We start from the raw sequence: 70,470 nt of genomic DNA, 5'->3' as shown, positions 1-70,470 counted from the left end.
TAAAAAATAATAATAATCATGAAATTCTGCTAGTGTGTCTTGCTCTATGAAACATCAGATAGAGGAGGGGTGGAGAAGGAATTGGGCCACCTTCAGCCAAGGCATCAGCAGGTCCCTGAAGCTAGGACGTGAGGGGTGTCAGTAAGGGATTCAGCCCAGTTACTATTATTGTTTATTAAATCTGTATACCACCCTTCATCCCTAGATCTCAGGGCAGTTCACAACATTCAGTTGCTAACACTCAGCACTGGCCAACGAAAGGAACTGCAGGGATCCTTCCTGCATGGGGATCCTTAAATCAAGGCTAATCCAGGGTTGGTCAGCTGAATCTCCCTCAGAGCTGAAAAGTGGGCATGGGGGAACCACTGGCCTTCCAGAAATATTTCTGGACTGCAAGTCCCATCATCTCTGAGTGTTGGCTGTGGTGGGTGGTGCTGACGAGAGTTGGAGTCCCACAATATCTGTAGGGACACAGATATCAAGTATTTCTCGTACCATACAATGCATTCGTCGCATTTTGCACCCAAAACTAAATTGTTGGTTGCTACCCTTTTACACACACACACACCCAAAAAACCCTCGCATGAAACTCTAAAGGTTGACTTTTTGTTCGTTGTTTGTTTGATCTCTGTATTACCTCCTCATGGTTCTTCTTGAGGCAGATCAGCTCCTCTCTCAGAGACTCGAACTGCATCTCCAGGTCAGACTTGGCAAGAGTCAGTTGATCCAAGAGAGGGCGCAGCCCATTGATATCAGCCTCCACGTTCTGATGGAGGCCACTTTCAGTCTGGTACCTAACACACAGGAAAGGAGGCAGGGTGGAGCACAGTGAGTGGCAGGCTTCACAGATGTTACTTTTCTGATCACATGTCTCATAATCACATGCCTGGGTTAATTGCATGCCTATGGATTAACCATGATTTTTTTATTCCCATGCAGAAGGTCATGCAGAAGAAGTCTAATCTCAAGTCCAATGCTTGAGATGCTGGACAGCTGCTGCCAATCGAAACAGGTTACATTGGTATAGATGGCCAAAGGTAAATGGCAGCTTCCGATGTTGCTACCTGGGTCTGAACTCCACCTGTTTGGTTAGATTTATGTTTTGATGATTTTGTAGGATGGATTGAAATCTGCTCTGAGCACATGGAGATCCAGGTTAATATATCCACTGAGGTACTGTCAAGCTTTTTTTCAAAGAGAAAGCCCTCTGGGGTGGGACAGAGAATGCTCATTGGCCATGGAATGCTGTTCAACTATTGGAGAAGGGAATGGTAAACCTGGGGGCTTGGACTGGAAGAACAAGGTGCTCCACATGTAAACATTTTGTCACAGATTCCATTTGCTATTTGCACTACCATTAGACACTTTAAGTTTCTGTAAAACAAAAGCAGGATATAGATTTCAGCTACTTCTGAGGAAAGTAGTGAGAAGTTATACTCACTTCATTTTAAAATCTTCAGCAGTCATCCTGGTGTTATCAATATTCAGAAGGATTTTGTTGTAATCATCTGTTTCACCAATAAGCTGGAAAAGGGGGGAATGTACATGTTTATGTTCAATTCCTTCAGTCTGTCCAAGGTGACAATGTAATAAAACCCCATGGTGATTGTATTGTGTTGTGTTTTGGTGTTGTGTTGTATCATTAGCATACTGCTCTTCATAAGAAAGCACAGACTGGTTTACAAGTCAAGTCGCAACATTCACAACAGCCATAATTAATAAAAGCGATATTAATTATAATCTCAAAGCCCATTTTATAAACTCCATGCAACAGTGAGACACCACAACCAAGCAACATGTTCTATAGATCAGAGGTCTCAAAGGTCTCTCTCTCACACAAGGCCCAGCATCTCATCTACCTAGAACCGACTTAGATTGGCTTGTCTACTAGAACTGGGGCCCGTCTGCACTCTGCATATAAAGTAATATTATACCTCTTCAAACTGTAGTACATTAAGGGATTTGGAAATTGTTAGGAGACTCCTATTCCCCTCACAAGGCTTGATTTCCCAGAGTTCCTTGGGATGAAATATTGGCTGTTAAACCACTCTGGGAACTGTAGCTCTGTGAGGAGAATGGGGGGCCCTTAACAAACCCTCAACGCCCTTACAAAATTCGGTTCTTTGTGGGGAGCCATGGTTGTTGAAGTGGTATGATACTGCTTTGAAGGTCTAGTGCAGGTAAGGACCTGGTTTCTGAGCAGATCTTGATAAGTTTGCTGTGCATTCATTTGTAATGATGAGAGGGGCAGTGGGTATAGACTGGGTAGGCATTGTTGCCGAGAATCATCTTGGGGTGAATACTCAAGCTTGCCTGAATTACCAAAGGTGGGGTGGCCAGCATGGTGTCTTCCAGGTATGGTAGAACTCTAACTCCCATCATCCCCAGCCATCATGGCCAATGGCCAGGGCTGATGGATGCATATTGAGACACCATGTTGGCTGCCCTTGATGAACATGGCTTTTTAGAACAGCAGGTGCCTCACCCCAGGCAGTAAGCATGACCATGTCATTTACAAGGCATTTAAGTTATACCCAGTCAGTAACTCTCATTTTTGGTGACAGGATGAAGTATTTTTTAAAAAAGAAATCCAAGGCCTTGTAGGTAAAAAAGGTAAAGGACCCCTGGACGGTTAAATCCAGGCAAAAGCGACTGTGGGGTTGTGGCGCTCCTCTCGCTTTCCCGCCAAGGGAGCCGACGTTTGTCCGCAGACAGCTTTCAGGGTCATGTGGCCAGCATGACTAAACCGCTTCTGTCACAACGGAACACCATGGTGGAAACCAGAGCAGCGCACGGAAACGATGTTTACCTTCCCGCCACAGCGGTACCTGATTATCTTCTTGCACTGGCGTGCTTTCGAACCGCTAGGTTAGCAGGAGTTTGGACAAAGTAATGGGAGCTCACAACATCGTGGGGATTTGAACAACCAAACTTCCCTAAGGCCTTGTAGTACTTGTTCAAAACAAAATAGCATACCTCATTGTAGAGCTGGTCAATTTGCTGGTAATATTGGCTGTAGTCCTTCGGTCCATCTATGGTTCCATGCTTCTGGTACCACTCTCTGATCAAGACCTCAAGCTGATCGTTTTCATCTTCCAGGCGTTTCACCTGATCTATGTAGTTAGCCAGGCGGTCATTGAGGTTTTGCATGGTGGACTTTTCATTGGTGTTGAAGAGGCCTCCCTCACCACCGCCAATACCGAAGCTGCCACTGCTGAATGGGTAGCTGCCTCCGCCATAGCCTCCACCGCCATAGCTTCCACCGCCATAGCCCATGCCGCCATAACTTCCACCACCATAACTTCCACCACCATAGCTTCCACCACCATAGCTTCCACCGCCATAGCTTCCGCCGCCATAACCACCACCATAGCCACCGCCGTAGCTGCTGCCGGCATAGCTTATTCTCCCTTTGCTTATCCTTCCACAGCTACCACTGCTGAAACCTCCTCCTCCATAGCCACTTCTGGATCCTCCTCCGCCATAACTACCCCCAGAAAACCCTCTGGAGGACCTGGAGGATGAGCTTGTGATTTTAATACTTCTACCACCACTGCCACCACCACCACCGCCACCACCGCTGCTACCTCCACCACTGATGATTTTGCAGCTTCCGCCACCGCCACCACCCTTAACACCGCAACTCATAGTGAAAGATCTGGAGAATCTAAGCCCTACAAAAGCCCCAGTTCAGCTGCACAGCCTGGTAATGAGATAGAGACTGCAAATGATTCTTCCCAGCGGATCCCTACTTATACTTCCCATTTGGGTGTTGCCACAATGGGTGTTCCTTGCCCCTCCCAGGGCATTTGCCAATCTCATTGTTTATGCCAAAAAAATTATCTGCCAAAGGGAGGGGTTTTTTTGAAGGCTATCTACAACAATCAAGTGCCTGCCTGGGGTTTTGTCACTCTCTGGGGATGTGTTGCTAGGATGGAGCTGCATCATCATCAGATTTTCCTTTCATCCTGCGCCTTGAAGCTGCAGTCTGCTCTGTTACCAACCCATCAACCATCATGAACGCATCAGTTGTGAAGAACATGCAGCCACAAAGTCTCTGTGTGTCTGAAAAGTAAAAAAAAAAAAAGTCTTGTTCTTCCTTAGAAGTCAGAAGTAGGGATGCTCAAAGATTTCAGACAGTCCGCTTTTGTTTTTGTTTTGTTTTTTGTGTGTGTGTGTGTGTTTAGCAAACTGAATTCAATCTACACTTCCTGGATCAATGCATGTATCAGAAGACACTTATCCTTTGGTTTGCTTATTTATCCAGATTTTGCCCTCAGGTTCTCAGCTCCAAAGTAATGCAGGTTGTTAAGTTGAAATACATTCGACAAAATTCAGATTTTTAGAGTAAAATGCAAGCAGAAAGTGCACATTGCGGGGGAGGGAAGTGCAAAATAATATAATAATATGAATGTGTTTTGAAGAAAAACAGATTGAGGGAGAAGGATGGCAGAACAGATTTACGAAAGAGCACGAGAGAAACTGTCATGAACTGGAAACGGATTAATTGATCCCTCACTACTCAGCAGGGAACACAATGAAGAAATGTCAAATGGAAAACTAATGGGAATTTAAAATTAGCCTTCTCCATTTTAAACTGTGAAAAGTATATACAGTGTTACCTCGGCTTAAGAACAGCCCTGTTTACGAACTATTCGGTTTATGAACTCTGCAAAAGTAGTGTCCCGGTTTGTGAACTTTACCTCGGTCTAAGAACGGAATCCGAACAGTGGAAGGGCACTGGTGGTGAGAAGCCTCATTAGGGAAAGCACACCTTGGGTTAAGAATGGTTTCAGTTTAAGAACGGACATCCGGAACAGATTAAGTTCATAAACCGAGGTACCACTGTATGCATGTTTTGCCTCACCACCCTGCTCTTCAGGGTAGAATTAAATGTTGTGCCTAGACAATTGTTCCATCATTGCAAGCAGGTCCCTTATGCCCCCACAAAAAATATTGGAGGGGACTGTCCCCCACCACCCAAGTTGATGGGCATTGCTGCCCTCCCCCCCCCATGTTTGGACTTCATTTCCCAACAAGCCCTTTTCTCTATCCACACACACTTTGTCTAAGCCTGCAAAACAGCATCCTTTTTCCTCCAAGGTTTTTCTGTTGGCATTTAATTTTCTTTCAAAGGCGAGAACTCAATCTTGAAAATACGGTTACCATTGCCCAATTAATTACGTGCCCACAATGTTGCATACCCACAAACTGTGGTTGGTTCAGACCAACCTCCCAAAGCCAACATGCCAATATTCAAAAATATACCAGTAAGCTTTCTCCCTCTCTAAAATGTGGACCTACAAGCAGTTGTGATTGAAGCAACTATCAGATGGGCTTACTGGGCGTTAACCTATTTTTTGGGGGGGGGGTAGAAGGGGAACAGTGTCCTGCCTCTTTTGTTCTTTGGGTTGTGCTGCTGTTTGTCAGATTGAAACAACTGATGAAAGGAGAATCATTTTCACCCTATGTGCCAACCACAGGGAGCACACCCAGAGTTTCCTCATCAATTAGCTCTTTACTAAGACGACCCATTTGGTAACTGAGCGGATTTCTAAACAACCCAGTGTATGATCTGCAAATACCATCTTCGTAAATTTAACCAATACAGTTACTCTAAGCTGCATGACCAAGCTTATTCTTAAACATAGTTTCCCTGCCTGTCTTTTTTTCCCCATTTGTTTTGGCCAGCCAGTATGAAGGCAAACACTTCCTGTGCCTAAACCTCCTTTGGTTCCAGCTCAGGAGGTGCCTAATCAAATATAGATCTCCTTGGGTGCTGGTGATGCAAGCACACTTTGAAGATGTTCCCTCTCTGCGATGATTATCTTGTCACTTGCTATGCTTAATCGCTTTGGAAATACTTCCAACTCCTTGATGATCTGGTGAGCACTCATCTCCATTCCACAGTCCGGTGGTTTGGGTGGATACTATCACCAAATGGAAGGTGAATGTAGGGCAGACTAGATCCCAAACTGAAGTTCCACTTTAATAATATACAGATACGCACACATAAATTTGCTCTGCTTCTTAATTTGTCTCTTAAGGGCTGCTTCACGTGTTACGTTGAGTGCATATAGCCTCAGTAGAGGGCTGATCTTTTGGGAACTGTGTTACATCACAGCCCATGGAGAGCAACCTGGCTCTTCCTGTTTAGAACTTCTTCTTTTTTTCTGGAGATACCCTCCAACAAAACAAGAACAATGGTGAGGCTTAAACCATACACTCACCCAGGGCCGTCTTAAGTATATTTGGCGCCCTGGCACCGTGGTGCAATGGATCCCTCTGGCGCCCCTGCCCCACCCCGTTTCCCAGTGTGGCGGGCGGGCAGAGCTGCGCGGCTGGAGCTGCCGGGGTGCAGCTCCGCAGCGGGCAGGTGGGCACAGCTGTGCAATGCCCCCCTGGCGGGCTGGCGCCCTGGCACCCTGCGCCACCCAGCCTGGCCATAGGGCCGGCCCTGCACTCACCCCTTGCCTTTCAGGAAAAGAGGACCCCAGCTGAGTTATGCTGTTCACCCCTTGGGTTGTTATCTCTGATGCAGCTCATTTTGCCAAGCAGCGGGGGTTGGGCAGAAAATATTAACTTTGAGAAATAATGTGTAGTCTGGCCTTGGATATGGAATGTTCAATAGTTTAACTATGCGCTGCACCGTGAAGGGGTACTTTCTCACGGCAGATAATAGAAAGTGCTTCTTCATGCAGTGCATAGTTAAAATATGGAACTCACTTCCCCAAGAGCCACTGATGGCCCCCCAAATTAAATGGCTTTAAAAGAGGATTGGACATTTTCCAAAGCCATGCGCAGATCTTTGTCATGCCCTAATGGCAGCCTCAACGAGAGCACCTCACAGGCATCCAGAAAATTGATGGTGTCCTATCCTATAGGGGTCCTCATTTTCGTTGTCATTCTGCTAATGTTGTGGGTGGTGCTGTGGGTTAGCAGCTGATCAGAAGGTCAGCGGTTTGAATCCCTGCGACGGGGTGAGCTCCTGTTGCTCGGTCCCAGCTCCTGCCAACCTAGCTGTTTGAAAGCACGTCAAAGTGCAAGTAGATAAATAGGTACCGCTCCAAGTGGGAAGATAAATGGCATTTCCGTGCGCTGCTCTGGTTCGCCAGAAGCGGCTTTGTCACGCTGGCCACATGACCTGGAAGGTGTACGCCGGCTCCCTTGGCCAATAATGCAAGATGAGCGTCGCAACCCCAGAGTCGGTCACGGCTGGACCTAATGGTCAGGGGTCCCTTTCTTTTTTATGTTGTGGCAGGCACTATACATGTGCAAGTAATGTCAGAAGTGATGGAGCAGAGAATTATATGGCAGGTTTCAGCAATTCTTAAGGTTGGTGGCATTAATCATTTAACTGTCCAAGTGGAAAAAGAAGCCTATTTTCAGCATATGTATGGCCTCAGTACAGAAATTTCAAGATGTCCTTGCGATGACAAAACAAATGGAATCCATGAAACACTACAAAGATGGCGCTTACATCATGTTACCGGAAGCTGAATCTGTAGTGTTCACTGTCTGTATTTCATCAGGTGAATTTGCGCATAAATGTACAGAAACAAATGCCATATATATTTGGGTTTTTAGTAAATGTTACATGCCTTTAAAATAAGATCAAGAGATTTAAGAAGTGGTGGGACAAGTTGTATATGTGGAAATGCTGGCAATGTAAAAAAAATACTGTTATTTGGTGTCCATTAAAGAAATTTTGCTATATAAAAAAGAGAGAATTGGACAAATCCATGGAGGGAAAAGGCTATCAATGGCTATACCCTGCCTTTGTGGATAGAGGCAGCAATGCTTCTGAATACCAAAAAGTTATGTTTTCCTGTCCATTCCAGATCTTCCTAGGAAATGTTCTGTAGCCTTTGACAAATTACTTAATCTTAAAGAGCACTGCAATTAATTATAAGCTATCTTGGGCAAATTGAAATTTGATTGTAAAAAAAATAATTCATTCTCTCAGCCGGTACTATAAATGAGCCTTCCCCCTTTGAGTTGCAGAATGCGTAGCAGCAGCTGGGCGAGGTTCCCGTTTTGCCCAGGGACATTCCAGCCACCTTGTACCAACCTGCGCATTTGTGAGCAACCCGGAAAATTAATGGAAACCTGCGATAGAATCTGAGGGATTGCAACATGTGATGCTCATTAAAGAATTGAGGAAAAAGCTGATGGAGCACATTAGAGCAGTGCATGGCAACAGGATACGGCGTGCAATGACGAAGAGTGGAGCATTGGCTTTCCCACAGCAGGGTCTGTTGATATTGAGATGGAGCTGGCCTATAGCAGCATTGTGGTCCTGGCCTCCTTGTTGAAATACAGAAATATTGGCTCAGTTTGCTTGCAAATGGCTTCAAGGGGCCTCACTGTGCCAGACCAATGATTTCTTGAGCCCAGTATCCAAGCTTCAGCTAGGACAATAGCACCTACCATGTGGATTCTGACTGGCACTTGACACTCCATTGTATGTCACAACTTTCATGGTATTTGAACTGTTTAAATATGGGGGAGAGGCATTGTCGAAATCAATGAGCTCGGTGGTTTTCTAAGTGTTCTAGACATACTTAGGGCTCCTTGGAAGCTTATTGGGTAGACTTTGTTCCATAGTTTAAGATAGAACCCACTGAAATCAATGGGTTGTATAAGTCATGATGTAGATCTCATTTATTTAGATGAGAGCGAAGTGCAACACAGACTGGATTACAACCCATTGACTTGCCTATTGTGGCTTTCATGGTTAATTCAACTACACAACCTAATTTTCATGGAACTTATTAAAGGTTATTGTTAGGTAATTCTCGGGGTGATGTTGTTCTGAAGAAGTCTGCTGGGCTGTCTTAATTATGGCTGGCTCTTAACTGGTGAGTCAGCTGTCTTTTAAAATTGCAATTTATCCCACATTGCATTTAATATCTCAAGAGGTTTTCAGTAACGAGACGGTATTATGCAAATTACTTCAGATGTATTGCTCAATCGGGTGTGTGTTTGTGTGTGTATAGTTTGACAGCCTTAGCCTCAGCTCCCCAACAATTTAGGAAGTATAGTGAAAACAAATGCAAGTGTGCCTAATGTACATTTTGGCATTGAGCACATATAAATTGCTATAAATAGATGAATGGGTGACCTGAATACTGTATAAATAGATGAATGAATGCATGAACAACCACCTTTTTAATATCTGTGCCCCTTGTGAGAAATCGCTTAAATGTCTGGGAAAATCCAGACATATGGCAGCCCATGTCGGTACTGTAGGTTTTGGCAGTTTTCATTAAAAATGGCTCAAAAAACTGTTGTTGTTGTCGAGATTTTGCCAATAAAATCTCAACAACTTTGGACAAAACTAAAAAAGAAAAGCTCAACAACTTTTGTGTCCAGTTTTTCAATTTTTGAAATATGGCAACCCCATCTAATACATATCACATATTTCATCTGATACATCTTCCTCTGTTTCATATCCTTCCTTTTCTTCTTGATGTTCAAATTTCAAATCCTGCCTGCGATTTCATTTGATGATATTTTTTCAAATAATCAAAAAAGGCTTCCACTCTTCTGTAAACTATCAGATTGATCTCTTATTTTCATTAACTTCGCTCATTCCGAATACAGTCGTATCTCAACTCCCAAACGCCTTGGGAGTCGAACATTTCGGCTCCCGAACGATCGAAAACCGGAAGTGAGATCGAAAACCTGCAGCCAATCAGAAGGTTTGAAAGTCAAACGTTTCAGAAGAAATTGTCGCTCTGTGATTTGAAAAGGGATCTATATAGTTCTCAGGATTTTTTTAAGGGGAAGCAGCGACTCTTAAAGTGGTGTGAGGGTGCTTCAAATGTATGCTGCTGATGTGGTCATAGTTAGAGCTGCAGAGAACAACACTTTGTTTACGTTTTTATCTTTATCTGCTGATTGATTTAGGTGAGTATGGGCGTGGAGCAGTGCACCCTGAGAAAGCTGTGTAACCTTGCCTACGAAGATGCCTACTCAGCTCCCCAAGAGGGATTTTCAGGGTTCCTCCCAGGTGGGGTCATGCTCAGGCTCAAAACAGAGGGTGCTCTTGAGCAATTGAGCCAAGTGAGTCAAAGCAAGCTTATATTCCAAGGTGGAATTTAGGGGTATCTGAGAGACTACAGACAATTATGCCTTCCTTTAAAACAAAGCGGGTGGCTAAGCTCCCTCCCCTCCATTCAACCTTGATCAACTCTCCAGGGACTGAGGAACTCACCTGCTCCCCCAGCCGAACCAATCCAGCTTTTTCTCAGGCTTGCGCTAGACAAAAATATATTTAAGCCCTTCCACCCACTTTGGGTCTGTGTCTTCTTTTGCCACTGCTCCCGAAATCAGTGGGGCAGAAGAATGTGCATAGGGGTCTGGGATCAGGTCCCCCACCTGGACAGGGGGTTAGGCAATTCTAAACCAAAGGCATTCTCTGCCCCCCCCCCGACACACACACAAAGGGCTACCTCTGGCAAAATATTTGGAGCAAAATGAATTTAAGGTGAACCAACCACACTTGCTTCCCTGATCAAGCTGGGCGCCTTCTTCATCCAGGTGTCTTCTGAGACAAACGTTTTATAGTTGCACCCAACACAATAGCTGATGTTACGGTATTAGGCTCCCCATTTTACAGAGGCATAACATCTGTACAATACTAAAATTAAAACAGTTATTATAAATACAGCTCATAATAATAAGCAACACATAGCAATAAACAATTCATGATGGACACAGTTCATAAGAAGCCTAATTGCAGTATCAAATTATGCACAATCTCATCCCAGCAATAAACGCTGCAACCTCAGTAAAATACAGAGTCTCTTAACCTCAGTTAAACCTTACTTTAATTTTCCATCCATCCATTCCTGGCGTGGCCTGGCCTGACCTGGTATAATATTCTGTAGCAGACCAACTCTTGTAAAGTAATAGCAGTAATAATAAGTTATAAAGTTAACCTGTGTTATAAATGATAGCAGTAAAAAAAAAAAAATGTCTAGAAGACAGAAAAATGAAGCCCTACAGGTACAACTGTTTGCGTTCAGAGTATTCATTTGCAAGCATGAAGCTCTGTATCCTCAAATGAAATAAGGCCATTACTCCTTTGTTGAAAAGAAAATCAAGTTTCCAATCCTTCATGTAACAGCTTGAAAAGACGTGAGCAGTCTAAGGTTGCCACATGTCCTCTTTTTCCAGACATGTGCTCTTTTTCAGGGGTAAAATTTCTGTCCAGGTGGGTTTTTTTTAAATTTGCCAATATGTCTCTGGAAGATAGATGGAAGATAAACTTTATTTCGGCCATAGGACCATAATACACAGCAAACAAGGATAGAACAGTATAAAACCGTCATACATACAATCAGACAAAATAAAGACATAAAGGAATCAGAACAATCAGACAAAATCAGCCCCTCATACAAGGAACTTATGTACAACATATTTAAACGTTTCAAGTAATTTTGTGGGGCTTTTAGCTATGGTTAAAACATTAGTACATTGCAGGCCTTCATTTTTCATTAATCAGATCTGAAGGTTACTCGAATGATGTAACTTGATATCAGTAATCGTAAAGTAAATTATGCTGCTTTTTGTAATATGTCTCCGGCTATACTTTCTGAATGAGACATAGACATAACTGGTGGCTGAAGACTTGCTTTCCTCTTCTCTTCTCCTGCCCCCCTCAGCAATATATCACAGCTTCTATAGCCTACATATTGTAAGAGTATTTAAAATGAGAGTCGCCGTAGCGTTCTCTTTTTTGCTCTTCAGAATATGGCAACCCTAGTAGTACCTAAGATCTCAGGTGCTGAGAAATGGCTGGTCAGAGGGTGGGAATTCAACATCCCACCTTCCCTTGGATTATTTTCTCTGCTCTGCACCAAGGTCCAGTTTCCCCTCCTTCTATTCCCTAGTCCAGCCTTCCAAATATTTTGGATTACATCTCCCATCAGCCACAACCAGCATAGTCAACGATGATGGGAGCTTTGGTCCAAAAACATCAGGAGGGCACCAGGTTGGAGAGGTCCTGGCTGAGTTCTTGCCAAGGTTTTTAAAGCCTTAATATCAACAACCTCAGATATGCAGACGACACAACCTTGATGGCAGAAAGTGAGGAGGAATTAAAGAACCTTTTAATGAGGGTGAAAGAGGAGAGCGCAGAATATGGTCTAAAGCTCAACATCCAAAAAATTAAGATCATGGCCACTGGTCCCATCACCTCCTGGCAAATAGAAGGGGAAGAAATGGAGGCAGTGAGAGATTTTACTTTCTTGGGCTCCTTGATAACGGCAGATGGTGACAGCAGTCACAAAATTAAAAGACGCCTGCTTCTTGGGAGAAAAGCAATGACAAACCTAGACAGCATCTTAAAAAGCAGAGACATCACTTTGCCGACAAAGGTCCGTATAGTTAAAGCTATGATTTTCACAGTAGTGATGTATGGAAGTGAGAGCTGGACCATAAAGAAGGCTGATCACCGAAGAATTGATGCCTTTGAATTATGGTGCTGGAGGAGACTCTTGAGAGTCCCATGGACTCCAAGAAGATCAAACCTATCCATTCTGAAGAAAATCAGCCCTGAGTGCTCACTGGAAGGACAGATCCTGAAGCTGAGGCTCCAATACTTTGGCCACCTCATGAAAAGAGAAGACTCCCTGGAAAAGACCCTGATGTTGGGAAAGATGGAGGACACAAGGAGAAGGGGACGACAGAGGACGAGATGGTTGGACAGTGTTCTCGAAGCTGCGAACATGAGTTTGACCAAACTGCAGGAGGCAGTGGAAGACAGGAGAGCCTGGCGTGCTCTGGTCCATGGGGTCACGAAGAGTCAGACACGACTAAACGACAACAATGAGAGAGAGAGAGAGAGAGAGAGAGAGAGAGAGAGAGAGAGAGAGAGAGAGAGAGAGAGAGAGAGAGAGAGAGATGACATTTATGCACATCCCTTAATTTGCATTTGCTTATGGGATCGTTTTGCACAGCTCTGTAAAGTATAGCTTCCTTTGGTTCCTCTGCCATGCCAAAGGACAAGAACCTAAGAACAGCCCCCCCCCCCCGGATCAAACTGTTGGTTCATCAGTCCATGGGTGGGGAACCCCAGGTTGGTGGGGCTCAGTGTGACCCTCAAAGACTCACTGCATGGCCCTTGGGACTCTCTTCAGGCCGTATCTCCTCTCTAGTCACCCCCACTGCCCCAAGTTCATGCCCCTCACCAGCCCTGCTTTGCATCTTTCTCGAATGTGCCTGTGACATCTAAAAATGCCTCCAGCTTGCCCGTATGGAGAGCAGAAAGAGGTGTGGATGTGTAGAATATAAATATACATTCTCGAGGTGCAGAGGAAGGGCAAAAATTTGTGCTCAGGCACTACACCCTACGTGAAAGGATCAAAGGAGTGCTTTGCTAACTGCAATCATAGTACAATAGATGCTTATTACGGATGGCATGTAATCCTTTTAATATTCATGACAAATATGTGCAGTACAGGTATAAAATTGCTGTGTATGTCTGTGTGTATATCGGTGTGTGTGTGTGACAGAGAGGCCACAGATGTTGCAAATTCTTGCTCCAAAATTTCACAGCATGTGGTGGAGGCTGTGTGATCTTCCATCCTTTCAGAATATCGCCAATGGCAAGGGTCTTTTGCAAGCAACTTTGTCATCAGCTGGAAGCTTTATGCAAAGTAGGGGTGGTGTTAGTTCCCGATGTTTTTAACAAGTGTTGAAGAACTGAAGCAGGGAGACTGAAAGGATTAGCAACGTTGCATTTCAAAAGCACCATCCTCCAGGATGGAGCCAGGAAGTGAATGGGGTGGGGCAGGGATATCCCGATGAATCAGGTAGAAGCTAAGATTTGGTGGGTTCTGTGCAAAGCCAGGAAGAACCTCTTGGGTTCAAGGTGGAGATGGAAAGAATCTGAAGTTTGCTGGCTTTTCATATTCCAGCACTGGTTATCTAATTAGATGTGGTTTGATCAGTAATTGGTTGGCAACCTTTCTTTAGACTAGGGGAAGTCAACGTAATGCTCTCCAGATGTTGTTGAACTACAACTTCCATAAACCCCAGCTAGCAAGATCTATGGTTAGGGTTAGTAGGAGTCCAACATCTGGAGAGCATCAGCATACCCTCCAACATTTCTCCAATGAAATATAGGGACGTCCTATTCCATTATTATTATTTCTGCTGTTGCTGTTGTTGTTAATACCCAAGCCATCTGACTGGGCTGCCCCAGCCACTCTAGCTGGCTTCCAATATATATATATATATATATATATATATATATATATATATATATATATATATATAATTTTATTTATACCCCGCCCTCCCCAGTCAAAAACCGGGCTCAGGGCGGCTGACACCAACAGAATTACAATAAAACAGAAAAAACAATTAATATATATACACATATACATTAAAAAACCTTCTCTATACAGGGCTGCCTTCATATGTCTTCTACAAGTTGTATACAGGTGAAACTCGGAAAATTAGAATATCATCGAAAAGTGCATTTATTTCAGTAAATGCATTTTTTTTCTTTTAATTTTTACAAATGCTTTCTTTTGGAAATTCCACAGTAATAAAACAAATAGTTACAAAAATACAAAAAAACACAAAAAAACATTGCTATTACATTTCATTAATTACATTCCATTTATAATTTACCCCCCTAATGACAAATAATTACAATTACAACAAATAAAGGCTTGCCATATCTTGCTTTGCATGTCATGCATCTATCTCATATATTGGTTTCACCTTTTAAGTTGCATTACTGAAATAAATGCACTTTTCGATGATATTCTAATTTTCCGAGTTTCACCTGTAGTTACTTATCTCCTTGACTCAGAGGTTGCATAACTCTATACCCTCCGACATTTATCCAATAAAAAAGGGACATCCTATCATACCATCCAACATTTCTCTGATGAAAATAGGGGTGTCCTAAGGAAAAGCAGGACATTTGGGATCAAATCAGAAACCGGGAGGGCTTCTGTAAATCCAGGTCTGCCTCTGGGAAATAGGGTCACTTGGAGGGTCTGCATCAGGTTGACAACCTTTGCTCTAGATTGAAGGAGCTGGTGTAGATCTTTCCTTGAAGCAGTGGGAGGTGAGATTTGAAGAAACAGAAGCAGATTTTTTCTCATCTTAAGCATTAGCTCAGCAAAGAAACCTGTTCAGCCTCACTGGCACATGGCCCAGCCTAGTTAGCTCAAAATCAGGCCTGTGATGGCCATGAGGCAGGAGCTCTGGAATGCTGGAACCAGCCGGTCAGTTCACATGTGTGTTGTTTGCAACATAGCTTAGCCAGCTACTGTGGACTCCACTCAAGGTAGGGGCAGCTGTGGGCATGATCCATGCCAAGGACAGGAGTGCTGCAGGACTTGTTGCGTTGAAGTTAAATGAAGTTGTTGGCCGTGGTTAACCTTGTAATCGCAGGAGTAGAGAGAAACCACTAGAGAAGGAAATACCTGGGCAAAAAAACACACACCACACCATCAAACCAAACTTGGAGCATTTGGGCCAGGAAGCAAATGGTATCCTGAGTCGGCTGAGCAAAGCAGAGACCGATGGTGATCGTGAAGGCAGATAAAGGTGGAGTCAAAGGGATGGGCAAGGGAAGGATTCAGCAGACAGGGCGTGTGTCATTAGTGTTAATAAGATAAGCTTAATTGCAAAATGATGCGACCTCATTCTCACTCTTTGTTCCTTTATTTCTGGATTCTGGAGCATCCTCCAGGATGCCAGTTTCTGCTGTGGCTGCGTCTCCGCCTGGCCATTCTCCAATCACAGAGGTGTGTTTGGAGGTGTTCTCTGCCACTGCCTTATAAAAGATCCTGGCTGTTGGCATTCGAGGCCATAACTGGAGGGAGAGAAGCAGGAAGCCAGCTGGGAAATGCGATTTGAACACTGGGTTTAAATTAGAATTAATGTGTGGCAAGGAAAGGAGAGTGTGTGAGAGCTCAAGACTCACAGTCACAACACACCTGGAGGTAGGGTTGCAAGGACAGGAGCATCCCAGACCCTGAGGTTTCAGGGCCCAAACCTGAGACCTAGGGGCAGTTCCTGAAGATGTCATGGAGGTGGGCCCTGGAGATGGGGGTTAATTGGGAGAAGGGAGGGAGGAAGGCAGCTGTATCTGTGCTACAATTTGGAGCTAGTTGTTACTAAGCTGAATCTTGCAAGTTGTAGGCACAATCTTCTTAATTATTTTTTATTATTATTAAAGGCACTCTCACCCACCTGGAGATTCAGGCCCTCCACCTGCCACCTGGAGCAGGGCAGGCAAACCTGGAGACTTCAGGTCAGAGCTGGAGGTTTGACAACACCAAACTGTCAACTGGCCCTAAGAGGCATTTTCCTAAGGAGATTCTCGGATTTCCTTCTGATGAAACAGAGATGCTTTAAGTATAAAATGTCTGGGTTAGGCTCTGGGGGAAGGTTGTGGCTCAGTAGCAGAGCACATGCTTTGCATGCAGAAGGCATTGGGTTCAAACCCAGGTATCTCCAGGTAGGGGAAGACTTTTGCCCAAATCCCTTGGGCCAGGCCCGGCTCTAGGTGTAGTCCCGGTGGCGCGGGGCGCCAGGGCGCCGGGCTGGCAGGAGGGGCGCTGCACGGCAAAGCCATGCGGAAGCCATGCTGCACGCTGCAAGGGCGGGGGCGCCGGAGCGATCTCAGCGCCAGGGCGCCCAACCTGCTTGAGACGGCCCTGCCTGGGGCGCTTCTGCCTGTCGGCATCAAGAGTGCCAAGCTATATGGAACAGTGATCTGACTTGGTATAAGACAGTTCCTTATGTTCCTAGGATATAGGTGATTTTAAGGTGATGTGGCATTTTTGCAAGTAACACGACAAAATTATTTGGAGGACTCAAATCTCACTGGGGTAACCTCCCTGAACCCCTTTCCAAAAAAATTGGATCACATTGATACATGGATTAGAGGTCTCTTTCAGCTCTACAGTTCTATGATTCTGTGTTTGGACACCTCCACCACAAGGCCTCTCCAACATCTACCTTAGTATACGAGGGGGGGCACAGCAAGGAAGGTTTGTGGCGACTGCAGTCTTCAAGCATACATGGCCAGAGAGCAAAGGCACTGCTGGGTGGAACGCTCATCAGCTGCGACTTCATATAAGGATAACCCAGCAACGTGCTCGATCTCAGGTTTCTCCAGATATGCATGATGCCATTTTAATTTTGGGTGGGGCTATTGGCGGGGCTGCAAAAGAGATCAGGCTGCCAGTATCCATTGCGCCATCAGAGGATTAAGCTACGTGGCAATCGCCAGTTTCATGACTCGGCAGCGGGAATCGGCGAGTCCAACTCCCACACTGCTTCACTCTAAAAACGGGGGGGGGGGGCAATGTTTCCTTGTTGCTGGTGGACCTTACAACTGGATCCTGGACACAATCCTTGGTCAATTAAAAAAGTATTGGAAGGGTTCGAAGGAATTATGTGCATGCCCCTCCTTTTGCTGCTGTGATTTAGGCAACCCCCTTAGGGCTAGTCTGTGCTCCTCGCACACGCCAGTTATGGGTGGGGCCAGTGCCGGACTTATATATAAGCAAAACAGGCTATAGCTTAGGGTCCCACTCTCTTGGGGGCCCCAAAAAAAATTAAAAGAAAAAAACTTGATGTACATTTCCAAAATATAAGATAAAAAACAAATAAAAACCTACATACAGCAACAGTGTTGTGTGGGCTCCTATGATGTAAGTAATGGGCTCCACCTGCTAGCCTGCTCCCTAAAATATCACTGGTTTGCTCATTTCTATAAATAGGGTGCCTACCTTCTGCATGGACTGGTTGCATGGCAACATGCGCAAATGGCTTTAGATACCTGTTAGGTCCATAAATTACCATATAGCATAGATACAACACAAAAAACAGCGGCAATTTGTTGTTGACAAAGGACAGCTGGACATATAAAGGGCCCCATTACCTTCAGTAGCTTAGGGCAGGCACCCCCAAACTGCGGCCCTCCAGATGTTTTGGCCTACAACTCCCATGATCCTTAGCTAACAGAACCACTGGTCGGGGAAGATGGGAATTGTAGTCCAAAACATCTGGAGGGCCAAAGTTTGGGGATGCCTGGCTTAGGGCCTCATCAAACCTAAATCCGGCCCTGGGTGGGGCTATAGCTAGTGATGGGTGGGGCCAGAGCCCAAAGTGGGAGGAGTCACTCCTTCTCACTCTCTGCCACTCCCCCACCCACTCTCAAGCTCTCTCTTTCTGGCATGCCCTGCCAGTTCTGTAGACATTCCTACGGGTTTATTCACCTGATAGGTTTCTGCACCACTGATAGTGTCAGGGCCTGAGCTATCCCAGCTTCTGGTTGCCCAGGAACCAAAGATCTGAAACCATTATTCTACCCCTGTGTGCCTAGGCTGTTAGTCAAAAGGGTGTGTGTGTGTGGGTGTGTGGGTGATCAGCTTGGTGGCAACGCCTCCATTCCCAAATGCTGCGAGATTTCAAGAAGGAGCACGCTTCTGAAACTTTTTAGAACTAACGTTCTGCTGCCTTCCCAACTCTGTACCTCATGGTTACAAAACAGCCAGGCAGCCGGATGCAACATTTGTGAAACAGAATCACTTTGGAAACCCAGATTCCCAATTGCTTTATGCAGGAGTAAACTTTTATTAGAGGTGCAAGCACAGAGAAGATTGCAGAGAATGGGAAAAGCAGGTATACATCAAAGGCAGGGAGGGAATCCATCTGCACACACCCTTTATCTCCTTGCCACCTACAGGAGAGAGGTTAGACGATGTGGGACTCCAATTTGTTTATGAAAATCCAAATGTTTATCCACCTAAATTTTCTGAACTTTCTTGATCACATATGCTTTGATGGCAGATATAGGTTGGGGCAAGTTAATCTACTTAACAATATTACTTTAAAACGCCTAAGGGTTTAGTTTCTTTTTCCTTTTAAGTGAAATTTCAAAAGTATAATAAATTTTTGAAATGTAAGAAGATTCAAATTCAAAGACTCTGCTGAATTCCGAAGGTGTGTGCCATTTCATTTCAGGTATGTTATAGCACACATTTTGTTATGCATATTGGCTTCCGTTGCAGCGCTATTTTGGACAATATTTGGACATAGCCTTGTACAGTATATGCCAATTTAACACATAGAACGTCCCTTTTCTTGCTTTGCAGCTCAGTCTAAAGATGTTATCCAACAAGGCTGCAGCAACTAAGCACATCTGGAAAATGTTTAGAATCATAGTTTTGGAAGGGACCCCAAGGGCTGCAGGGAGGGGGGCATGCATTTGGGACCGGCCCCACTGACTTCATGCTATCAGCAGTATCGGTCAAATGGAAGAAGAATCGTTTCTTGCTCTTTGCTCTTGCTTCAATCCGTTCTTTTATTGGGAAGAGGGAGATGTCGTCGTGCCTTAGTACTTCGGTGAATAGCCTGTTGAAAGAGAGAGGAACATGTTTCTGCATTTTAAAGGCTCAGTGCTCACCAATGAACCAGTCAGGAACAAGACCCAGATGGAGTTGGAAAACCATGCATAGCCAGAAACCTTAGCAGACTTTCTGGCCTTTCTGGCTTCCCCCACTTCTTCCATTGTTACTCCTCTTTCTAACATTCTGACCCACTCACAGAGGCGTCTTTGCCATAGGGCCTAGTGGCGCGCTGCACCAGGGCGCCAGGCTCTGGGGGGTGCTGGCGGGGTGCAACCATCCACTGAGCCCTATGCTGGTCCTGCCGCCGCGCCGCGCTGCACTGCACCGCGCAGCGCCTCCTTCTCCTTTTCCCTGCGCTGGTGGTGAAGCCTTTCTGGAGGCCGCACTCTCCCCTTCCCGGCTCTGTGTCTCTCCACGCGGCGATGGCTCAGCTGAGGCACAGCAGTGAGGCCTCCCGGCGAGGGGGAGGCAGTGAGTACGGCGGGCCTGTTGCGGGACGTGGTGGCAGCAGAGGACAAGGCACTGTGGTCGGGGCCTAGCGGGAAGGCGCACTGTGCTCCCCAGGAGGCTTTGGTGCTGCTTTTCCCTGGCAAAGGCAGCCGCTGACGAAAGTGTGGGCGAGGTGGCAGGCGTGCGTGTGGGAGGGTGGGGGGGACCCCCAGGGGGTGGGGGCACCCTAGGGATCCCTGCACCAGGGCGCGAGACAAGCTTAAGACGCTACTGCCCACTCAAGCAACTCTAGAAAACAAAGAATGGGAGATCAGGACACATTTTAAGTCCTATTCCTGCCCCCACCCCTTGCTCAAATGGACAGGGTTCCCATATTCCGGATCTGCAAATCTCGGCTGCCTACTATTAACCAAATTGTTTGCAATTGTTTTATTCCAGAGATGTGTTTGTGCATCATCTGCATAAAACTCACAGTGCCAAACATATCAGATAATGAAAATGGAGACAATAAAACACGATCCTAAAATCAATACAGTAATGCTCTAATTTGCTGAGAATTAAGGACCATTCATTTAAACACAACGCTGTAGCCTTAAACACATATATAATCTAGACCCAAACATAAGATCATTGTTTGCTGTCTTCTTTACCGAAGCCAGTGGCAAGAGGAAGAATGTTGGGCTTTACACCCCAATATTCTAACAGACTCATGGCTACATTTACCACATAGTTTGGTCCTGTGTAGCTGGTTTTCTCTTTTAAAAATAATCAGCACTTCTCCAAAGCTGGATCAGAACAGTAGCATCCGGGGGAGATTCAACCCTTTTACCCCTCTCATAGTCACATTCTGAATCTCCCTCTTCTCCTGCAGTTACAGTTGTACATTGGCTCCCGAATGCCTTGCAAGTTGAATGTTTTGGCTCCCAAATGCAGCAAACCTAGAAGTGAATGTTCTGGTTTGCGAATGTTCTTTAGAACCTGAAAGTCCGACAGGGCTTCCGTGGCTTCCAATTGGCTGCAGGAGCTTCCTGCAGCCAATCAGAAGCTGCTCTATGGTTTCAGAATGTTTTGGAAGTCAAACAGACTTCTGGAATGGATTCCATTCGACTTCCAAGGTACAACTGTATAGACAAGGGCTAATTGATGGTAAATTAGCATAAAATGTTGGTGGAAAGATGGAATGAAAATTATATATACACACAGATGTATACATCCTGTTACAGAAATGCATAGATTGAGAAAGGTTAAATCAATGTTTCCAAGGCAAGAAAGGCTGGTTACAGGAAGTTCAGAACCTTTAAACACCTTTAAACAAAAACTTTTCTTTCTGCAAAGATTATGCAGGCATGAGATTTTTAGTTGATGGTGTCTGGTTTTAAGTTTTTTAATTGTTTTTTTATTATGTATTGTTACTATTGAAAACTGCTTTGATCATTTTTTTTAAAAAAATATTTTTTTATAAACAAACAAACAAACAAACAAACAAATAATAAACATGGCATTGTTCTTCTTACCTTGCCCTTCGTAAGAGCCAGACTGGGATTGGGTGGATGAATGGCTGTGACATAATGAAGGCCTGCTTTCAGATGAGGGAGAAGATTGATAATGGCCACCACTTCCTTCTCCTCTTCCTCCAGAACTTCCTCCTTGTGAAATTCCACCTGGTGATTGTACTCCTCCACTGCTTTCTCCTCCTCCACTTCCGCCTCGAGAACTTCCTCCTTGAGAAATTCCACCGGGTGATTGTCCTCCTCCACTTCCTCCTCCTCTAGAACTTCCTCCTTGTGAAATTCCACCACGAGATTGCTGGCCTCCACTTCCTCCTCCTCTAGAACTTCCTCCTTGAGAAATTCCACCAGGTGATTGCTGGCCTCCACTTCCTCCTCCTCTAGAACTTCCTCCTTGTGAAATTCCACCAGGAGATTGCTGGCCTCCACTTCCTCCTCCTCTAGAACTTCCTCCTTGTGAAATTCCACCACGAGATTGCTGGCCTCCACTTCCTCCTCCTCTAGAACTTCCTCCTTGAGAAATCCCACCAGGTGATTGCTGGCCTCCACTTCCTCCTCCTCTAGAACTTCCTCCTTGTGAAATTCCACCAGGTGATTGCTGTCCTCCACTTCCTCCTCCTCCTCTAGAACTTCCTCCTTGTGAAATTCCACCAGGTGATTGCTGTCCTATACTTCCTCCTCCTCTAGAACTTCCTCCATATGACATTCCACCAGATGATCGTCCTCCTCCTGAACTTCCACCAGATGATCCACCTCCTCCTTGCCCTATATCAGCCCTTTAACAAATAAAAAGAGGTGCTATTTTAGATGGGGGAAGAGATATATCAGCTGCATGATTTGACGGAAACTACTCTTTTGTATTTATATCATTTTTTGCTCTATCACTGTGCCCCAGCCTGAATCAAATAATGTGGGTGACATCATAAAGAGTACAGTGATATTTTGAGCAGGTTGCCCAAGTGCATATGTGTTTGCAAAAATTTAAACGCACTGGGATGGCTGCGACTAAGTAGGTCAACTTGCCTCTCCTTGATATCAATGTGAAAAGTTAGCCATGGCTTATTTTATTCATAACATAACTATGCTTCATCAGAAGATCCCAGGGTAGTGCACAAAAGTGGGGAAACAATTCACACAATAAATATACAACTATAAACAAAACAGCAACAAACTTAAGCTTCATTGATTTCGGTGGGATCTAAGTAGGACAGTCTGGATCGAAATCAAATCTTCTAATTTATAAGGTAGTTCCCTCTACTCAACATCCCTCATTACGGATGCTGTTGAATGCAGAAGATTTGTGGTGTGAGGGATGGGAAGTATATAAGTAAAATATTTGACAGGTTAATAATATTTAGCACAGTCGCCTTCTATAACACCAAGAAAACGTACAATTTAATGTCTACCCCACAAAGCAGAATCCCAAGGCTGCCTGTAATTTATCTCACCAGGCACAAAAGTGCAGGAAAGTCTCTTATTTGAGGAAGAAGTGTATATTTAGATGGTCAAAAGGATTTCAGGAAGAAGCAGAGCAAAAATTGTTCAAGCTTACCAGCAACTAAAGATTCACTGGATCAAAATTTGGCATGGACCTGGGGTCAAAACTGGGATTGGATAGACATTATAAAGCAGGAGAAGTGCCCACCCTCCCCCTGGCCCCAGAACCAGTAAAGGGCATGTCTACTGGAGCATGCCATTTTTAGCTGGATTTACCACTGAGTACCAATCAGTCTGGTCCAGTGAATAGAGTTGTAGAGTAGGGACTGACAATTTCAATTGTCAGTTGCAGTTCCTCAGTCTATCATCCGGTTTCAAAGGTTTGTTGTGAAAGTGAATCAATAATATTGATATATTATAAATAATATAAATTTATTATTTATACCCCGCCCATCTGGCTGGGTTTCCCCAGCCACTCTGGGCGGCTTCCAACAGAAGTATTAAAATACAATAATTTATTAAACATTAAAAGCTTCCCTAAACAGGGCTGCCTTCAGATGTTCTCTAAAAGTCTGGTAGTTGTTTTTCTCTTTGACATCTGGTGGGAGGGCATTCCACAGGGTGGGTGTCACTACCGAGAAGGCCCTCTGCCTGGTTCCCTGTAACTTGACTTCTCGCAGCGAGGGAACCGCCAGAAGGCCCTCAGTGTCTGGGCAGAATGATGGGGATGGAGACGCTCCTTCAGATATACTGGATCAAGGCCATTTAGTGCTTTAAAGGTCAGCATCAACACTTTGAACTGTGCTCGGAAACATACTGGGAGCCAATGTAGGTCTTTCAAGACCAGTGTTATGTGGTCTCGGCAGCCACTCCCAGTCACCAGTCTAGCTGCCGCATTCTGGATTCGTTGTAGTTTCCGGGTCACCTTCAAAGGTAGCCCCACATAGAGCGCATTGCAGTAGTCCAAGCGAGAAATAACTCTGGTGGGACAGTCCATGAGCAGATACGGTCTCAGCCTGCGTACCAAATGGATCTGGTAGACAGCTGACCTGGACACAGAATTGACCTGCGCCTCCATGGACAGCTGCGAGTCCAAAATGACTCCCAGGCTGCACACCTGGTCCTTCAGGGGCACAGTTACTCCATTCAGGACCAAGCACACCTGCCTGCCTCCTGTCCCCCAAAAACAGTACTTCTGTATTGTCAGGATTCAGCCTCAGTCTGTTAGCCACCATCCATCCTCCAGCCGCCTCCAGACACTCACACAGGACCTTCACCCCTTCACTGGTTCTGATTTGAAAGAGAGGTAGAGCTGGGTATCATCCGCATACTGATGAACACCCAGCCCAAACTCCCTGATGATCTCTCCCAGCGGCTCCCAGCCTTGCAGGACAAAAAGCGCTCAAGAGGTGTAATACGTAACAGTTGCAAGATTTTGGGAGAGATGTTCTCCAGGAGGAGATTCCCAGGGGCCATTTCTCCCACAATCCTTTATATATAAACTGACGTATTATTTGACTCATTCCTGTGTGAATTCTACGTACGCAAGGTGCTTCCCTTCCTCAAGCAGTTGACGGTACTGGTTGATCTCCCCCTCCAGATGGGTCTTGATGCCAAGGAGTGTCTGGTACTCCTGGCTTTGATTCTGGATCTCATGCTTAATACTGGCCAGCTCATGTTCCAGGGGCTCAACGAGGCTCACGATCTGCTGCAGCTGCATGTTGTACCGCCCTTCTGTGTCGTTCAGGTTGTTTTGCAGAGACTGGAGCTGCAAAGCAAATACAAAGCCTTCAAGAGCAGGGGCAAAACGTAGGCCCAGCTTTGTTCATTCATTCCTGCATATCAGGTGTGGGGACCATTTGGCCCTTCAGATGTTACTGAACAACTTCCGTCAGCCCTAGCAGGCATGGCCAATAGCTGGGGCTGATGGAAGATTTAGAACAGCAACATTGGGGGGGGGCAAAGTGTCCCCACTCCTGTTCCGCATTAGGTGTCAGGTCTAGCATAGCCTTCTTTCTGGTATGGTGTGAAGCTGCATTGCACCAAAAGATCTCAACTGCCTCAAGCAACTGAGACTAGTTCTACAGAATGATGGCGCAGAATTGGAAGCTGTGACTCACTAAACTGATCTGTGACTTCAGCTCAATTTCCAGGGTTTGATATTGCTGACTGAGCTCCATCACTTCTTTGTTACCGGTCCCAAAATCCTGGTCGCTCGACTTTTCTTGCTGACGAGATTCCTCCATCTGGAAAACACAAACAGAGGGCCATGAATTGGGCCTTCCACAAGTATACACATTCTTAAAAAAAATGTAGCATAAACAAAAGAGGTTTAAAGACTGTCTCAAGGCAAATCTTTAAAAATGTAGTATAAACACTGACAACTGGGCAACACTGGCCTACAAGCGCTCCAGTTGGAGAACAGCCTTTACCAAAGGTGTCATGGGCTTTGAAGACACGTGAACTCAGGACGCAAGGGAGAAACGTGCTAAGAGGAAGGCACGCTTGGCAAATCCACACCGTGATCAGCTCCCGCCTAGAAACCAATGTCCTTACTGTGGAAGGACGTGTGGATCCAGAATTGGCCTCCACAGTCACTTACGGACCCATTTTTAAAATCGTGTTTATGGAAGACAATCTTACTTGGCTACGAGTGATCACCAAAGAAGAAGAAGAATACACATTCCAAATCAAAGTGGGGGGAAATGAGCATAATGTTTTTGTGCAAAACAGAGGAATGGCAACTTTGATGGATTTTCATAGTTGTTCCTATGCAGACACTTGAAATAATGGACAATTTGTTTATTTCCCCCTGCCCAAACTTAATAAATATCATTAATTTAAAAGATGGGAATATTTGTGTTTTTCACACTTCAGTGACAACAGTAACGAAGTATTTTTTCAATAATATTTCTACACATGTTACTAAACTTGTCTCAAATCTTAATGCAGTGGTACCTCAGAAGTCGAACGTAATCCATTTCGGAAGTCCGTTTGACTTCCGAAACGTTTGGAAACCAAGGCGTAGGGAAGTTTTTAACATTCGATGAATTATTGTATTTTAATCTTTTGTTGGAAGCCGCCCAGAGTGGCTGGGGGAACCCAGCCGGATGGGCAGGGTATAAACAATAAATTATTGTTGTTGTTGTTGTTATTCCGATTGGCTGCAGGAAGCTCCTGCAGCCAATCAGAAGCCACATCAGACGATCAGGTTCCAAAGAACGTTCGCAAACCAGAACACTCACTTCCAGATTTGCAGTGTTTGGGAGCCAAAATGTTCAACTTGTAAGGCGTTTGGGATCCAAGGTGTATAAGAAGCCTGCCAGGTCAGAACAGAGGCCCATCTAATTCAGGTTCCAGTTTCCTACAGTGGCCAAACAGATCCCTATAGGAAGCCCACAAGTAAGCCATGAGCACAATGGCACTGTCCCCTCCTATGGTTTCAGAGTCAAATAGTATTCAGAGTCACATGACCTCCAACAGAGGAAGTAGAACCTAGCCATCAGGGTTAGTAGCCTTCTCCTCTTGCTGATAGCCTCGTCCTCTGTGACTTTGTCTAATCCTCTTTCAAAGCCACTCAAGCTGTTTTGCCATCCCTGCCTGCTGTGGGAGCCTGTTCCATAGTTTAATTTTGCACTGGGTTTCCAACGGTTGAAGTGAGGGCACTTGGGGAAAGCACTGGGAAGGTATTGTTTTTCATTATAAAGCTACATCGATTTGATTCAATTTCCTAAAGAACTTGGGAACTGTAGCCCGGTGAGGGCGCTGAACATCTTCTGATAACGATCGCTAGCCTCCTGCATACAATTTGATTTCTCAAGACTTTCAGGGCAGCAAGCTGGGGAATGACTGTTAAATCAATTTATGACTGTGCTACAGATTCCAGTGTTTGCTCCCCACACAGCTACCTACAAACAGGCAAGCAATTGAGTACATTTTCCTTGTGTCAGACCCCTAACGAGTTTAAATTCTTTCTTTCTTTTAGAGCTGGGGTAGGCTGCGGAGAAGCATCCTTCAACCCTGTTCACTGCACTCCCGGGGTTACTCACCTTAGCCTCATACCATTGTTCCACCTCTCTGCGGTTTTCCTGAATGATCTGTTCGTATTCATGTCTCAGATCATCCAGCCTCTTTTTCAGATCCTCACCAGGATTGGAATCCACCTCAACAGTGACACCCCCACCGGACTGGTGTTGCAAACTGTTCTTTACCTGCATGTCCAAAACAAATGATATATCGAGACCCTCCTGGCACACACAGTGGGCACACTTCCTTTGGCACACTAATGTGCAAATGGTTTTCTGAGTCAGCGGATGGCGGGTACTCATTATTTAGAGCATTTGTACCCCACTCCACAACCCAAAAAAGGCTTCCAGAGTGACTCACATACAGTCAGTTAAAACAAGACAGTCCCTGTCCACAGGCTTACAATAAATCAGGCATCCCCAAACTGTGGCCCTCCAGATGTTTTGGCCTACAACTCCCATGATCCCTAGCTAACAGGACCAGTGGTCAGGGATGATGGGAATTGTAGGCCAAAACATCTGGAGGGCCGAAGTTTGGGGATGCCTGCAATAAATAAATAAAAGACACACAGAAAAATGGACCGGGAGGGAAGAGGGGGAAACAAAACCCAGGCACTAATTCTCAAACTAGCTTTTCTTATAATAACCAGCTGGCACAGTTCAGGAGCAAGAGGTATGTGATGGAGCCACACTGTTACGGCAGAGGTGATGGAGTAAACTCTGCTTCCCATCTCTCCCACCGACATAGTCACATTCAAAGGGATGGAGCGTATCCCATTCAAAGCAATGGAGTGTGGTTAGACTGCATCCTTCTTTGAGCTCATGTTTGACTGGGCATTGAAATGTGCAGCAATTTCATGCCCACAATTCCCAATTCTGCCAAGGCTATGCACACGCTATGTGCAAAATTGATGGGTTTCTGGGGAGCCGGGGAGGGATCCTTTGTGGGTGGGATGCTGAACCTTGCCTGGGAGTTCGCAGTTTCCTCCTCTGTTTTAAAGTTCCCAAGAGTTGCCACAAGGCCAGAGCCGTTGTGTCCTTTATTCCCGTAAAGGTAAAGGGACCCCTGACCATTAGGTCCAGTCGTGACCGACTCTGGGGTTGCGGCGCTCATCTCACATTATTGGCCGAGGGAGCTGGTGTACAGCTTCCAGGTCATGTGGGCAGCATGACTAAGCCGCTTCTGGTGAACCAGAGCAGCGCACGGAAACGCCGTTTACCTTCCCGCCGGAGCGGTTCCTATTTATCTACTTACACTTTGACGTGCTTTTGAACTGCTAGGTGGGCAGGAGCTGGGACCGAGCAACGGGAGCTCACCCCGTCGCGGGGATTCAAACCGCCGACCTTCTGATCGGCAAGCCCTAGGCTCTGTGGTTTAACCCACAGTGCCACCCGCGTCCCTCAGCTCCTGGTATATTCTGGGGTTTCAGAAAAATATTAGTAGATCCCAGTGCAGGGAGGAAGAAGATGTAAACTTCCTTTCTGAAATTTAACACGTGTCTTCCAAAGGCCTTGGATTTCATTCCAGGCAAGAGGGAGGGGGGGTGGCTCTTACTTCACTGTGGTTTTTCTTAAGATGGCTCAGCTCTTCCCGCAGGGATTCATACTCCATCTCCAGGTCAGACTTTTCCAATGTCAGCTTATCCAAAAGGGGACGTAAACCTTGTAGATCAGCCTCTACAGTTTGGCGAAGACCAGCCTCCGTCTCATACCTAAGAAAGCCAAGGAAGTTAGTCTGAAAGGCAACAAAGGCACAATCTGCAGCGATCAATTTTGTTTGCGACAAAACTATTTGGTTGCTGTTGCTTTAAACGTCTCTCAGGGACCGATCCTAAATTCCAGGGATGCCAACAGGATTTCCAGAGGCTGGTACACTGGATGTGGTTTGAGCTACCTGCTTCTTCTTGCCCCTCAACCCCACTTCCACCTGCCACTGCCATCAATCAATAGGAACTTCTGTTTTAGTACATGTGTCCAGCTTAGCCTAGCCTACCTTGCTGGGTTGTTGTAAAGAGAAAAGGGGAGAGGGAGGGTAATTTACACAACCTTGGGCCCCTGAGAGGAAAAGCTAGGCAGGAATGCAAGATTCTTATATTAATTTATAAGCCCCTAAGTATTTAAGATCCAGAATACCTCAAGGACTGCCAAATCCCTTACGTCTCTGCCCAATTACAGAGGTCTTTGGGAAAGTCACTTGAACTGCCGGGAGGAAAAGCAAGATAGAAATATACAACTGCAAGCAGCAAATACTCAAAGCAAAACACTCACACACATTTTGTCATCCTGGTAAAGTATCATTGTGTTGAAGTATAGTCTATGGGAATTTTAATTTGCTGTAGCTGTAAAGATATTTAATGATTTTATGGTTTCATTTGCTGGTGTTGTTTATGGAACCAGAGTGGTTTAACCATCAATCCCTCTTCCCAGGAATTATTTATTACGTACATACATACATACCCAGCCCATGTGACTGTGTTTTCCCAGCCAACCTGGGCAGCTCCCAATAGAATAATAATAATGATAATGATAATGATAAAAGATCAAACATTAAAATCTTCCCTAAACAGGGCTGCCTTCAGATGTCTTCTAAAAGTCAGATAGTTGTTTATTTCCTTGACATCTGATGGGAGGGCGTTCCACAGGGCGGGTGCCACTACCGAGAAGACCCTCTGCCTGGTTACCTGTAACCTCACTTCTCGCGGTGAGGGAACCGCCAGAAGGCCCTCGGAGCTGGACCTCAGTGTCCAGGGTGAACGATGGGGAGCTCTGGGAATAATAGCTTTATGCAGTGCTTTTTTTTCTAGAAAAAAAATGTTTAGGGGTACTCTCATTTTCCTACTCATATTGAAATACTGCCCCTCAATGAGGCCAAACTTAGATTCACAAAATGTTAAGGGGTATGCGTGCCTCTACGTACCCCCAGGAAAAAAAAACCCTGGCTTTATGAGAGGAATAGGTTAAACCACAGAGCCTAGGGCTTGCCAATCAGAAGGTCGGTGGTTCGAATCCCTGCGACGGGGTGAAATCCCATTGCTTGGTCCCAGCTCCTGCCAACCTAGCAGTTCGAAAGCATGTCAAAGTACAAGTAGATAAATAGGAACCGCTACAGCGAGAAGGTAAACGGCGTTTCCGTGTGCTGCTCTGGTTCGCCAGAAGCGGCTTTGTCATGCTGGCCACATGACCTGGAAGCTGTACACCGGCTCCCTCGGCCAATAATGTGAGATGAGTGCCACAACCCCAGAGTCGGTCACGACTGGACCTAATGGTCAGGGGTCCCTTTACCTTTACCTTTAAGAGCTCACAGCACCTGCAATAAACTACAATTCCCAGGATTCTTTGAGAGAAGCCATGGCTGTTTAAAGTGGTATAAGAGCATGGGTGTGGATGTGGCCCAATAGGAAGCATCGCTGTATAATGGTCTTACTTCATCTTGAAGTCATTAGCAGCCATCTTTGTGTTATCGATGTCCAGGAGCATCTTGTTACTCTCGGCCATCACATCAACCAGCTGCAAGAAGGGGAAAGGGCACACTTGGTTGCTAAGGATTCGGGACCTCCATATTTCCCACAGTGATACAAAGGGAAGAAATACCTGGCGCAAAGCATCACTTTAAAAAAAATAATGTATGGAAAGCTGGCATTCTGATTGACATTCTGATTGTTGCCATTAATGCTTAACTAGATACTACTTAAAACTTGTGGCCGCCATCGAGCTGCAGCTCTTCCCCACAATTCCCAGTAACATTTAATTGAAGTGGCCGCGCTTTCCTCTAGGATACCACAAGCTGGTGGGACCTCAAGCAAGCCAATTCATTCTCCTTCTCATTCTGTAGGGTGGCACCCAACAAAATAGATCTGCAGGCGTAATAATTTCCACTTTCCCTATGGAGCTTCCCCTCCCTCTCCTCTCCCATGCGCCCCACACCCTCCCCAATTCTGCTCCAGAGGAAAACTCCAGAACAGATTTAGGGAGGCTCATGGGATATACAGGGAGGGGGAGAGGTAGAGGAAGCACTTAGAAAGTAGAGGCAATTTTTATCTCTTTTAGTATTTTAGCTTTTGCATGTTTCAAAGTAGAGTTGTTATTTTTTTCTTAATGTTTTATCTTTTGTAAACCATTCTGAGGTGTGTGTTTTTCCCCCAATCAAGCGGTGCATAAATTTTATGGGAAAATACATACAATAAAGTAAAATACTAGTTGCTGGAAACTGCAGAATGTCATTGCACTTGTGTTTTTTTCACTGGCACCTGTGAGAACAGGATGATGCACTAGGTGAGCCTTTTTCCTGTTCCAGCAAGGCCTTCATTATATTCTTATGTCCCTCCCAATTGTGATCTGAACAAAACACACATGTCGCTAGGGGTGGATCTACACACAGGGGGGGAAACACTATAAAACTAAGAAATTAAAGCGTTATAACAAAAGAAAAAACACTATGGAAAATCGGTTAGAATTTTTTTTTTTGCTCCCCAGCACCATCTGGTGTTGCATGTTTATAACGCATCCAAAATGCTGTTTCTTGACTAATGTAGCTGAGTCCTAGGTGCCTTAAGGAAAAAGTATTCACTGGCACCAGGGGTTGGTATGTGACAATAATCTAGCTTCTTTAAAAAGAACCAGTGGGAACTTTCCCCCAAGGCTATATTCTAATCATAGATCTGTTTCCTGATATTTTTTCTTTTTGATGAATTTTTTTAAAAAAACACACACACACAAATCACATCGAAACTGTGCACATTTTATATGCATTCTACCCCTAAAGTAACAAATTTTTGTAATTTGTTCTTTTTTTTTAAAAAAAACCACTTTCCCTAAAATACACATTTCTCCATATGTATAAATCTGGAATAAAGTATTCTGGTTTGGTTCGCTTTAAAATGTAAACCATTTGCAGTACTCCTTCATCCCTGCTATAGAGCAGTTCTCACAATCCATTTACCATAACCCCCATGAACAAAATAAAAAGTCGATTACAGTGGTACCTCGCAAGACGAATGCCCTGCAAGACGAATTTTCGCAAGACGAATGCGTCTTGCGATCTGATGGTGACTCGCAAGACGAATTTGTTTTGTGAAAAATTCTTCTTGCGAATCGTGGTTTCCCATGCATTGAAATGTAATTAATGCATTCCTATGGGCAAAAAAAGAAATTTCAATGCATTCCTATGGGAAACCGCGATTCACAAGACGAATTTTTCGCAAAACGAATTGACTCGCGGAACGAATTAAATTCATCTTGCGAGGCACCACTGTATATAAAACACTTTAGAGTCCTGAATCAGCAGTCAAATAGTGGACCTTATTCTGATTGCCCTGGCTAGAAACTCTGACGGGCAAGGGTGATTACACTACCTCATGGGAGAGCTTGTCAATCTCGTCGTAGTAAGAGCTGTAGTCTTTCGGTGTGCCACTCTGCCCATGCTTCTGATGCCACTCTTTGATCAAGTGCTCCAGCTGGTTGTTCTCTGCTTCCAGGTTCCGCACCTGGTCCAGGTAAGAGGCCAGGCGGTCGTTGAGGTTCTGCATGGTGCTCTTCTCGTTGTTGGATAGGAACCCGGCATCATCGCCACCACCAAACCCAAACCCCCCAGAGCCGCCTCCAAAGCTGCCGCCTCCAAAGCTGCCACCACCTCCATAGCTATGCCCACCACCCAATCCACCACCGAACCCTCCAGGCATGCCGTGGCATATCCCCCCTCCAGAGCCAGATCTTCCTCCACTATAACTTCCACTAGAAAACCCTTGGCTGTTTCTCATGGAGGAAGTGTTTCTCCTAGAGGAGGCTGAGGAATACCCTCCTCCTCCACCGCCACCACCACCACCACCACCACCACAGATAGATGTCTGCTTGAAGCTAGAGATGCAGCTCATCATGACGGCTCCGTGGGGATTCTGTCCAAAGCGATCTTTATTTATACTTTCTACTCCAGGTGTTTCTCCATCCCATGTGGGTTTGCCTGGCTTTATTTGCTGATCCCAGGCATGATTTGCCAAAGGAGACTTATCATTATTTCGAACAATCCCGGTCTGTGTGAGTTTGTTTGTTTGTTTGTTTAAAATCCCAACGGTGTAATTTTCTCCTGGGTGGCTCCGTGTTTCGTTCTGATCACTTCCACGATTTTACATCCCAAGTGTCTCCTGCAAGTTTGGACTTAGCCGCCTTCAGCCCTGCAATAACATGAACATTGCAGCAAGGATTATTTGAGATCTATGGGTAGAAATGCAATTGCATACAGCCTGCTTGGCCCACATAAGTGACCTCCTAGAGAGGGACTTGAAAGTTGAAACAGAAGAGTCATAGAATTGTACAGGTCAGCCTTCGCCTACCTGTGTTCTTCAGATGCTATTGGACTCCAATTCCCATCAGCACCAGGTAATTTGGCAACTGTCAGGTGTGGTGGTAGTTTTAGTCCAACGACATCCAGAGAAAGAGAGAGAGCTTAATATATTTGATATATTTAATATTTTATTGTTTAATATATTTATACCCCACCTTTCTCCAAAGCTGGTATTCGGGGTGGCTTACAATATTTAATAACAAAGTAATAAAAACAAACTAGTTAAAAACCTTAAAAACTAGTTAGAAACCTTAAAGAGAAACCAGCAGATCCTTTGTTTGGAAATTAAACAAAGGATCTGCTGGTTTCTCTTTAAGGTTTCCAGACTCAAAAGAGAGCAGGGCAATTAAAGGCACAGAAGTCCTGTCCACTATTGAGTCTGGCAACCCTAAAACTAGTGCTGCCATACGTTCACAATTTCCTGGACATAGCTGGGATTCATCCATCTAAAATGGCGTCTGGGCAGAATTTTTGATAATGGCAGCCCATATCGGAAGTGTTGCTCAACAACTTTTGAGTCCAGATTTTCACTTTTCGAAATATGGCAACCCTGAAGTAAGCTACATCAAAGCTCATTTAATGTGAGCAATTAAAAACAGTTTGTCCGTGGCCTCGTGGTCAGCATCATCTGCACCTCAATTTTCAAAGGCCTGTTTGAAAAGGAAAGTCTTAGCCAGCTGATGGAAGGACTGTGTGGAACCCGGTTCAACGATTGATTGATTGATTGATTGATTGTGTGACTGTGAAAATGGATAAAAGCCCCCCATCCAAACAATTACTATCATCAGTGCAGGTAAGAAAAAAAATATTTTTAATTTTTATCATCTACAATTCTGTCTTATTTGTTTTATAGTACAGTACATTGATTATTGCTTTCATTTTATGGATCAATGGTCTGGTTAGATAGTACAATTCATGTTAAATTGCTGTTTTAGGGGTTGTTTTTAAAACGGATTAATCCGCTTTGCATTACTTTCTATGGGAAAGCACGCCTTGATTTTGGAATGCTTTCGTTTTGGAACGGACTTCCGGAACGGATTAAGTTTGAGAACCAAGGTACCACTGTATACCCAGCTTTTCAGATGAGATTGGCTCCCTGTGTGAGTTACAATTAAAAGTCCCCATGAGATACAATGTAAATAAACGAGTGTGGCTTTGCAAGTGGTGGAGAAAAGAGGAGGGGAGCTGAGGTTTAGATCAGGGGTCCCCAGACTTACCGGGCTTCGGGCCGGTGCCCGCCGCGCCGTCCGCACGGCGGGCCGGAGGGCAGGGGAGTGCGCACGCAGTGGGCCGGAGGGCGGGGGAGTGCGCGCCTGTGCGCATGCGCACACACACACACGGTCGGGGGGGGAAACCGCCGAAAATCGCTTGTGCGCATGCGTATGAGCCTCCCCCGACCCGGAAGTGCACCGGAAATGACCTCTTCTGGGTCGGGAGAGGCCCATACGCATGCGCACAAAGGATTTTCAGCGATTTTTTTCTGATTTGGAAGATCGCCGCCGCGCTGCGCGCCGTAAGAGCGGGCGGCGGCAGCGGGCGGCGGGGGTCGTCGCGGGCCGGATTGGGAGGCCAATTGGGCCGCATCCGGCCCAGGGGCCGTAGTCTGGGGACCCCTGGTTTAGATGTTCTCCGAGCCTATTTTGCATCGCTGATTGACAGGATGATTGCTAGCTTGGATTCTCCTTGGGTGGCCTGTTCCGTAAGGCTAAGGCCATGACAGGACAATGAAAAGCCTGCTCTAAAGCAACTTCCTTGGCTAATGTGATGCCGAAACTAAGCACCCACATGAAATTCTTGAGGAGGAGCGTTCTAGATTCTTGATCAGTTCTCCTGTCAGGATTCTTTCCGAGAGAGCCACGTGCGTGCCTGGTTTCTGCTTGCATGGGAACCACTCCAAAAGCATTCATATGCAAATTGCATCTTTTGTGAGAAATAACCCCAGCCTCAGGTTCCCCATTTGGAAAAATGTGCTCAAAAGGATATATATTCTCCTCGGAGCTACCGTGGGGTGTGAATGAGCTGAAGGGTGCTCAGCATTATATATTAATATAAGAATGGTGTTGTCAAATACAAGGCATGATGGAAAGCCTGAAAATGGCAAAGGGAAAGTTTCATGTTATTGGGCACATGCGAAGCTTTTCCAGTTAAGTGGGCGACATGTGCTTCCTGGAAGGAGCCCAATTTTTTCTGCTAGGTGAACACTGGGGGAGAGTGTGAGACTCGGCCTTTCTTTTTTTAAAAAAAATTCGATTTTCCACACACATGCACAAAAATAAAACTTATTAATTACATCATATATTCCTCATCTCATCTCCTTTCACTCTATTGAGCTTTCCCTCCCTTCATACGGCTTTATTATTTCACTCTTATCTCACAGTTCCTTTTGCAAACTCAGTCAAATTTCGTAGGATTTATTTCGGTCCTGCAAGTGTCTTTAAACTTGTACAGTTTTTCTCCATATAGTCAATGAATTTACTCCATTCTCTCTGGAACTTTGTCTCTCCCTGGTTTCGGATCCCACAGGTCAACTTTGCCAGTTCAGCATAGTCCATCATTTTTGTCTGCCACTCTTCAATAGTCGGTACATACTGCATTTTCCACTTTGGGGCTAATAAAGTTCTCGCCGCGGTTGTGGTATACATAAATAGTCTCTGGTCCCCCTTAGCAACCCATTAGTCCCAATAAAAAAGCTTCGGGTTTTTTGGTAAAAGTGTACTTAAATATCTTTTTCAACTCGTTATATAGATTTTCCCAAAAACTTTTTACTGTCTCGCATGTGCACCACATATGATAAAACTGTCCATCTTTCTCTTTACATTTCCAGCATGCTTTACTACTCGTCCTGTACATCTTAGCTAATTTTACTAGTGTTAAATACCATCTGTACATCTTTTTCATAACATTTTCTTTCAAGGAGGTACATGCAGTAAATTTCAATGTTTCGTTCCATAGTTTCAACCACGCATCATATTCAATACTGTGCCCAAAATCTTTTGCCCATTTTATCATCACCTCCTTAGTCATTTCATCTTTAGTATACCATTCTGGCAAAAAATTATACATTTTTGACAACAATTTCACTCTGCCTTCCAACAATTCTATTTGAAATTTGGACCTTTTTTCTTCAAAACCTACTTTTTTATCTTTTGAAAACACATCATTTACTTGGTGGTACTGCAACCATCCAGTTAAAACCTCTTTTATTTCATCATATGGCCTCAATTTGCAACCTTTATCTGATTTCATCAAAATCTCTTCATATGTGGCCCGAGACTCAGCCTTTCTTAACTTGCTGCCTTTCCAATGCTGCTAGACGATGACTCCCACATCCCTGGCCATTGGTCTTGTTGACTGTGACTGATGGGAGTTGGAGTCCAATACAACCGAGTCCTCTGCAATGGAGGGATTCTGATTTTGTCGGGGGTTCTCGGGAAGACCAGTGCTCTCTATCCGGAAGTAACTTGAGTGGCTTTGGAAGAGGATTAGGCAATTATTCCCTCAGACCTTGGAAACAGAGCATTGCCGTCATGGCAACTAGCGATTGATAGTCTTCTCCATGAAACTTTTTCCCCTTCTACTTTATTTCTTTTTCTTTATTTTCTTCTTTTGTATCCTCCATTTTCTCTTTGGGGTTTTTACCATAGCTGCCAAGTCTCCCGTATTCCCCAGGAAACCCCCGTTTTTCCAGCTGTTCCCAGCCGAAAAAACGGATTTTTTTGTTTTTCCCTGATTTATTCTGGCGCGGCGGCCATTGTGGAACTGGGCGGAGCTTGCTCAGAAGCGACTTTTGATGCTGCTTTGCCCAGTTCCAAAATGGCTGCAGTGCGACATCTGGTGCGGCGGCCATTTTGGAACAGGGCAGAGCAGCATCAAAAGTAGCTTCTGAGCATGCTCCGCCCAGTTCCAAAATGGCAGCAGTGCTACTTCCGGTCTGCTACTTCTGGTCCAGTCCCTTATTTCTCAGGCTGGAACTTGGCAGCTATGGTCTTTACAATAAATTGCGGACATCCTGGAAAAAAACGGTAAATGAGACAAAGTAAAATACAAATCGGACTGCATTTAGAAAATTTCTATATGCTAATATCAATCTATATATACAGTAATATCGAGTTTCCGGGAAATATTCTAACTGAATTTTAAAATGTCTTTTCTTTTATTATCATTATGGGTATTGTTATTGTTATCACCATTGTTATTGTTATTGTAAATATTATGTTTTTTTGTAAATATGGAAGCTTAAATAAAGTTCTTTTTAAAATAAATTAAAAAAGAAACTTTCCCATTGCCCTTTAGAGGCCCAAGTTGCCCTGCCCTCACATGAAATCTTGGGTTTCCATTTTTGGGAGAAGGGAGACTACAGTGCTGGGGAGACGGCAGGCTGGTGAGACCCCCTAGATTTAGAGGCCCGAGATCCCCTGCCCTCGCATGAAGTCTTGGGTTTGCAATTTTGGGAGAGGGGAGACTGTGGCGCTGGGGAGAGGGCAGGCTGGCGACGCCCCCTAGATTTAGAGGCCCTAGGCTTCGGCCTACTTAGCCTATACAGTGGTACCTCAACATCCGAACGATTTGACTTCTGAAGGTTTCGACTTCTGAAGTCGACAACCCCGGAAGCCTTTTCACCACGTGTGTCCTGCGCGCGCATTCGGCACATGCGCAGAAGCACGAAATCGCACATGTGCAAAAGCAACGCTTCGACAACCAAAGACTTTGACTTACAAAGATGGCCGCGGAACGGATCATCTTCATAAGTCGGGGTGCCACTGTACATAAATCCTGCACTGTCAGTGCATCACCTGAAGCAGCTGGTTTTAAATCAATAGATGACTTCAGCAGTGCCTTCACCTGCCTAGGCAGTGTGTTTAGAAAAGATGTCATAATTATATTTTGGAAGCATGCTGCAGATGATTTGTGGTCATGCTTTGTTGTCATTGGGTGTCTGCCTGGCACTGAGCGGCAAGATTTACCTGTTGCTACTATAATAAACTTCCTTGCTGCACACAAGACTTCGTTGTGTTTCCAGGCTGTGGTTAGACGAAAATAGTTTGAGAAGTCTTGGTGAGAACATACAGTGGTACCTCTACTTACAAATTTAATGCGTTCCGAACGAATATTCGTAAGTCGAAAAAATTTGTAACTCAAATCCCATAGGAATGCATTGGGAGAAAAAAATCGTAAGTCAAAGCAACCCTATCTAAAGATTCGTAAGTAGAAAAAATCCTATCTGGACCAACTAACTGGTCAAAGAAAACCCAGGCCAGTGCTGCAACCTTTCACATCCATGTTTAGAAACACGAGGGAATGTGGAAATATTTCCTACTCTAAAGTAAGGTCACCTCCAGACTGTCAATGCTTTGGAGAAGGGATTCAAGAGCATGCCAGGGTTTTAAGTTTGTGCAATTAAAGTGGATTAAAGGTTCTGTCACCTTGGTGCAACAATTCAACTTTTGGGGTGTTTTGTTTGCAGTTAGGAAACTGATGAGGACATGTACTGAAATGTGTGGGATGAGCAAACAATTAATGAGAAGATGTGCAATCACCTTGCAGGCAAATCAGGAGGGATGTGTGATGGATGCTCATTGCGGTACAGTCATACCTCATGTTGCGTCCGCTGCGGGTTGCATTTTTCCAGGTTACGAACGCAGCGGACCCAGAAGTGTTTACGGTACTTCCGGGTTTCGCCACGCACATGCGCAAAAGCGCCACTCAGGTTGCAGACTTTTTGGGGTGCAAACGGCACCCCGGAATGGATCGGGTCTGCAACCCGAGTACCACTGTACAACCTCATTGCAAGCAGATCAGAACAAATGCTCAGTAAAGACTGGAGATGAGTTGGAAGGAACCCTGAGGATCATTTAGTCCAGTGTTCCCCAAACCTGGGTCTCCAGCTGTTTTTGGACTACAATTCCCAGCCCAATGACTTTAAAAAGGATTGGAAACCTTGAGAGCCAGTGTGGTGTAGTGGTTAAGAGTGGTAGACTCGTAATCTGGGGAGCCGGGTTCGCGTCTCCGCTCCTCCACATGCAGCTGCTGGGTGACCTTGGGCTAGTCACACTTCTCTGAAGTCTCTCAGCCCCACCCAACTCACAGGGTGTCTGTTGTGGGGGAGGAGGGGAAAGGAGATTGTTAGCTGCTTTGAGACTCCTTCAGGTAGTGATAAAGCGGGATATCACATCCAAACTACTACTACTCTTCTTCTTCTTCTTCTTCTTCTTCTTCTTCTTCTTCTTCTTCTTCTTCTTCTTCTTCTTCTTCTTTAGATATACAAAAGCAATACATTGAAATGAACTCACTTGCACGATTTGAGTAATACACTTGCAATGCATAAATACAAACAGCAAATACAAATAGGGACTAAGAGGTTAATAGAGTAGGAAATAAATTTATTTTATCATAGAAGGTACACAAAATTATATGCAGAACAGAAATAATATACTCTAAACCAGAAAGGAAAGGCGGGGGAAGTCGGGGGGGGGGGTTAAAACTGAAAATGTAAAATGTAATCTAAATTTCTGAATATGTTAAAATTTGGTGAAAAACCTCAATAAAAAGTATTTACAAAAAAAACCACACAATTCCCACCATCCCTGACTCCTGGTCTTGTTAGCTACAGATGGTCGGAGTTGTACGTAGTCCAAAACCAGCTGGCGACCCGAGTATGTGAAACACTGATCTACTTGATTTCCTTCTGTTTGTAAACACAAATGTTCTGAATCTGAGGGGTTGTGTAGGGCTGCTTCTGCCTGTTGTTCCAGTTCACATGACGTGATTGGCTTTAAATGTTTTGAGCATTTCCTTCCGTTCTTCTTCTTGTTTTCTTTTACTAGCACAAACTTTCGTAGTGCTTCCTCGTTTTAATTTTCACAAAAAGTTTAAATTAAGTATTACTGCGACTCACAGCGACATGTAAATGAGTCCTCACTTGCTCTCAGAATGCGTGCTATAACGATAGGCAGCGATCGTATTGCTTCATAGCTGACTTTACGATTCTGAGTAGCTTGAAAGCTTCCACGAACTTTAGTAAACAGTAAGTTAGCACTTGCGTGACTGTTACACAGTCATAGACAGATACGTCACACGCTTAACATTACTGCGCAACTTGGCTCTGACAGAAATCTGTCTGTTTTCTTAAGAAAGAAAATGACAAGAAGCCAAGCCCCCCCCCCAAATACCCTGTTTATGCAGCCCTGGATTGCAGCCTGCTCAGCCCATATGGGAACCTTGTGCTGCTGCTGCTGCCAGCCTTAGTATAGCAGGGTCTTAAAAGCGGAACCAGCCCCCCCACCCATGAAGTAAGATGAAACGATTGCTGCCTCCATGCATGAGCCGCTGAAGCTTTTCCTCCAGCTGTGTTTCCCTGCCTCTGGGTGGAAAGAGATGAGCAAGCAAAGTCTTGCCTGCACTGCACTTCCCTTTTACTAAGAATTCCAGCAAGGCCTTCCTCTCCAGCATTGCTTCCTGGTTTCCCCTCCCCGACTCCGCTCCTTAGGGCAAGGAGAAACCAGCAAGCAAAAGTCTTCCATTCCCGCGTGTGTTTAAATGGCGTGGCTGACTTACAAGTAAGTCTTCTGCGTCCCTCTACTCTCCTGTTCTTGAATTCCTTTTCCCCTTTGTAAATAAACCTCCTGCGTTTCAACTGGTCTCCTTTTAAGTGCAAAGTGTGCTTCTCGCCCAGGTGTTGAGCGGTTCACAGCTCCCTGGATCTGCTGCTGGTGCTGGCTGCTTTCCCTCCCCTGCAAAAAAAACCAAAACAAAACAGAACAAAAAGCCCTTAGTTTTCTGGGGTTTGTTTGTTTTTGCTGCCACTGGTGTGCAAACTACAGAAAACTAAGATGGAGGGCAGCCAACATCCCCTCCTTTCCCCTTCCTGAACTGTCTTTTGTTTTAAACTGTGTATTGAGTGAGAAAAGCCCCATATACAACAGCAATGAAGTTTCTGCAAGTCCGCTCACCCCTCTTGGTGTGGCGGCGTTGCAGGACGGCAGAGGCTTCCCTGGGGCCCCGATGTGGGCACTGGAACTGCCATGCCCTTCCTGATAGGCAGGGGGCAGCAGAAGCCTCCGCCGCCTATCAGGAATCAGATCCTAGCCTGCACCCTGCTTTGGCAAATGGGGATGCAGGCTGGGACTTGGGCTGTGACAGGGTGAAGCTGATGGAGCCGACGTTGGGCTTCCCTCGGATCTGGCCCTTGCCTGTTTAAGCAGCCTGCCCCTGAGGCACTACCTGCTCCTTTCCTCAACGCTTTCCCCTGCTCACCTACCTTCGGTTTAAGCTGATAGTCAATGACTTTGCTGTGGATACGGTGGTCACTGTCCTTTAAGGGGCCAGGTAGGAATTTGCCTACCGGGCTAATTGGCACTGACCTGGTGGTTTTGCCTACCTCATAGCAACTGGTTGGGCATTGGGGCAATCCTTTGTTTTGGATGGAGGGGAGGGTGTAGTCTCCACCTGCCCCTCCAAACGCTGGAGGGTCCCATTAAAGAGATCTGGGGGGAGTGGCCATGTCTGCGTGCCCAGGTGGAGCCAGGGCCGAAAGGCACTCCCGCAGATGGCGGTCTCTGCAGGGGTCACCCTATTGGATGGTCACCTTAGAAACTCCCGCCTGGATTGACCACACGTCACTTCCAGCAGGCAGGCCGGAAGTATTTACCATATTTTCCCGCGTGTAAGATGATGTTTTTTTTATTTTTAAAAATGTTTAAAATTATGGGTCGTCTTATAGTGCAGAGGAGGGACAGGCGATTGGTGGCAGCCACGAGCAGGAGATTGTCAGTGGCGATTGGGCAGTTGCTTGGTGGCTGCGTCAAGGCCTGCTGACGATTAGCTGCGGCGGCAATTGGGCGGGCGATTGGCGGCTTTGGCAAGGCATGCGATTGGATGAATCCCCCTCCACCCAAAGCTTAACAACTCTGAGCAATCACTACCCATTTCCTTAATTTGGGGTCTTATACACGGGGGCAATGTTATACATGGAAAAATATGGTAGATTGCCCCATGCCCAAGCCAAACCTCTTTCATCTGTATTCGATAAAGTTGTGGCCTGTTTTGACCCCAAACCAGTCTTACTGGTCTCTTATTTATATGGGTTGGGGTATGGGGAGCCTGTTGCCTGGTCCCGCAATAGTAGGCACTGTAACTCGCCAAAGATGCCCTCCTCTATTGTCTCCCAAGACAGGCGGATGCCATCAACAGTTGTTTGCTATAAGAGGTAAGCTTGACTCTTCCGTCTGTGTGTTGGACCCTTAACAAACTACAATCCTTGGAGCGCAATTTTCAAATTCACTTCAGGTGCCACGATGCCTTAAGCCCCCACCCCTTACTTAAAAGGACTGACCAAACTCAGCATTTGAGAATGCTTTCCGTTTGAATCAGGAAGAGTTGTACGTATTCAAATCCTGTGTTGGTCATGAAGTTCACTGTGCTTCGAATTCACAGGACAGAGGTGAGGATAAAGTGGTTAAAAGCTACCTGGTTTGGCATGGAAGGCTTAGAGCAGTGTTTCTCAACCTTGGGTCCCCAGTTGTTGTTGGACTACAACTCCCATCATCCCTAGCTAGCTGGACAGTGGTCAGGGATGATGGGAGTTGTAGTCCAACAACAGCTGGAGACCCAAGGTTGAGAAACACTGGCTTAGAGGACCCACCAGTCAGGAGGAAGTGACTCAATGATTTTTATCTTGAGAACAGAATAACCACAGGAAACTCCTGACTCCAACCAGATGAAAACAAGCCCAGTGATTAAACGTTATAATGAAACAATCTACACAGAATTTACGTTGCCCTGAGCTCTTCATGGAGAATCCTGGGAACTGTAGCTCAGTGTGTGCACCTCTGACAAACTACAGTTCTCAGGATGACGGTTAAAATGGTATAAGAGTGGTTTTAAAAGTATGGTGTGGATGTAAACAGACTGGAAATTCCTGCAATGTGTTTTTGCTGCATGTGGTGGTGGTGATTAGTGATCTGATCCACATCTTTTAATGTTAAGCAGATGAAAGGAACAGCAAACTTGATCTGGAGGGAGGGGTGTTTCACTTTTCACCATGCTGTTTTCCTGATTTATTTATTTTTCTAAACCATGCAATTAATCAAGATGAGAGTGATAGGATGAGGGAATTGCACAAGCCTATATTCCCCTGCCCATGTGGCAACCAGGAGGTGGGCTATATTCAAATCAGGGAAATGGCAAGGGGGGAAGGGTTAAAGCACATCTTCTCCCAGCGCTGCAGCTGTGCATACACGCAGAGCTGTTATAAAGTCAAACAAAATAAATGGGGAGATCTTATCACTGTTCTCCAGCAGCATGTGTGGTTTGCTTCATAAGATATGTAAAAACGGGTTGCTGAGGGTGGTATGCAAACACAGCGTCAATCAGCTGCTGTCTGTCACCCAATACCTTTTCAAACAGAAAGGTTTCTTGATGCTTTGTACCTCTGTCAGAGAACTGTGGGCCACCTATAGGTAATATTCCTTGATATTTGAGCTTGGTGTCCTTCCTCCCTTTGATATTCTGCCATTATTAAGAAGATGCACTGCAATAGTCTTAAGAATTTCAAAGTGCATACAGGGATGGAATCTTTCTCCAGAGGTGGGCAAATCAGGATCTACTGGAAGATGCCTTATTGGTTTTGCAGAAAACCAGAAAACCAGCAATGTTTCTGTCTCTCAATTGCTGAACCACTGCAATGACAAAACTTGTTCTTAGGCTGCCGGCGGGGGCGGGGGGGGGGGGCTTGTAACCAGGAGTGGACTTCTGTGTGGGAAAGGACTGTGAGCTTACTTCAGTTCTGGAAGTGAAAGCAAATTCCTAGGCTCAGGATGTGATCAGAGGCACCCTGTTCTTTAATTCCAGTTGCCTGTATTTTGCATTTGGTTGGTTGGTATAGCTTGGCATTTTAGCAAAAGATGGAGTAGATTTGGCAAGCCTGAAATTTGTGCATCCATGTTACATTTTATAGTGTGTGTGTGTGTGTGTGTGTGTGCGCGCGCGCGCGTGTTTAACATTTGCATCTGCCTATATAACATGTACTAGAATCCGTGGGCTCCTCTGGACATCCTTTTCTGTTGCACCAGGGCCACCTCAAGGAGGTCGGGCGCCCTGGCGCTGTGGCATGGAGATCGCTCCGGTGCCCCCGGTGCTTCGCCACGCAGTGCCCCCCCTGCCGGCCCGGCGCCCTGGCACCCCGTGCCACCGGGACTACCCCTAGAGCCGGGCCTGTATTGCACATTCATGCTGATGTGACGCTATTGGAGCTGTCATATGTGATCCCACTTTTAATACTGTTTGCACCTATAAAAGTGTTGGGGGGTGGTCACACAGCTTCATTTCTAGTCAGTGCATACCCTGTAATTTCTTGCTAGCACCCTGTAACCCTTTAAACCACAAATATTCTGGTTTATTTTTGTCCTGCTCTTGTTGCGCTATAGCTCCACCAGACCCTAATAATGTGTTAGCATTGGGGACACACTGCAGAATGAATCCTCCACTAATGGGCTATTTGTTCTGTCAATAACATCTTACAGAATATGCTCACAATAGAGCACCAGTCTGGAGGGCCGCCTTGTGCTGCGGTATCAGCAGACAGGCCCAGCTATTGGACAGAAGGGATATCCGTCCAAATTGTTGAGTTTGCAAGAGGTACACCTGATATCTCAAATATATTCCTTTATCCCAGCCTAGAACATCTTGAGCTTTGCCTGCTGATTCTCTAGTGGACTACACAGCATCAGCCCCCACTGGCCTTGTTTGTTCTGAAATGCCTGGCGTGTTGTATATCTCTCATGCACTTCATTCCCAATATGCCTCCCTTCATGCTTTTGACACGTGCTCATTTAGATGGCTGCGTTACTGCAGCAAGATTTAGCAACTTTTACAGAGAAGGATTTGCCCCCTTCTGTCTCGTTGCTCAACACAACCGTGATGTCGGTCTCTCACCCACACAACCAGCCACACCCAGAGTGCCATCTCCAGTTGCTGCAGCTGAAAGCTGGGATAAGTGAAGCCAAGTACCGGTACGAATAATGTATGGTTCGATTCAGCTGAAGTCACTTCCAAGGAAATGCCTTTGGAAGTAATGGCTTCCATCAAACTGTTATATGTGACTTCCTGTCTTCCCTGTCTGTGTCTCTCAGGTGAGCGAACCTCAGCTGACGCGTCAATGAGCAGAAGCCCCGCCAGCAGCCCTTCCCATGAAAGCCAGCCCTCGGTCAAGATCAGGAGACGAGATGGGGCAGGTAAACATCATGGGGACACTGGTGCTGTTGCTTGTCACCCTCACTGGGACTGTCCAAGGAGGCACGCTGGCTCTTCCTCGCCCATCAAATGTGAGTTATACCCTCAATGAAACACGCTGCCAGTTGGATGTGGTGTGGGCTCCTGTAAGAATGGAAGGTGCCTGCGATGTAGAGTATCGGAGTGCTATAAGGACCGGAGGAAATTGGGTCGGAGATGTGTTTTTTACAAACACCTCCCGAACAGTGCAGGTACCTTTGGGTAAAGAAGTTGTTTTTGGAGTCAGAACGGTATGTCAGAAACAGGAAGGAGAGTGGCTTAATATCTCTCTTCCACACAACGGTGTTCCAGGTACAGGAGCGGTTAATGTCAGCTGTGTTTGGCATATTGAGAGATACCTGGAGTGCTCATGGCTTCGTGGAGAGAATGCAAGTCGTGACACAAACTACAGCTTGACTTTGTGGATCCCAGACCTCAAAAGAGAACAGCCATGCACAAATTACACCAAGCAAGGGGGTGCCTTTCGATGTGCATTTGGCTTGAAATATGTCTGGACGGAACTCAGCATTTCAATACAAGGCAATTCCAAGGACATTCAGCCTGTGTGTATCCTAAGCGAAATATCGGGAGAAGGCAGATTTCCAGTCAGACTGAAGACTCCATCGATTGTGAACATCACAAAGAACAATGGAGGTGTTTTTTTAAACTGGACTAAACCATCCCTATGGAGTGGCATGAACTATGATGTAGAAATCAATAACTCAGGATCGGCGATAAAGCCAACTCACAATACTAATATGTCAATCAGTCTCAAGCCTAAGGCACGCCACACTTTTCGAGTGAGAGCAAAGTTCAACAACTGGACCAGTGATTGGAGCGAGGTGGTGGACTGGGATGAGAGAGACCACACATCATGTATCCCATACATTCTTGCTCCATTATGTGTGGCCGTCCTGACTGTCGTTTTTCTCATTTACCGTAAACAGATTAAAGAGATGGTTCTTCCTACAATTCCTGAACCTAGAAACTTTCTGGAACAAATGTTTGACGGGGAAAGGGAAGACTATTCAAAAGTAAAACCTGCCCCAGAAGACACCAAATTAAGCTGAGCAAATCCATTTGATGGTATTGATGCAGCCTTCTTAGGGGAGCCAACTTGAATAAAATATTGTGGGGGCTCAGGTAAGCCCCACCTTGCATAATCGATCACAAGACACACCATTTGAATGGCAATGCCCATCAACTTTGGGGGGGAGCTCCCTCAAATATTTTGTTTGGGGGCACTGAAGGGACCTTGGCCTCTTAAGAGTTGGCTCCTATGCTTCACATTATGGGATCTGAGGAGAGCAGATGACTCTTCTGGCCTGAAATGTTTTCTGATCTTTAGGGACAGTGACTGATGCTCCTAGCTGATGAACCATCTCAATCAGCTGGTGAACAATTTTCCTGCCCTGGGTTCCTTCAGGAGGAAAGGTGGGATATAAGTTCAGTGAACAAAATAGTCTCCTGAATCGTTAGCCTGAGAGCGAGGGCATGTCCTCTGGTAATGGAAAGGAATGACTTGAAAGAAGGAGAGAAAGACTAGAGAGGAGAGCACTACACCAGCCAGCCCTATCCTGATGCCCTTCTGATCTTGCTGGACTACAATTCCCATTATCCCTGCCCAACAGCCACACACTAGTTGGGGCTGATGGGGGTTGTAGTCCAAAATACCTGGATGGCACCAGGTTGGGGAAAGATGCACCATAGTTATGTACATCTTGTTGTCTGCATTGAAAGAAATTGAGAAGTGCTCCTTGGTGGCTAGGCAGGGTGTTCATGAGATGTCTCCAGCTCTCCAGGTGTCAGGAGAACACAGCACACCTGTCTTGTTGTGTGGGTGGCAAGCAAGTGTTGCAGGTCAGCGTGGGCGATGTGATTCATGTCCACAAATGTGTCAATTAGCAAACTTGGACAACTAATCTTTGCCTCCTCCAAGTGGTTGGAGTGGGTAGCTGCAACCTGCAATTTGAGGTTGTTAGAATGGGAGAAGGGGACGACAGAGGACGAGATGGTTGGACAGTGTTCTCGAAGCTACGAACATGAGTTTGACCAAACTGCGGGAGGCAGTGCAAGACAGGAGTGCCTGGCGTGCTATGGTCCATGGGGTCACGAAGAGTCGGACACGACTAAACGACTAAACAACAACAAAGAATGGGTTGATCTTTTAAATCAGTGGTTCTCAACCTGTGGGTCCCCAGACATTGTTGGACTACAACTCCCATCATCCCTAGTGGGAAGGTCCAGCAGTCAGGGATTGTGGGAATTGTAGTCCAACAACATCTGGGGACCCACAGGTTGAGAACCACTGTTTTAAATGAAAGGACTGTGGTGTTCTGCTGTCCCTCAAGGCAGATGGTTTAAATATGGCTCCCCTTCATCGCATACACAGCTCAACATGACAATGACAAAAGCCCACCAACAGCATACAAATCAATATGGCTAACCTGACCCAAAACACCCACCCAATCCACTCACACATGAAAACAAAGATCACCACAGCCAATCACAAATGAACAACCACACCCTAGGCCAACCCCAACCTCTCTCACCACCAAAGGAACACAAGAGAATAGCAAAGAACCTGTACAAGCGACGCTGACACAAAACCCCACATATATTATGTAAAATAGAAACATTGCCACCCCACCCCCACTCACCTCTCCCCCTCCACCTCTCTCCCCCTTTTCTTCCTAATGTTTCAACAAACAAAACTGATCTGTAAAAAATGTTACTTGAAAAAAGAGAGAGACATTGTACATACTTTTGTAAACCAAGAAAATCTTTAATAAAAATACATAAAAATTAAAAATACGATAGGTTTATGTGGGCAAATGGGAAAAGTGATTCTTTAGAAAAGTTAGAACTGAGCATGCTCTATGCCTGTGATTTTACGGGAACAATTCCAAAATAGACACCAGACTGAGAACTGTGTCAAAACAAACCAAGAAATAAAAACAGCTATCTTTCCATCTTCCTGGTGTGGTCTACATATGTTATACTCTCAGCTATGCTCTGTAGATCAGGGCCTAGTTTATAAAGTAGAATGAGACTGTCTAGCCAAAAAATCCCCGAACACATAAGAGCTTAAAAGAAAATGCATGGGATGAAATGTGTACAGTATTCACTTCAATTAGTATTTATGCATATGTGGGTGGGATTTTCAAGCCACTTCTCATCATTTAAAATTCCATGCTGAGTTCCACACCCGTGAGGCTGTTACCTTCAGGTATCTTTGAATCAGTTGTTTGGCGTAGTTCGCTCAGTTTTATTGTACAGAATTCCTTATGACTTTTCAAAGTAGAATTTCTAATTCTGTTTCACCTCCCATCACAACCTCTAAATTCAGCTGAGAGCACCCTCTGCAGATCATAATCTGTATAGGAAAGCCCTGGTACCAAAGGCATGTTCTAGGCAGGGCCGTAGCTAGGGGGTGGCAAGGTGGGGCCCCACCATGGGCGCAGGCGAGGGCGCGTGCAAAAATATGTCCGTAAACATGTCTATAAATAAAAATATTGATTATTGCTTCATAAGAAAAGGTTTTTAATAGAGAGTGAATTGAATGGGGGAGGGTTGGAGGAGAGGCAAAAAGAAGAGCTAATTTGTCAGTGGTTAGGGGGCGCAATCTGGACGGTTCTGCCAGGGGCACAAGATCACCTAGCTACGGCTCTGGTTCTAGGGCATTTTTTTTGCAGCAGGAAACTGGCTGAAACGAGACACTAAGGGAAGTTTGCAAAATAGCACTGCGGCGATCCTTCTGTCAGCACAATAATTTCAGCTTGCCAGTTGGAACAATCCTGCCTCTCCATCCTCGCATGCTGTTCCAGGGTTCTCGTGAACCCCAGCACAAGCCGATTTTGGGGGGCACTGGGGTTCACAGGGGGCGGAGATGGGGTGAAAAACCCCATTGCACTAATGGAACTCCTTGCACTAGCTTCCATTAGCAGAACTCATTAGCTGAATTCAGCCCTTTGCATCTGACCACTAACTGCTTCCTCTCTTTTGTGTGTCTCATTAAGGAACAAAAATGTTCTCAGGATCTTGATCTGGCAATCTTGGGTGGATATTAGCCAAAAGCCTAACTCAGGGGCGTCTCACTCCTAATCTGAGGGCCTGAACTGTACCACCAAGTAATTTTTGTGGACCCCCAAGACATTGGAGGAAGCAGCATAGAGTCAGGCAGAAATAAAGTGCACATAGTGCTGTGGTTGTTGGAGGCACCGGAATATCTTTGCCCAGGACAGTGCCCTGACAGGGATGCGAATTCTGCACTTCCTGCTCATCAGGTCTGCACAGATCAGCTGTGGGGGGCTCTGTCTGTGTGGGTGGGTGCACATGCGAGAGTGTTGGGTGATCAAAAGGGTTGAGGGAGAAGTTCAGATTAGTTCACACTTAAAGCTGAACCTGCTTCATTTGCACTTTCTGAAACAATACATGATCCAAAACCCAGCCACCATCTGGTGTTGCATGTTTAAAAAGCATTCAGCACGATGGTTTTTTGACTAATGTAGCTGAGTCCCAAATAACATTTACGAAATTTCATGTGCCATGCTGAACTTGCATATAAAGTAAATATTAGTGAAAATAGCATACAAAAATGCATTATATTAGAGGAAGATGCTTTGCCACAAAAAAGTACCATATTTATTCGGATCTAATGCACGCCTTTTTCCGACCAAGTCATGTTGTGATAATTAAGGTGTGATTAAGATTCAATGGCACATTTACATTCACCAGAAAATCCTCTTTTTTTGTTTCAAGGTTCTGAAAATTGAGGTGTGCATTAGATTCAGTGGCCCATTAGACTCGAGTATATTAGGCCAGATTGCATGTCCAAATGTGAAAACTGGGAGAAATCCACACTAAAATGTGTTTATATATTGTGATTGTAAGGGGAAGAAAGTACAGAGAACCTCCCCCTTGCATCAGAAGTAGCTCCTCCCCAAGCAGTGATGGAAGCGAGGGCTCTGAGGAGGCCAGTCAGGAAATGGAGAGAGAGAGCCAGGGCTCCAGCAGCATGGGAGAGCCCCGGCTACACAGGATGGAGGAAAGAGAGGGAGAGAATGGGGGAAAGGAAAGCATGGAGCGTAGACCCTTTCCTCCGGTTCCGGAATTACGCAGGAGAAAGAAAGGGAGGAGATTCACTGTCCCGAGACTCCTATGTTGGAGAAAATCACGTGGGGGGGGGCAGTGCCGGATTCTGCATCGGAATGAGCAGACATGTTTTTACACACCTGTCTCACTGTAAATAGACTGCACTAATAAAAACTGTTTAAAGACAAGCATGCGGAGCGTCGTTACTCTAGAGTAGTCACAAGAACCCCTGACAGTGATTTTATGTTGTAACCTCCTTGAGACCTGTGGGTATAGGGCTATATACTAACTGGATGAATGAATGAATGTATAAATGAATACTCATGGGATTTTTCTTCTTAATTGCAAACTGATTTGGAAATGTGGCAAATGGAACTGGAAAAATGAGAAAGTGATAGAAAATGCATTTGACAGGTTCACTCATCCCTGGTGGCCACACCCACTTTTGGCCACCCCCACCCCCTGGCATCCCAGAGGACTGGGCAAGGGTGAACCAGGCGAAGGAAAGCTTAGCCACTCCTCTCTTATATAAATAGCAACAACAACACAAGCAGCAGCAACAGCAATAGAAAGGGTTGTCTTTACTGCAACCAAGGTTACAACCACCTCTTTCTAGAAATAACCATTTAAGTGGAAAGTTTACAAGGGATGCACACCTGCAGTGCTGCAATACTGAACTGGATTCCCTCCCCACAAACACGAAATAAAAATAAAAATAAAGAATGCAAATAATATGCTAAGCCCACATTCAGGCATATTTATAATTGAGCACATTTTTGTCAGGCAGCCAAAGATTACTTAATCCCCAAATTAGCAAAGCAAAACACACTAAAAAGCAGGCACATGTTTTAGAACACAGCTTGAAGCCTCTAGAAAAATGAAATAAGAGGCGCCCTTGTCGAGGCTGGCAGCAGAGCGCCCTCTAAAGGGGAAACGGAGAAAGGCCAGTCAGTGCCAGCGTGTGAACCTTATGTCATTAAAATAACTTCCTGGAAGATTACATCATGAAGCCTTTGAGTAAACGAAGGTGGAAATCACATCACAAAGTCAGAGGCAGGGAAGAGAAATGGACCCACTTCTGTGAGGTCTGGCGTATCTGTAAAATGGGGGAACCATACCTGCATACTTTAAATTATAATTGCAAAGATTGCTGAGATAATACACGTGCGGTACCTTAAATGGTTTAGGGAAGGGGGGGGGAAACATAATTAGGAAACCTTATTAAAAACTAGGAATTTGGCCTGGGGTGGAAATAGAAACTATATTTTGCAGGGACCCATGAAAGAAGAGCTACACAAGTATAATATTTGGGGAGAGCGGGTTTTTGGGATGCCTGTCATTATGGGGTCTGCATCTAAAGGAACAACAGATATAACTCCAAATGATCAGCCGTAAGTTAAAGCCCCTTCCGCCATAGAAGGAGGGGGGATTGTGGGCGCCACGAGGCCCTCACGTGCTGGGGGGATGGTTGTCACCCCCCACCCATTGGCTGGCTCCCGGACAGGTGCTCCCTTGGCGCGTCCAATCCGGATGTTCCAAGGGGGCGTGGCATGCTGATTTAAGCGAGCGCAGCCGGGAGTCAGCCTCTCTTTTCTGAACCCCCCAGCCGCTTCGTTTTCCCGCCCACCCTCCCTTTAGGCAAGGCTCTCCTTTTGACATTGCTATGTACCTTGGTTGGTCACCATTGAGGGGCCTGGTAAGAATTTTCCCACTTGGCAAATTGGCTCCGCCCTGGTGGTTTTCGCCTACCTTGTAGCAACTCGTCACAACTTTGGTTGAAAGGTTACAGGTGTGTGGGGGGGGGAGGATGCTGCCATCACCTCCCCCAAAATGCTGAAGGGTACTCCCTTAAGGAGTCCGGGGGCGTGGCCATGTCCGAAGCCGAGGTAGGTGAGGGCCTAAGGCACGCCCCCTAGAGGTGGCCCCAGGGTGAGTTCCTAGTTGATCTGCATTGCAGGGCTCACCCAACAGTGCTTAACCCTTCACAGACTGCCAGCAGAGCGGGCTGGAGTCGGATATAGACAGTTAGATCCAATGCCTAAGCCAATACCTCTCTACATCCGTAATCAATAAAGTTGTGGCCTTTTACGCCCATTAACCTTATGTCTTTATTTATTCCGGGAGGGATCGGGGTATCGCCACACAATGATGACACAGAGACACAAAGTTTTCGTTTGCATCAGGCAGAAGCATAGTTTTATTGAAGTCCCACAATGCCCAAGACCAACCCCACAATGCTGGTTAACATTTAGCCATGGTTAATAATATCCCAAAGCTTATAGAAGTGAGTAGTATAGTGAGCTTGTAGGTCAGCCCACTGGTGGATGGTTGGTATTTATAGTGTTCGGTAGCTAGGAAAAGCCATTCCTCTTGCTTTTCAATATGAGCCCAGAAAGTTTACAGGATAGAATTGCAATAGCTGCATCTACAAAAGATGCTCTTCTCTTTCCAGCTCTTATCTGCTGTACCCTGGAGAGTGAAAAAGAGAGAGAGAAACTTCAGCTATGACCAAAGAAAGAATATTTCAAGCTAGTGCATGTGGCCTTTTTCTCCTTAACCCTGGAGATGCTGAGGATAGCCTGGCCAGAAAGGAAGGAGTCTTCCCAAGGCTCCAGAGGACATTTGCTAGGGGATTTATATGGTTTTCATATGGTTTTTAAATTAGACTGGAAGTTACAGATTAATACTTGTAAAGTTTATATATATAATTTTTATTTAATTTTCCGTTTTACAATTTAGAATACTCATTTAAACAACCTTAAAATATCAGTGACTTCCCTTCTTCTCTTTCCATGCAAAATAAAAAAAATCCTTCCAGTAGCACCTTAGAGACCAACTAAGTTTGCCATAGGTATGAGCTTTCGTGTGCATGCACACTTCTTCAGATACACTGAAACAGAAGTCACCAGACCCTTATGTATAGTCAGAGGGTGGGGAGGGGTATTACTCAGAAGGGTGGTGGGAATGGGTGATTGGCTGATAGGAGTGGTAAACCTGTTGATGACTGTTAATGACTGTTAACGACTGCAATTGGTCTTGCAGGGAAAAACAAGGGCTGAGGTGCTAAAGAAAGCTTTATCATGTATAATGAGATAAGAATCCAGTGTCCTTATTCAGACCAGGTCTCTCCATGGTTTTAAGCTTGGTAATGAGTTGCGATTCAGCAACTTCTCTTTCCAGCCTGTTTCTGAAATTTTTCTGTAATAAAACAGCTACTTTGAGATCTTGTATCCTGCATATTTTATATAAACTAAACCGTTCACTATTCCATTATTACCTCCATCAAAATTTATTTACACTGTTGAATTTGTCTTAATGCTGCCAACATTTTCAGGTGTACACAATCCCCCCATATATTCCAGAAACATTTTCCAATCTTCACTAAACATATGTTCTTCTTGTTCTCTTATTCTATATGTTAGATCTGCAAGCTGTGCATATTCCATCAGTTTAAGTTGCCATTCTTCTTTAGTTGGGACCTCGCTCATTTTCCATTTTGGGGCTAACAAAACATGGGCTGCAGTAGTGGCATACATAAATAACCTTTTTTGACACCTGGGAATTTCCATGTGAATTATCCCCAACAAAAAGGACTCTGGTTTTGTGGGGGGGAATGTTTTTAAACATTTTTTTTAATTCATTATAAATTATTTCCCAATACTCCTTTACCCTTTTACAGGACCACCACATATGAAAGAAAGTTCATTCATTCTTGAATACCTGTAAAGTTTCAATACTTGGTGAATGTAGGAGACCCCATCATTCCCCACTTACCTTTGATATCAGGCTGGCAAGGCTGGCACTGGGAAGAGGAGGCAGTGTACGTGTGGGAAGTTCTAGCCACACCTATTCCTGATTGCCTGCAGGCTCCACCTCCTGAACCACCGCTGCTCGAGCCCCTAGTGCAGAGAAGGAAAGCGGGTCGTTGGATGAGATCAAAAGTCAGTGAATAGCATTGGAAGCGAACAATACTTGTGCTTTTATGTCATACACCATGGGCTGGAGTGGGGGGATGAGGGGATGTTTCGAGGAGACAACTGCAGTCATACCTCAGAAGTTGAACAGAATCCGTTCCGGAAATCCGTTTGACTTCCGAAACATTCTGAAACCAAAGAGCGGCTTCTGATTGGCTGCAGGAAGCTCCTGCAGCCAATCGGAAGCCGCGGAAGCCCCATCAGACGTTTGGCTTCCAAAAAAAAGTTTGAAAACCAGAACAGTCACTTTCTGTTTTTGATCGTTCAGGAGCCGGAACGTTCAACTCCCAAGGCCTTTGGGAGCCAAGGTACGACTGTATATCAAATCCATGCATGCTTCACTTCCAGTATAAAAAGTGTTATTTGAACAGTTTCTGATGTGTTCCAAGTCAGGATGGAAAGATCTGTCCATTTCAATTCTCACAGTTTTCTCATTTTTTCCAATCTCACATCTCGTTCTCCGCATATTTTTTTTTAACCGTCATGAAAGTTCTTCAGCCTTTTAGTGCACATTTCTCCCAACAGACTCATTTTTGTCTGCAGTTTTAACTAAGGTACACTTCTTCTTTTTTTTACCAGCAGTTTCTTCTAATATAATGCCTCTTGGGTGTGTTTTTCAGGAATATATTCATTCTTACCTAATCTATGCATTTTTGTAAACATTGGTTGGTCGGAGAAGTACATCGTAAGATTCAGAGAAGTGTGAATTTCGAGGGGTGGCTGCGTTTCAGTTCTCATATTGCTTCAGAAAGTACAAATTTGATAGATTTGCCTTTAAATGTGAACTGAATCATATTGGTATGGTATGTCTCATGCTTCCCTAAGCCAAAATGGCTTTTTTTTTTTTAAAGCAATGGCTTTGAGGACAAAGGCTGGACTACTTCTCCTAAGCAGACTCTATGTCTATGTACTCCCAAACAATGCCAGTATAAACAGCATATTTGGCAGTGTGGGAAACAGCAATCGAGGACAGGGCTGGCAGGATACTGGTGCTGGACTCTGATTTGGATTGGCTGCACACTCCAGATCAGGACTTGAGAGACCCGAGTTCAAATCCCCGTTGAGGTTCGCTAGATGACCTTGGGCCAGTCACCTTCTCTTAGGGCTGTTGTGAGGATAGAATGGGAAAGGGGAGAACTATGGACACCAGCTTGTGCTTCCTGTGGGAAGGCAGGATATAAATATAATAAATATATATATATGAAAACTAGGGATCAAGAGGCCTCTCATGCAAAGCAGGGTCATCATGATTATTGTATTTTAATGTAATCCAGGCATCCCCAGACTGCGGCCCTCCAGATGTTTTGGCCTACAACTCCCATGATCCCTAGCTAACAGGACCAGTGGTCGGGGAAGATGGGAATTGTAGTCCAAAACATCTGGAGGGCCGAAGTTTGGGGATGCCTGATGTAATCTGTTGGAAGCTGCCCAGAGTGGCTGGGGGAACCCAGCCAGATGGGCAGGTATAAATTAATTTGTTGTTGTTGTTGTTGTTGTTGTCGTTGTTGTTTTATTTTATTAATACATCAGCCCCACTCCAGGTGGTTAAGCCACACACTGCTCTGGACACAATTTCTGGAAATCAATAGTGAGGAGAGTGCTTTTGCACTCACGTCCTGCTTGTGAGCTTCCCAATAAGCATCTGGTTGGCCACTGTGAGAACAGGATGCTGGGCTGAACAGCCTTTGATGTCATCCAGCAGAGCTTTTCTTAGGAATTAAAAATTTGCCAGTATTCATTTCAGTTCTAAGCAAATCTGTTCCATGGAGTTTCTCCCTAGTCACTCACGAACGATAGGGGAAGCACAGGGGAAACCCAAGAACTTTACGGTCTACCTACACAAGGTCATTCTGCCCTCCCTCTAGCAGACAACGGTAGGTCTGGATCTCCTGTTCCAGGCGGCATTTGACGTCCAGGAGGTCCCTGTATTCTCGGTTCTGGCATTCCATCTCTGCCCTCAACTCTGCCAGCTGCTGCTCCACGCAAGAGATCTGGTTCTGTATTTCGCACAAGTGGCTGTTATATCGGCACTCGGTCTCAGCCAAGGATCCTTGCAGCGTGTCCCTCTGAAGAATTAAAAAAAACGCAAAGGCAAAACTTTTAGCACAAATAAGTTTGGGGGAGGGGAGAGAGGGAGAGAGGGAGATTGGGCTATTGTGGAAAGAAGAGAACTTGCTGAGTGGATGGAGAATATCATTTACATGGGATTAAACTTTGCCATTTGCTCATAATGCCTGCACATTTTTGCGTGTGAGGAAACACTCTCTAGAATAGTTTGTGGTACTTTAGCAACCGTTACAGGCAATTCCACAGAATATGTCTCCTTTTCCTTCCTGCTTTCGCCACAACTCCTGCCTCCCTGTGGATTCTTTTTGGCTCAGCCTCTTTCCTTCCTACAGGTCCCCACTTTCCCTTTTAATGCTGTCAGAAGTCGCCTGCTGGTTACAGTTGTCCCATGCAAGAGGGATCTGAATGTGGAATTGTCCAGACAGCTGGAAGTATGTGAAGGCCCCCTGTGCACACTAAGCTGGTGTGTGTTTCCGCATCTGCCTCAAAGCTACAACCTTCCAGACAGGGCCGGCCCTAAGGCAAGGCTGGGTGGCGCAATGCACCAGGGCGCCGGGCCGCCAGGGGGCGCCGCACTGATGCGCCCGCCAGACAGCCGCGCTGGGAAATGGGGGGGGGGGCACCAGTGGGATCTTTGCACCACAGTGCCAGATATGCTTAAGACGGCCCTGCTTCCAGATTCCCATAGCTGTTGAGCAGCTACTGATACTATTACTTTAGGACAGTAATATAAACCTAGTGGCACAGGCAGCATTGTTAGCAGGACTAATTCAGACAGTTTTGGGAAGCAGATACAAAGGTAAGGTTTATTGGGTCCAAGGTGGAGGACTGCCCCGCATAAACACTTACCAGGCTAAGCTGAGCCTGCAGATCAATTTCCAAGGTCTGCAGTTGGCGCTTCAGGTCAACGACTTGGTTGTTGCAGTCTTCAACCTCTTTGCTGCTGTTACAGACTTCCTGGTTCACTTCCTCCATCTGAAAAGGCAGCAAACACAAAATTGGGGGTGGTGGCGTTTAGGGCTTATTGGGGGAATTGTTGAGTTGATTTCATGATGAGTTTCAGCCAAGCAAGAGGATATAATAATGACAACCGCAAATGATGACGGTAAGGATGGTGGAGATGTAAAAAGATCCACTAAAAAAATTAATCAGGGAGCAATTGGTTGGATATGGCAAATTTGGGTATAGGTTAAATTTTAAGAAAAAACTAAAGATATGCCATGAAGATTTTAAAAAACTCTTTCATGAGGATGATTCCAAAGTTTGTCTGCAAATATTATTATTATTATTATTATTATTATTATTATTATTATTATTATTATTATACTATTACTATTTATTAATTGTACCCTGCCACTCTGGGCGGCTTAACTCTAAGGGTTAACTGCCTTCTTCTGCTTTTCAATTGCACTTCCTTGAAGGATCACTTGTGGCCATTGGTTCATGATATTCACTAAACCAAATACTTCTCTTTAAACTGAGCTACCTCTATTCGTATAGCCCTTTCTCGGTGTTCTTCTTTCCTAACCTGATGAAGCCAAGATCTTTTAATCTTGCCCAAAAGGCAAGTTCGCTATATTTGTTCTTCATTTCACCACTTCCACCTTGAATTCATCCTTCCTAAACACGGTAGATAAAGTGGTACCTCGGTTTATGAACACAATTGGTTCCAGAAGTCTGTTCATAAACTGAAGCGTTCATAAACTGAAGCAAACTTTCCCATTGAAAGTAATGGAAAGTGAATTAATCCGTTCCAGATGGGTCCGCGGCATTCGTAAACCGAAAATTCGTAAACCGAGGTGTTCATAAACTGAGGTTCCACTGTACTGTGTTTTAGATGGGCCTTCACTAGAGCTTCCTACTTGTGTACCAAAACCCAGATGAGGGACCATAGCTCAGCAGAAGAGCTGTTGGCTTGAAGCAAAGCCTTGCCAGATCCATGGCAGTTTCACAGAGAACTCTGAGATCACGCTGCAAAACAACAACAACTGGTCCGCCACACCAGTGGGCTATCTATCTGGAGCCTGGACGCTCTGTTCAGGCTCCGTTTAGAAGTCGCAGGGGGCGCTATCCCCTATACATTGTACGCATGTGCAGCGGGATGCTGTACATGCGCACTACGTAGAGGGGGATCGCGCCCCCGTGACTTCTAAATGGAGCCTAAACGGTCCAGGCTCAGGCGGCAATCGCGGGGCGGGGGGCGGCCCTGAGTGCCACCCTCCCCTCCAGCAGGCCCCTGCGTGGCGATTTCAGCAGGCACACCTGCAGCGCACTCTGCCGTGCAGAGGCGAGTGACAACCCCTCCAGGGCGGTACCCGGGGTGAACCTCCCCCTGCCCCCCGCTTACTCCGACCCTGCCAGTGGCTAAGGAGAATCTCAGGAGGAGAGAAGAAGTGTCTTTCCTTGCTTATTCTCCTACCGCCAGCCCCTTAGCTTCGGAGTAACTTCACATAACATAGAGGGGAGAGAGGGTCGAAACCAGCTCCCCCTAAAGGGTGTGGTCTGGCTCAGAGCTGCCTGCTACTAACCCCTACCAAATATGCATGGATGATTTCAAGCTTCTTTTCTTTCAATACCTTGCTGCGTACAGTATATAACCTACCTTACATTCATACCACTGTTCAACTTCTCTGCGGTTGTTCTCAATCATAGTTTCATACTGGCATCTCATTTCTTCCAAGACCTTCTTCAGGTCTGGGCCTGGGCAGGAGTTGACTTCCACACTCACGTCCCCAGTTGCTTGGTTCCTCAGGCCCTTGATCTCCTGAAAAGGAAATTCCAGTTAATTGGAATGTGGCTTTTTTGTTGCTGGGTGTTATTAAATGTGCTTTCCTGTGCCAGGAGCTGACTGGGGGGACGGGGACGACACCCTTCCTTTGTAGGCCCTCCTTCCCTTTGTAAGGGGCAGGTGGGGTCAAGGTTCACCTCTTCATGGTTTTTCTTGAGGCAACACAGCTCTTCTCGGAGGGCTTCCAGTTGAGCCTCCAAGTCAGACCTGCAAAGGGTTAGTTGATCCAGGACTTGACGTAAGCCATTGATGTCAGCTTCCACATTTTGGCAGAGGGCCAGCTCAGTTTCATACCTACAGAACCAAAAAAAGAAAGGATGAATTGTTGGGGCCAATAGGGATGCGGGTGGTGCTGTGGTCTAAACCACAGAGCCTAGGGCTTGCTGATCAGAAGGTTGGTGGTTCGAATCCCCGTGATGGGGTGAGCTCCTGTTGCTCGGTCCCTGCTCCTGCCCCCCTAGCAGTTTGAAAGCACCTCAAAGTGCAAGTAGATAAACAGGTACTGCTCCAAGCATTTCCATGTGCTGCTCTGGTTCGCCAGAAGCGGCTTAGTCATGCTGGCCACATGACCTGGAAGCTGTACGCCGGCTCCCTTGGCCTATAGAGCAAGATGAGCGCCGCAACCCCAGAGTCGGTCACGACTGGACCTAATGGTCAGGGGTCCCTTTACCTTTACAGGGGCCAATAGAGAGAGAAAGTGTGTGTGTTATATATTTCTGCCGGGGCTTTCTTTATATACAAAGGAAGCTCTTGCCCTTCTGTATACAGCTCGTCAGTGGACTTGGGTGATTACTCATTACGGGCCCTTTGGGAACTACATATTTAAGATTTAAGGGAAACAAAATAAAGGGTTCACCCCACCCACCCAGAGCCCCTCGTACAACTCACTTCAGTCTGAAGTCGTCTGCTGTCATCCGGTTATTATCAATATCCAGAACAAGCTTGCTGTTGTCCACAGTGGCACAGATAATCTGTGGGTTGGGGAATAAAACCATTTGAGCTTGTCCATCTGTTTCTTCTTGATGCCCACAGCTTCATGCATCAAAATGCAGTTTTCGATTTTTCATCCTACTGTCTCAAAGTCTATGATTCATTTACAGGGGCATCCCGAAACCAGAAGGATTGTATTGGCCCAACTGACCTTTGGGCTTCTTCCATCGTGTAACTCTCTGCTTCCATGAACAGCCCCATCTGCACTATTATATTTAAAGCATACCACTCGTGACTTCCCCCAAACAATCTTGGGAAATGTAGCTTGTTAAGGGTGCAGAGATTTGTAAGGAGACCCCTATTTCCATCACAAGCTACGATTCCCCAAGTTTTCTGGGAAGGAGAATTGACTTTTAATCCACTCTGAAAACTATAACTCTGCGAGTGGAATAGAGGTCTCCTAACAGCTCTGAGCTCCCTTAACAAACTACAGTTCCCAGGATTCTTGGGGGGGGGGGAGCCATGGCTGTGTGAAGTGCTATGATGATGCTTTGAATGTATCACACAATATCAATTTAGCATCAATGTCTGGCTAAATCTGGACAACCTATTACCCCACAGCTCTGTGCCAGGACATCCCTAAGTCTCATTCCATCCTCACATCCTTTTTTCCCTATCAGTTTTACCACTACTGCAGCAGAAGCACCATTGAGGGCCACGACACCACTCTTGATTTGTTTTATTGATGTGTTTGTGATCTATACATTTGTAGATATAGCCATTCCAACAGCCAATAAGCTGGTGCCTTTTCTTTTCTTCTCCTTTCTTTTAATTGTTTTAGACAATAGCGTTTTCAAAAAAAAGTCTAAGATGCTCTCCCCAAAAAGGAATACATTAATCTAATGATATGTCCTCTAATTATTCTGGGGTGCTATCAAAAGCATGTTGTTGTTTTTCAAAGCCCAACCAGAAACTCCATCATTCACCCAACCGTATAAACTTTCGAGCATCAAGGGATTTGACAAGAATCCTCGGAGAATGAATTTTATTTCATTTTTTACGTTCTTCGTAAGCCAAATTGGAAAGATCTGTTGCCGTAAATAATAACGAATGAGTGCTCTGCTGTCAGAGCAAGGAGCCCTGCTCCCTAGCTCACTTAGCTTGATGCTACATCTGGTTCTAAACTGCAGAGGAAACATTTCCCTACCTGGTTTTTAAGGTCTTCAATTTGTTGGTAGTAACAGCTGTAGTCCTTGGGGTCACAGAGGGCACCTTGGCGGTCATACCACTCCCTGATTTTGCAGTCAAGCTGAGCGTTCTCCTCCTCCAGGCACCGCACTTTGTCCAAGTAAGAGGCCAAGCGGTCGTTGAGGTTCTGCATGGTCATCTTCTCGTCGCAGGAGATCAAGGGCGCATCATTGCAAATGCCAAAGCCACCAAAGCGAGCGCCGCCGCCACCAGGAGCACACACGTACCCACCACCAAAGCCACCATCAATGCAGCTTCCTCCACTCAGGCCCCCTCCGAAACTCACTCCGCTGCAGAAGCTCCTCCCAGACATATCACATCTAACGCTACCTACGGTAGGGGCAGCACACCTCCCGGAGACTCCCGAAGAAACCCTGATTCCACCGCAGCTCCCACTGCTGCTTCTGCCTCTCGAGTACATGGTGGACGCCTGTTTGGTGCTGCAACTCATCATGAAAGACCTTCAGAAAGAAGCCCAAAGACTAAGCAGAAGCCCCAAAGACACAAAAGCTCGATATGGAAGACAAGACTGCAGATTCTGGCATCCACACAGGTCTCTATTTATACCTTCCACGGCGTGGGTGTAGCCGTGAGGGTGTTGCTTTTTCTTCCTGCTCTTCTTCTTCTTCCTCCACGGGGCTGGCTCACCTGGCTGCCTCTGCCAAGAAAAAATTGTCCCTGAGGCAAACTTGCTTCTGGAAATCTGAGTTGCACGAGAGAGGCATTTCATGGCGTCAGCACCTTGCTTCCAAAAATATCATCTGCAGCAATGTCCCATGAATCATCAGGCTTTGCCCCATACTGAACACTTCACCGGAGAGCATCATCAAATAAAACAGCCCAAAATATGAGTGGAGAACAAATAATTACAGCCCATTGCAACAAAGCAACCTTTTGCTGTCATTAGAGATATTTTATTTTGATTTCATTTTAATTTTATTTTGACTTAACGAGCATTGGGGATTTCTTTAACTAGCAACAAAGACACAAAGCTGAATGTGAGAGCTTCCCTTGTCATAGAACCATAGAATTGTAGAGTTGGAAGGGACTCTAAGGGTCATCTAGTCTGACACCGTGCAATGCACAAATCAAAGCTAAAGAATCCCTCACAGATTCTTTTAAACCTCTGTTTAAAAACCTCCAAAGAAGGAGAGTCCACCACCTTCTGAGCTGGTCTGTTCCACTGTCAAACAGCTCTTACTGCCAAGAAGTTCTTCCTAATGTTTAGTTGAAATCACCTTCCTTGTACAGTCATACCTTGGTTGTGTAACAGAATCTGTTCCGGAAGTTGTTCGACTTCCGAAAACATTCAGTAACCAAGGCACGCCTTCCAATTGGCTGCAGGAGCTTCCTTCAGCCAATTGGAAGCCGTATAAGTCACGTTGGACGTTTAGCTTCCAAAGAATGTTTGCAAACTGGAACACTCACTTCCGGGTTTGCGGCGTTCGGGAGCCAAAATGGATGAGTACCAAGGCGTTCGACAATCAAGATACGACTGTTGGTTCAGGTCCTACTGTTCTGTTTACTGTACTGATCTGTTGGTTCAGGTCCTACTCTCTGGAGCAGCAGAAAGCAAGCTTGCATCATCTTCCATGTGACAGCCCTTGGGATATGGGAACATGGCTGTCATAACACCTCTCAGTCAATCCCACTTTGCTTCACCTTGGAACAACCAGAGCAGCAAATCAAACCATGGATACAAGGCCAAAATCATTCAGGTACGTGTCCCTAGAAGGACGGCCAAATCCCAAACATCCCATGAAAAGGAAGCAGAAAGAGGTTCCTGGCTGGGTGGGGAATAGTTTCATAATGGGGGATATTGTTGGACGTCACAAAGAAACCTTTCCCCTAACGCCAGGGAACCAGCCACCTTCCAGATGTTACTGGACTACAGTTCCCAGCATTCCTGATCAGCTGTAATGCTGGCTGGATCTGATGGGAACTGGAGCCTGACAACATCTGGAGGAACGCAGATTCTGCACTTCTACATTAGACTATTGCCCTTGCTCGGGACATGGGTGGCGCTGTGGTCTAAACCACTGAGCCTCTTGGGCTTACCGATCAGAAGGTCGGCGGTTTCAAACCCCGCAACGGGGTGAGCTCCCGTTGCTCTGTCCCAACTTCTGCCAACCTGGCAGTTCGAAAGCACGCCAGTGCAAGTAGATAAATAGGTACTGCTGTGGCAGGAAGATAAGCGGCATTTCCATGCACTCTGCTTTCCGTCATGGCGTTCCGTTGCACCAGAAGCAGTTTAGTCATGCTGGCCACACGACCCGGAAAGCTGTCTGTGGACAAACGCTGGCTCCTTCGGCCTGAAAGGGAGATGAGCGCTGCAACCCCATAGTCACCTTTGACTGGACTTAACCATCCAGGAGTCCTTTACCTTTTATCTTTACCTTATGGCCCTTGCTATGTTCCTGAGTTCATTTTGCCTACCTGCTTGCCAGCTGCCTTGGTGTTCCCTGGACCTAAGCCAGACCCACTTCTTGTTATGGATCTGACCCTGCAAAGACTCTCCATAGCCAAGGCTTGCTTTGACAAAAGAATGGGGTGTCCAGAGGCAGCTAGTCATAACATACCTGCCTTCACATTTATATCCTAGTAGCTGTTGATTTGCACAGTCCTAAGACTCTAACCTCCCACGGTGTTTAAAACAAATCTCTTGTCCTCATATTTGCAGAGAAAAGGCTGGAAAACAAGTCATGGGTATTTTTGCTGAATGCTTCTGCACTAGAGACACTTTTGGTGGGGCTTTTTACAAGTCAGGGAGTGGAAGTTACTCATGCAGTGAAGATCTCTGCCATGGAGCACCCATCGCCTAACTAACTCTCTGAATGCCTACATTTCTTTTACAGACTGAAGGAAAATGACAGCATGAAGCAGAAAATCTGCCTCTTCCTTTCCAAGACCCAAAGATCTTGTACAAAAAGTATCAATCTTTTAAAATTATTCAAAATTATTATTCAAAATTAGAAGTGGAGAGAGAGAGAGAGATCAAGAAATTGAAACCAAAGTCTGTAAAAAATTGAAACAGAAACAATGCATAACTAACTGTGTTTTCCCCCTTGTTATATGAGTTACGCTCTATAAGCATTGTCTCCTACATATGTGCAGGAAGGTGAAATTATGGGTATAAAGTTCATGCTGGTCAAATCTGTGTAATTGGTTTCTCCCCAAATAATGTTGGATTTTTGGTAAAAGATTCTGATTTACTTAAATATTTTTAGTTTCCCTGAATACTAATATAGCCTTGAGGAAAATACTACCCCTTCCATTTTCTGTTAACATTGCTGATTTTCTTTTCCTCTGTTTGTCCTTCCTACTCACTTGACCACCTTTCTCTTTCTGTATCTCATAAGTACTTGCTGAACCACAACAACATCTCTCTAATCCATTATTCTGTTTTCTTTAGAGGTCTCTACTTAAAGGTGTTAGCAAAGTCACTGAAATAGTGCAGATGGAATCCAGCAAGGAAATTAATCCTGCTAATGCTTTACTGAGGGAACTTAACTAAAACAATGTATAATTTGATGAGGAAGGACCAGAGAGATTTTTGTCTTTCTTAGCTCAGGTTTTGTACATATCAGGAAAACATATAATCAAACTCACAGAGGAAAACTCCCTCAGAACTACATCTCCCTCAGAACTACACAACCAATCAGAGCACAGACTACCTCAGCAAACATCATGCCACTCTGCATGGTTGCTAAGCAACACCTCCACCCATCCCCTCTTGCCTAGTTGACTTTTAACACTAACAAGATTAACCCTTAAGTTGCACATGGAACGATCTCTGCTGTTGCAATTCCAGCAACAAGCACTCATAAACATTCTTCTTTCTCCTTCTCTTTCTGTCTATCCTTCTGTTTGTGTGTGCATCCTCCACTTAAAAACAACAACAACAAAAACCTAACAATCCATAACATATTTGGGATATGTCCCATCCTCTCTGCTCCAGGAGGCTGTATTGCATAACCAAGGGAAGACAGTATGAAAACATCTGGAGCTTCTTGAAAAACACATTAATGTGATGCCGTTGGGGGAAATTCTCATTCATATTCACAGTTGTTCAGATGTTCAGATAAAGGAAGCTGAAATTCAGAATCTACATTTCAATTCGCATTTGAAGCTTTCGGGTTTGGTGCCAGCCAGCGTTCAGTATGAGCGATACTCCAGTTTGTCTCGATGTTCCAGTCTGACTCGGAAGACGTGAACTCCAGCCTTTTTAAAAGCTCCGATTATGAAATGCCAAATTTAGGAAGCCCTGTGGATTTCACAGGAATCTGTGCAAAAAGGCCATTTCAGCCTCGGTTCTCCCCTGTCGCCAACCCACAAAAACAAGCACCTGCCATTCAAGCATTATGTTTATGTTGTTGCTTCAGTGGCAAAAATGAGCCAAGAAGATCTTTTCCACTGCTAACTTCTAGATGCTTGGTTTCCCTTTGCGATGATGATTATCTGTGCTCATGGTGGTATCAGGGCAGTTATATACAATCCCACTTTCAATGCTGTTTCTGCCTGCAAAAGTTTCAGGGCAGACATACTGCTTCATTTCCATTCTGTGAACGTCCTGTAACGTCCTGCTGAAATCCTGTAACTTTTTATACCACAAATGCTACGGTTTCTTATTCTCTGACACCACAGTGCAAGAGTCTATCTCCAAGCAACAATAATGCAATAAGAATGGGGAAACACTGCTGAATATCCAATAAAGTGGAATGATGTGTGGACAGTCCAGTATAAATCTACCGCAATTGCACTATGATTGCATCAAGGACATATTGCAGAAAGCACTCAAAAACTCTCCCATCCATGGCAGATGAAGCTGATAGAATTCATGGAACTGTCCAAGCTGACTGGGAGACTCCGGGACCAGGGGGAAGAATCAGTGGAAGAAGATTGGAAGAAATTTAAAGTTTATTTAGAGAAGAACTGTAAGATTAGCTGTATTTAGCTATAGATTTGGAAGTAAAAGGAGGTTGTAGAAGAGTGTTAGATTGTGTATTAAGATGCAGTTAAGTGTTATTATGATATTGAATTTTTAAGATTTAATCAGAATAGAGTTATATTTTAAGATAAGTATAAGAGATTTATTGTATTGATAAGGTATTAAGAGTATTAATAGGTTTAAATAATTATTTAAAAGATTGGAATCAAGATTTGGAAAGTACTAAGGAAGCGATATATAGAAACGTAGTTGGGAGGGAATGGAGAAAGTCGACAAAGATATGTGATATAAAATTGATTGGGAAATTTTTTGTTTTTGTTGTAATGGTGATATTTTGTTATGTTGTGTATGTATTGTGTTTTTCTTGTTCTGTTTTTTTATGTTGTATTGTTGAAAAAATCAATAAACATTTTTTAAAAAAACAAACAAACTCTCCCATCCAATCCCCACCAAAGTCACTCTGGCATCCCATAATTTTAAAAAAGAAAATACTTCTCCATTCAGCACATAGTTAAACTATGAAACCTGCTCCCACGGCTACCGATAGCTATGATGGCTATGCTCTACCCCCACAGTTGGAGACAGCAAATGTGCTGGAAACCACAGAAGGGGACAATGCTCAAATTCTGCTTGTGGGTTTCCCATAGTCATCTAGTTGGCCGCTGTGAGAACAGGATGCTGGACAAGATGGGCCATTGGTTTTGGTCCAGCAGGCTCTTGTGATGTTCTTGTCTTTCTGCAACAAAAAAACCTGTACGTAGTTTGCATTCAGTCAATTAGCATCACATCAACGCCCCACCCCCCATTGACACGTATTTAGGTGTGCACTTAAAACTTAATAGGTGTCGATCTGGAAAACATAATGTGCAAAGCGGGTGTAAGGTTCAGTTGAATGAAGGAGAATCTGCCTATCCCATCTCAGCTGGACAGCAATCACCTGAAACATTCATGGAATCTCAGAGATCTGCACCTGCACTCCAATGAAGGCCCAAGGAGGTTCCCAGCACTGAAGGCACGCCCAAAGTGGTGTGAGCTTTGGCTCAAATCTACCCTTTAAAGCATATCTCAGAGCACTTTTTTTTCTCCTCCTCCCCAGCGCGCAGAAAGGGCACTCTTCCTTTTATGGGCAGAAAGCAGCTATTAACACTAATTGGCTTTTGAGTTGGGCCTAATGCACCTACTGAGCCCTTTAGGGGACCTTCTGTTGTACCTCCTTATTACAAACGTACCGTCACAAGTGGCGCCAGGGAAAGGCAACGGAAAAGCTGTGTTGGCGAAAGAAAACAGGCTGCTGCGAGGCGCTTCTTTCTCGTGATGAAGCACCAGCAACTGATCCAGCAGAGGACAAATTCACAATGCCGGGCAAGAGAATTTAGCAGTTGTCAAGATGGTGTGGGGTCTCCCTTAGGAAGAGTGTCCATGGCTGGCAGGGGAAAACCTTGGCTATCTATACAAACTGATAGTCATTCTTGGTTTTGTCATACGGTAGCAGGCGCAGGTGGTGCTGTGGGTTAAACCACAGAGCCTAGGGCTTGCCGATCAGAAGGTCGGCGGTTTGAATCCCTACGATGGGGTGAGCTCCCGTTGCTCAGTCCCAGCTCCTGCCAACCTAGCAGTTCGAAAGCATGTCAAAGTGCAAGTAGATAAATAGGTACCGTTACAGCGGGAAGGTAAATGGCATTTCCGTGTGCTGCTCTGGTTCGCCAGAAGCGGCTTTGTCATGACCCAGAAGCTGTACGCCGGCTCCCTTGGCCAATAACGTGAGATGAGCGCCGCAACCCCAGAGTCAGTCACGACTGGACCTAATGGTCAGGGGTCCCTTTACCTTTACATTTTAGCAGTTCATAAGCCAGTTAATGTGCTCTTTAGATTCAGTAGGGTTTGTTTCAACACTTGAGATATTTGAGAAACCACATTCTCCTGTTTAAACCTGCCCATTCATTCAAGTCAACAGGTGAGGGTCTCCTCTGAATGAGGTGCACAATGCAAGACTCCATGGAAGATCCTTTTTGGTAGTGGCTCCACAGCTATAAGTTAGTCTCCCCACTAAAGTGTGCTTTACCTCTACAGCAGAAGTGAGGAACCTGATCACCAGATCACCAGATCACCAGATCCTCCCATGTCCTACTCTTGTAGGCCAAATATGATAGGTGGGAAATTTGCATGCTGTTTTCAGGAGTGCATTTTTTTAACACACTAATCACTCTTATTGCTAATCTCTATAACCTGGAAAAACCATTGTGTTTTGAGCCATGATTGCAATCTTGGTATAAAGACCAGGCTGAGGCTATGGGCAGCCTCTCTAAGGCTGAGGCTATGGGCAGCCTCTCAACACCTTATTCAAAGCAAGACTGGGATAACCCCCAAGGTGAGAAGTGCAAGAGTAGGCAGAGGCAGTGAGGGGAAGGTGGGGGACTCTGAACAGAGAGCTCAACCCTAAGTTCAGGAAAGTGCAGTCAGAAGGCATGGCCTCCAGTTGGGTCTGTAACCCAGCACAAGCAAGGCCAGTCCAAGACATTTTGCCACCTGAGGCAAACCACAAAAGAGATGAGTGAAGATCTACATCAAGGGGGCGGGGAGGAAGATCTACACTGAGTACAATGGGGTGGAATCAAACCCAACTTAGCCAGTTGTTGACCTGAAAATCAAAGGTCATCAGCGGTGTAGCTTCATGCTCCGCCACTGGGGGAGGAGAGCAGGCGCACTGCCCCCAGTGACGTGGCACATGTTCTGGGGGTGGGGCGCACTGTGCGCAGGAGCGGGGCATACGTTTTGGGGGCAGGGCAGGCAGCGGCAATGGCGCCCCTATCTACCTACGCCCCTGAAGGTGATTGCATGGAGGGGGGAGCCTGTCTGAAACATGCTGGGCAGGTGCAGAACCCAGGAGACCCCACCATTTCCTTCCTAGGGATGGGAGGAGAACAGCAGCTCATCCTATCCACCAAGAAACCACTGTAGAGACAGCATTGTTGGGGGCTGCCAAGAAAACAGCAGATCCAGCCTCCAGGCAGTGTGTCACAGCCATTGCTGCCACTATGGCAGCTGTGGTAGCAGTGAGTGATGCTTTCCTTGGAGGTCAGATTGGCTGCCCCTGTGAATTCTGCCACCCAAGGCAGTTGCCCCACCTTGCCTCAGGGACAAGTGGTGCAACACAGACCACGTCTGAGCTTGTGGATTTGCCGCCACGAATCCAGCAAAAGGATTAGGTTTCCTCGATTCCTCTTTGACATCTTAGTAGAATACTTAATCCCCATTTAAGTATTAAGGTTCTCCGATCCCTGTTTTACAAGCTTGGTTGGCAACAGCACTGTAAATGATTTGGTGGTTTGAGAGCAATCCGCCCCGAGGTGCACCACTGGTCCCTACAGAAACTCAGCTCTGCAGACAGTTCCTCATCCTTCCCCTCAGGACAGCACTCAAGTCGTTCCCCAAGTACAAGCTCAGCAAATACCAGCCATCTCCAAAATTGAAATCATGGATGAAAAGGTCCTGTGGGCAAGGAGGGGAGACTCGGGGAATCCTAATTGGTTTAGGGGAGTGGCTGCGCAAGAGGACAGGTGTTAGCATAATGTTTTGTTTTGTTTTGATTGCACTGTGTCGCATCCGTGATGGAATTGCGTAACAAACTGTCTGCAACAAACCACTTCACCTACACAACACAACCTCTGGGTCCCCTTCTGCTCCTTGAGGTTCAAGCAGCTTCAGTGGTAGGAAGCATAGCTGGCAAGTCTCCTGTATTCCCCGGGAAAACCCCGTTTTTCGAAACCGTTTCCCGCTGGCAGCCTGGATTTTAGAAACCCCCGTAAATCCCCCGGATTCTTACCGGCCCAGGGAGGCTCCTTCTGCGCATGTCTGGAAACTCTGGACATGTGCAGAAGCCATTTCTGGCGCTGTGACCATTTTGGAAATGGGCAGAGCATGTGTAGAAGCAGCTTCCGGTGCTGCTCTGCCCAGTTCCAAAATGGCCGCAGCGCGACTTCCGGTGCCACGCCGTGCCGAT

General features: G+C 45.4%; 4 protein-coding genes across 6 annotated transcripts in view; 1 reads left to right on the top strand and 3 right to left on the bottom strand.

Annotated features, from left to right (window-relative positions):
• LOC118095790 (keratin, type I cytoskeletal 19) overlaps positions 1 to 3,729 on the bottom strand; it is an 8,715-nt gene extending 4,986 nt beyond the window's left edge. For both annotated transcript variants that reach the window (XM_035137032.3, XM_035137034.3), the window contains exons 1-3: positions 2,977 to 3,729; positions 1,442 to 1,524; positions 638 to 794 (exon numbers count right to left, since the gene is read on the bottom strand). In XM_035137032.3, the coding sequence (XP_034992923.3) occupies positions 638 to 794; positions 1,442 to 1,524; positions 2,977 to 3,648 (912 nt within the window). In that variant the 5' untranslated portion in view covers positions 3,649 to 3,729. The remainder of the gene's footprint in view (positions 1 to 637; positions 795 to 1,441; positions 1,525 to 2,976) is intronic.
• A 14,868-nt stretch (positions 3,730 to 18,597) lies between these two features.
• LOC118095791 (uncharacterized) lies at positions 18,598 to 40,905 on the bottom strand. Its single transcript, XM_035137035.3, has 9 exons — positions 40,709 to 40,905; positions 32,169 to 32,984; positions 30,242 to 30,324; positions 28,373 to 28,529; positions 26,842 to 27,003; positions 24,913 to 25,038; positions 24,337 to 24,560; positions 21,362 to 22,131; positions 18,598 to 19,401 (listed from the first exon to the last, which is right to left on the bottom strand). The coding sequence occupies exons 2-9, from the start codon at positions 32,688 to 32,690 to the stop codon at positions 19,382 to 19,384; spliced, it is 2,064 nt and encodes a 687-aa protein (XP_034992926.3). The 5' UTR covers positions 32,691 to 32,984; positions 40,709 to 40,905; the 3' UTR covers positions 18,598 to 19,381.
• On the top strand, positions 40,388 to 48,398 carry LOC118095792 (interleukin-13 receptor subunit alpha-1). 2 transcript variants are annotated; one of them, XM_088654568.1, is made up of 3 exons: positions 40,388 to 40,710; positions 45,283 to 45,474; positions 45,734 to 48,398. In XM_088654568.1, exons 2-3 carry the CDS (start codon positions 45,309 to 45,311, stop codon positions 46,489 to 46,491), a joined length of 924 nt encoding a protein of 307 aa, XP_088510694.1. In that variant the 5' UTR covers positions 40,388 to 40,710; positions 45,283 to 45,308; the 3' UTR covers positions 46,492 to 48,398. The 2 variants fall into 2 exon arrangements, with proteins under 2 accessions (XP_088510694.1, XP_034992927.1); XM_035137036.3 differs by having other exon boundaries at positions 40,390 to 40,710; positions 45,283 to 48,398.
• A 4,288-nt stretch (positions 48,399 to 52,686) lies between these two features.
• Positions 52,687 to 61,976, bottom strand: LOC118094622 (keratin, type I cytoskeletal 19). The gene is made up of 8 exons (XM_035135176.2): positions 61,482 to 61,976; positions 60,233 to 60,315; positions 59,482 to 59,638; positions 59,159 to 59,320; positions 57,406 to 57,531; positions 56,329 to 56,555; positions 54,290 to 54,414; positions 52,687 to 52,984 (listed from the first exon to the last, which is right to left on the bottom strand). The coding sequence occupies exons 1-8, from the start codon at positions 61,974 to 61,976 to the stop codon at positions 52,971 to 52,973; spliced, it is 1,389 nt and encodes a 462-aa protein (XP_034991067.2). The 3' UTR covers positions 52,687 to 52,970.
• Positions 61,977 to 70,470: the final 8,494 nt, after the last annotated feature.

The sequence above is a fragment of the Zootoca vivipara genome, chromosome 12, assembly GCF_965207765.1.
Source record: "Zootoca vivipara chromosome 12, rZooViv2.hap1.1, whole genome shotgun sequence".
NCBI lineage: Eukaryota > Metazoa > Chordata > Lepidosauria > Squamata > Lacertidae > Zootoca > Zootoca vivipara.
Note: the sequence above shows the minus strand (reverse complement) of the source record. Positions and strands in the feature narration are given on the sequence as shown.

Bases quoted from the DNA above. Each gene is read 5' to 3' on its own strand.
- LOC118095791 (XM_035137035.3), bottom strand. From the start codon at position 32,690: ATGATGAGCTGCATCTCTAGCTTCAAGCAGACATCTATCTGTGGTGGT. The intron at 27,004-28,372 runs GTAAGAGCCACC...TTGGACATGCAG, and splicing joins TTAAGAAAAACCACAGTGAA to GTAAAGAACAGTTTGCAACA. The intron at 19,402-21,361 runs GTAAGAAGAACA...CTCTTTCAACAG, and splicing joins TGGCTCTTACGAAGGGCAAG to GCTATTCACCGAAGTACTAA.
- LOC118095792 (XM_035137036.3), top strand. From the start codon at position 45,340: ATGAAAGCCAGCCCTCGGTCAAGATCAGGAGACGAGATGGGGCAGGTA.
- LOC118094622 (XM_035135176.2), bottom strand. From the start codon at position 61,976: ATGATGAGTTGCAGCACCAAACAGGCGTCCACCATGTACTCGAGAGGC. The intron at 60,316-61,481 runs GTAGGGAAATGT...CCCAACCCACAG, and splicing joins TTGAAGACCTTAAAAACCAG to ATTATCTGTGCCACTGTGGA. The intron at 54,415-56,328 runs GTAGGTAGACCG...TCTCTGCACTAG, and splicing joins GGAGGGCAGAATGACCTTGT to GGGCTCGAGCAGCGGTGGTT.